This window comes from Panthera uncia, chromosome A2 (genome assembly GCF_023721935.1).
Source record: "Panthera uncia isolate 11264 chromosome A2, Puncia_PCG_1.0, whole genome shotgun sequence".
In the NCBI taxonomy this organism is placed as follows: Eukaryota; Metazoa; Chordata; class Mammalia; order Carnivora; family Felidae; genus Panthera; species Panthera uncia.
Genome location: NC_064816.1, coordinates 105,627,121 through 105,699,209, shown reverse-complemented (window position 1 = coordinate 105,699,209; position 72,089 = coordinate 105,627,121). Strand labels below are relative to the sequence as shown.

The following is a 72,089-nucleotide window of genomic DNA, read 5'->3' as shown; positions in this document are numbered from 1 at the left end:
GAATCCCACTGCTGTGTCTTTGAGTTTACTGATCGTTTCTTTCATTTGATTGAGTTTGTTATTGAATCCCTCTATTGAATTTTTCAGTTAATTTATTCTCCAATTCTATGGTTTCTGTTCGGTAGACTTTTTAAAAATGATTATTTATTTTTGAGAGAGCGCAAGGGGGAGGGGGGCAGAGAGAGAGGGACAGAGGATCAGAAACAGGTTCTCCATTGACAGGCTGACAGCAGTGAAACCGAGGTGGTGCTGCAAATCAGAAATCGCAAGATCATGACCTGAGCTGTCATACTTTCAACCAACTGTGTCACTCAGGTGCTTGCTGTTTGGTAATTTTTAATATTTTCTATTTTTTTGTTCTTGTTGAAATTCTTTGTTCATACTTTGCTCTCTGGATCTCGGTGAATATCTTCATGATTGTTATTTATCAAGTAGATTATGTACATCTTTTTCATTAAAAATCTATTTCTGGAAATTGATCTTGTTCTTTTGTTTGAAACATACTTTGGTTTCTTTATTTTGCTTGCCTTTTTGTTGGTTTCTGTGCATTAGATAAAACATCCACCTTCTAGGTCTTAACAGAGTGGCCTCAAGTAGGAGATAAACCTTATCTATCAGTTTGGCCTGGGCTCTCAGTTTTCTTTCAACCTTTGTGATTGTCCAAGCTGCCTTTTTGTTCTTAGTGAATCCCAGTAGTTGAAGGCATGCCGAGACCTATCATTGTCCAAAAGGAAAGGAGTGCCTTCAGTGCCAGATGTAGATTAAACGGAAGCTGGAAGCTCAGGCAGCAGCTGAAAATGTATGCAGTTAAGTCCCTTTCAGGGAAAAACAAGGAGATGGGTGTTCTGTCATTCTTTGTCTATCCTGGGCTCAGGTATATAGCCATAGGAAGGTGATCCTGACTGACTTCTATAGTCTTACTGGACTTGTAAGTGGAAGCCCCTTAGCTACTACAGTAGGCATACCAGGGATTCACCCTTTGAGCAGAAGCTGCAAAAGCTGGGGCATGGACATGTGTACATGCTCCTTCCAGGGAGATACTGGTGGCTTGGAGAAGACTACAAGCAGTCAGTGGGAGAGGTGTTGGTCAGTTTCCTTGGTTTTTAGGGATGAGTGCAGCCAGCCCCTATATGTGTGCTAAGTTAGAAGCCTGACTGAGGCAGCAGCTTTCAAAGTTTGCAGATGTACGCTTTCAGACAAAGACTAAATGACGGGCAATTTTGCCTGCTCTCTCTGCACTGAATCCTAGGGGCAGAGCCTTAACAGCAAGTGCTTCCACAATGTTAACAACTGCTCCTTTGTATGCTGTTGGTATGGACACAGTCTTTGTTAGCTTTATGTTTTGGGGGACTGTCCCTCAGTTGAAAGTCTTAAAAGTTAAGTACTAAATGTTAGGTCCAAACCCTGTGCTCCTCAGGGAGAAGCTGAGAGTTGGGAGTTCCCTCCCAAATGTGTGGTGTTGTGACAGGGGTAGGGTTTATGGCAAAGTGTACCTCGGCCTTTCGTGCCCATTTTGATGTTGGTATTTTCTCATTTGCCTGATGTGTAGGAGTTGTTCATTAGTTTCTAGATTTCGTTCATTGCTTTGTAACTATAGATTTGATGTGTGTGGGGGAGAAGGGGAATTTGGGAACCTCCTACATTTCCAGCTTGATTGAGCTCCTCATTCATAACTATCTTGATGGTTTGTGTCAAACTTTTAGGCACTTGTAGATTTTTAACTGAAGCAATTAAGGAAGATTAAAGAATTTGAATCTTCTAACGTGTACACTGGCACCATTATAAAACAAGGAAAACAATCATGTCATGAGCATCATTGACATTGTATTCCAAGTTAAGCGATGAATGTTAAATGATCTCACAGCATCAGTTATAGCCAATACCGCAGCGTGTAGTAATCACGGTTGGAACCAGAATTATTTTTCTTTCTTTTCTTTTTTTACATTCTTAAAAATTATTCCAAGAACTAAAAATGAATTTGGTTAGAATGAGAACACATAAAATAAAATAGGATAGCATGAAAAGAAAAATAAATGCAAAATAAAGCAGTAACAATATAAACTGGAGTAGGAGGTTAATGCAAGTTAGGGAGAGATAAAAATGTAACCCAAATGTGCAAGCTCTAAAGGCATAAATCATTGTTCTAGTTGTTCCCTGATTTGGTTTTAAGTTGCCTGGTGTTCAAAATAAAAAGAGAGTCAATTACAGTTTGATGAGGAGAAAACATGCTGTTTTCCTAGTTCTAACACTAAGAAAGCATATGGATCCTTTCTAAGGGACTTAAATACATCCCCCACTGTAAATGCCGTAATTTCTTAAAACTGCTTTTCCTAGTACCCCGCAATAAAAATTCAGATCAAAAACACCAAAACAAAACTCAATGAAACTCTCTGCGAGGATGGTGAAAATAACATGCCTAAACCACAAAGAGTTTTGTGATGGTTAATCTTGACTAAAAGAAAAATTTAGAGTATGTTTATATGTGATACAACTAAGAGACCATACAGTGAGTACTTTGGGTGTGAAAATAACATTAAACTCTTCCACATATTAAAAAGCTGGATAGGGGAATCTATGTGCTTAGGCAGAGAAATGGCAGATAAGTTTAATGTAAAAGGGCATACCATAGCTATTCTAATCTTACCTATAAAATAATAGGACTCTGAACCATAGGAACAATCCAAGAGAAGATCCTGGGATCTTTTACCATAGTTCAGAATTTTCTCAAAGTATTTTCTTTGGAATAACCAACATCATTGGATGAGCTCTGAAGATGGTTCCATCGTCAAGTAAGTTTGGAAAATATTAAACACCAGTTCCCTCTCTTGGATAATCATGATATGCAGTAACACATTAGAGACCTGTAATAAAGGATATTTGATTAACTTTTCTTTGCCTAAGTTTTCCCAAACTTATTTGATCATCAAATCCACATGTTGACATCTTGTGTGACTAATATTCTATAAAACCATGCATTTACAAACATTTTGTAGTTTCAGAAGACATTGACTTGATGTGCTGTTAAGATTAAAATAGCTTTAATAATGTCATTGTGAAGAAAGTTCTAACAAAGGAAACAATAGACATTAACTCAAAGCTCTTGCATACCACAGCCAGAATACAATTCTGGTCAATCTATTTCAAAAAAAGTGTGGCTTCCTCAAAATACCAAAAGGCTAGTGAAAAATTGTATATTGAACACTTGGAACATGGAAGAAAAACAGAAGTCAGAGTTCCTTTCTGTACTATTAAATCTGTTTGGTAAGATGACTTTTAAATGAATTTTTAAATGCTGTAGCTATGATTTCAAAGAAAGCATGGGAGTCTATTATCTAAGTGTTGTCATACTTCTGTTTTAAACAGATACTGATGTAAGTCTTGCAATGTCCATTTGTCAATTAAGAACTTTGATAAATACACAAATGTGAGTATAAATTTTACAAATGGACTTTGTGCAGAGAGGCACACGTTAATTTTCCAGGAAAGATTCAGTTCTGTCAAGAGCGAGGAGCCATCATGAACATCTTAGCTGATGAATGCTCAGTAGGAGATACTTAATTTTACATTTCACTTTAATAAAGGAGGGAAACTTTCTGAGTGATTGGTCAGTCAAATGGCCAAATCTTAAATTTGGTTTTATTTGCTAGACAAATGAGTATTTTAGGTAGAATAAGCATTAATTATCTCCCATTCTAGTCTCAATTTCCTCAACTATAGTGATAATAACTTTTCAATAGTAACTCCTCAATAGATTCCAAAGTAGTAATCCTGCCTTGCTATCTGAAAGTTAACCCAGTTGAGCACGTGACCTTCAAGAGAAATTGTAGCTGCTTGGTGCATGTAGTTAAATCAACGATTCAACTCTTGTACCCGATCAGAGACCACCTTGAAATATTTTTTTTTAAGTTAGAACTTGGAAAAAAAAATAATCAAAATTTGAACTTGGAAGACAGATGACTTGAGCAGAGTCTTTGATGCCACCTGTTAGTCGCTATGTGTGCTGAATAATCTTTTTTGATTGTTTTCAGTAAAAACTCCCCTTATACTAGAGTAGTCAAAATTAATTCTGAAAATGGATAGGAAATTGCTGTGCAAATAACACATTGAACAAATGTATGCTGTACTATCTTCAGAAAAAAGAAAAAAGCTTTTCTGATAGTTTTGGGTGGCTTCCTCTCTTTTGTATAAATTCTATTTCTTAAGCATATGCTTCTTGCCACTTATTCTTTTTTAATGATCTTTATTAGACATGAGTACATGATCACATCATGGTACCTACCAGTAAAAAAACAAAACCAAAAACTTTTCATACTCAAGCACTTTAAATGCATGGCTATAAAAGGATGTGCAAAATAGTTTTGTTAATTTTAAATGCAGAACAAACACTTAAAGATGCATATCTGACGCTACTTGTGTAATGTCTAACTTACTGAAATAAAGCAATTTTTCTTCTAGGAATTAAGCCAATTTTTTGGGTTATTTGGAAAGATCAGACACATTTATCAGGACCTTCTTCAGAAACACATGTGGGGCTGTAAGCAATGTATTTCCTGGCTTCTGACATGAGCTAAACATCTGGAAAAGCCAAAGCTGTAATGAAGCTGTGAGTTGGCTGTGTTCTTGCACATTTCTTTGCAATGCCAAAGCAAGGCTGGAGCCCATCAGGCACCACTATCATCCTCATAAAGTGGAGGTCCTTCTGCAGGCCCAGATGTGTCCAAGGGTGGAGAGGAAGGATGGGGAACACTGCCAGACCTTCCTGATCCTCCCTTGCAGAAAGGCCAAGAAGAGATATGGAGAACAGCTTGTCTATTCTTCTCTATATAGTATTATAATGGAAGAGTAAATATTTTCCTCATAATGGCTCCCCTGCCTTCTGAAAATTTATAACCATGGTGTTGGTTTTCTATTGATGCTGTAACAAATAACCACAAATTTTGTGGCTTCAAACAATACAAATGTATAATTTTGTAGTACTGCAGGTCAGAAATCCTAAAATCAAGGTGTTGGTAGAGCTGCCTTCAAGCACTAGGGAAGGCTTGGTTTCCTTGCCCTTTCCAGCTCCTGGAAGCTGCCCATATTCCTTGGCCTGTGGCCCTCCATCTTCAAGGCAAGCAGCAGAGTATCTTTAAATCTCTCTGTCTCTCTCTCTCTCATTGACCTACACTTCTGTCATCACATCTCTTTATCTGACCCTGACATTCCTGCCTTCCTCATAGGAACTTGGTATATACCAAGATAATCAAGGATAGCCTTCCTATCTCCATCTTAATAACATCTACAAAGTCTTTTGCTATCTAGTCTGGGGATTCAAATATGAACATCTTTGGCAGTTGGGGTGGGGGAGGCATTAGTCTGTCTACCACAATCATCTTGGTCATTTTGATTGCTTTTTTAGAATACTTTCATCATGTGTCAATTGGGACAATTATATTTACCTTATGGGATGTATCATGAGTCAACGAGATAATCTGGATTAAGCAATATGGCAAAGCCCTTGAATGATGGCCTTGGGAAAATTTACTCTTTGAAAGTATTGTTCATTCAGAAGTACAAAGCTTGGATTCTGTACCCACTACTGCCTCTGTGACCTGAACAGGCAGCTTTGCCTTTTGGCTCTGTTTCCTCATCTGTATGCATAAGTGGAGTTTTCAGATCAGGCTATGAGGATTGGTAGCCCTGACATAAGTTTCAATATAACCCCACCTACAAAAGAAAGGACTTACAACCTTCCCACAGTCCCACCCACTTATTTATAAGAGTATTGGGGCAATGTTTCTCTGGTGTCCACACATCAGTTCTCAAGTCATCGCACTGGGTGCCCTCTTGGTTCTCTGGTCCAGCCAAGAAAACTGAGAATCTATAAGACAGGAAACAGTACAATATGTTAGACAACTAGGATTGGGAATATGAGAGGGGCCAACAAACAAAAAATCTCATGGACATTGCAAATAATTTTACAAAAGCAGCATCAAAGAGAATGATAATGAAGACACTGCCATAGCCTCTGGAAAGGCAGACAGGATTAAAACCAGTATTCAGAGTCATCATCACATTATCTTAAGGCACTACTTCTGCACTGAGCCAGTCTATCTGCTGTAAATGCTTCTAAGTTTTATTGGCCAACATTTTATCTTACTCATCCCTCCATAGGAGAAAGGCCAAGTGGGTGACGGCCACTGTCCACATTCTTCAAATATGTGAAACAAATCCATCAGTGGTCCTGGGCACAAGGGATTTGATTTTTTCCCATTTTTTCCTTTGGTTGAAAGTGTAAGAGGCAGTGACATGGAAAACTGGGCTGGCTCTGCCAGCTCAGAGCATCTCAGAATAGTCCATTCTAAGGTCTAGATGGAAGACTGGGGAATAGAGCAGGTGATCCCTGTTTGACTTTTGGGCTAAGTTACCATTTGTAATGATGACAAATTTTCATATTTCTTCCTTATTTCTCAATAGCTTCAAAATTCAAACGGAAAAGAGAAGTGCTGTTTGTTTTTTGTTAAATGCTTTATGCTATCAACCAAAATCTATTTCTTCTTCTTCCATAGAAATATAATGTTAGCTGGGCCGATGGTTGCAACCAGGTGTGACCACGTGACTAACTTCGTGGGTACAGAATGTGGGCAGAAGTGTAGTATGTGTAATTTCTAACTTACTTTCTCAAAGATCCACGGTCTGGGAGAGTTCCTTCCTTTCCTTCCTCCTGGTTGGAAAAGACAGTGGCTAGAGCATATTGAGGATGGAAGGGTTGCCCGACCTGTCTGGGTGGCTTTGTGGAGTAAAGCCTATTTATAATAGACCAATGTCTATTTTTGACACGATGCACTTTTTGTCTCTTCATTATTACCAGATTGGCCTTTACCCCAACTAATACAGTTTACAAAAATTTTAAGAGCTAGTAATTTTAACATTTATTATCATGTGCTAGTGACTATGCTGAGCACTTTACATGTATTATCCTATTAGTTTTCCAGAAGATCCTATAAGGTAAACCTCATTATTTTATCTTCTTTTTTTTTTTAATGTTTTTCATTTATTTTTGAGAGAGAGAGCGAGTGAGTGAGCAAGCATGAGTGGGGGAGGGGCAGAGAGAGAGAGGTGGACAAAGAACCTGAAGCAGGCTCCAGGCTCTGAGCTGTCATCATAGAGCCCAACATGGGGCTCCAACTCACAAACTGACATCATGACCTGCACAGAAGTCTGAGGCTTAATCAAGACTGAGCCACCCAGGTGTCCCTATCTTCTTTCTACATAGAAGGGAACTAAAGGCACATAAAATTTAAATAAGATCCTCATATCACACGTCTAACAAGAGAGCAAAGCCAGAGTTCAAACATAATGTACCCTGGCATATTGCGTTGGGACAAGGACTTGGGGCAGAGTGTTAAAGTCACAGTTTCAGAACAATTTCCAAGGAGCTTTAGAATAATGTATTTTGAGGATAGAGAGTATTTCTGGTTTGTCATGTTATCTCTGTGGTCAAGAATGGGGAGCATGTCCAGCAAGGAAAGCGGTATGCTTGAAAGAGCAAGCAGAACAGTCATAAGTGATGGAGGCAATTTTCTGTGGGCTTTCTGCAAATTTTGCAGAAGGTACCGATTTCTTTTGTTCGGAAACAATCTTTTCAAGATGTTCGCGTAATGAACAGCCTCAGAACAGGTAGTGTCTCCTTTCACAGCAAAGGGTCAGGCATGCCTACCACCATTAAAAAAGATGAGCGTTCCCTCAGTTTAGGGTTCCTTTCTTTTAAGTGCATGTCAAGATGTTTGTCTTGCCTTGTGGGGAACCAACACAGATGCTAATCAGTTGATAGAATTAAGAGGAAGGGAAGTATCTTCAAAGGGAATAGAAATTAATACCCTAGAAAATAGATACCCACTTAGAATTTGTTAAATTCTAACTATGTTAACCTAATTCTAAAACACAGATTACAGTCTCTCTTCTAGGTCTTTATGCCAGAGTCCTCAAATTGGATGTCAATACCCTAAAATGTCAATAAATAGGTAGTTTAGAAAACATTTTAAAGATACAGCATCATGGAAAAATGGAGTTGAGAATAACTGTATAGATATTCTGCAAGCATTACAATATCCAGCATTATCTGAAACTATAATTCTGAATAAAAGAAAATAAGCAGTTTCATGTATCAAGGGTAAAAAAGGTATTTGAGTATTTTGATTTTCCTAAGTGGAGAATAATGTGATCTTCTTGTATTGGGGAAAATATACTGGACCAGAACTCAAGATACATGAGGTCAGTGTATCACCAACTAAAGAGACTTGTACAGGATAGTCTTTGTTTTCTTTTCAAACATAAAATGAGGGGACATGAAATAAATCATTCCAAAGATCATATCTAACACAGAAATTATGTAATCACAGATTGTCAGAAGTAGAAGGAAATTGAGTAGTGATGTGATATATATACACATCAGAATTTTGAATTTTCTCATAAATTGTAAATGATCATTTCTAAAGACAGATCATTATAGTTCATATCTGCCTAATTCATCTCCAAGTATCTTTTAATGATAGTCTTCTTTATATTAAGGTAAACTCTAATAGCTTGTAACTTTTATCATTGATCCTCAATTAACTTCTGTACCATAAACAAGAATGTTTTTTCCCCCGCGTTAGTATGTCAGTTATCTGAAGCAATCATGTCACAGACAATTCTTTTGTTTTCTAGTGTCTTAGTTCCTGATTCCTATTAATTCTTCTATGTATGAATTTGTATTCCCTCATGGTTCTCATTGGTTTTAAAATGTGAGTTGCTTCATGCAGGCTGTATACATCAGATACCACAGATATAATTTTGTCTATCCATCCTCCTGAAAAATTTCGTTGGAGCCTAGGGCCTAGGGCCTAGGGCCTTTCTAGGGCCTAGTTTCAGAAGCTGATCCTTAGGAGCTGTGGATCCTAAACTTGGACAGGATTGTCCAAGCTGGTGGTGGGATTGGAGGTGGGGAAGGAAGCCAAAACATGTTCTGCCTAGGGTGAAGTTTTAAAAATTTCAATTAAACAGCACAGGAAAGCAAACTAGACAGACATAAATTCTATCCAAGCAAGTGTTGATATCTTAAAGATCATATACTAGGAAAGCAGACAAGTTTACCTAATGAAGGTGATTTTGCTTCTCAGGTGGGAGTCAGAGGGTCCCCAGGACAGGGTAGCCTAGGGCGGGCCTCCACATTCTAATAATTAAATCATAAGAATGTGTTGTTTTCCACATTTTAATGTACATATGAATCGTCAGAAATGCTTGTTAAAAATAAGATTTTCGGGGCACTTGGGTGGCTCGGTTGAGCATCCGACTTCGGCTCAGGTCATGATCTCGTGGTTTGTGGGTTCGAGCCCTGGGTCAGGCTCTGTGCTGATGGCTCAGAGCCTGGAGCCTGCTTCGGATTCTGTGTCTCCTTCTCTCTCAGCCCCTCCCCAACTTGTGTTCTGTCTCTCTCTGTCTCTCAAAAATAAATAAATGTAAAAAAAAAAACAATTAAAAAAAACAAGATTCTCAAGATTTTTGAGCATGAGGTGTCTTCATAAATCTAACTTTTATAGCATTCTTCATATGATATGAATGCAAGATGGCCCATGAACACCCAGAAAAATACACTATTTCTGGTTTATTCATGGACCCCATGTCCTAAGGACCTGGACCGTTAGTGAGGGACTCCTTCCTGATAGGAGGGAGTAAAATAGAAACTATTCAACTGGGTTCTTGAATATCAATCTCAAACTACACCCTATTGCACTTGGTTGGCTAAATGTTCATGGAATGAATGATTTCCTACTCCCTCTCTCTAACCACTCCCAAATCCTTGCTTGTTGAAAACATGTCTTTAATTTTAAAACTTCTCTCAATCCCTATAATTGTTTGTCTCCTACACACTCCTTTGCCATCTTATGTAGAAGATTTTTGCCCCTTAGTTTGCCTTTTCCAAGGTGTGGGTCAGCACATCATTCTAGCTGAGTTCTAGCTGTGATTGTAATCTAAAGTTTGTAAGATCGTTGAAGTACAGAAGCAAAAGATGTCACTGTCCAGTGGAAGTGACTCCTATGGTAATGGAGAGGGAAGCACAGAGATGGAGGTGTGAACAAAAATGATGGGAGAATCACTAGATTTATGAGGGAGAATGGTTCATTCAGTTTTGTTCAAAGACCATTTAAGTTTCTTGTAGGATATTTAAAAACGGTACTAAATATTGTACAAAATAAACCATGGAAAGTCCAGGCCAGAAACTCAGAGGAGAGGTCTAGACCACACACAGAGTCATACATAAGTGATATAATTAGGTGAGATCATGAAGACAGAAACATACAGAGACAAGAGGAAAAGGGACAGACCAAACCTTATAAAAATGTCTATCTGTAGAGTTACAGAAGGTTGGACAGAGGGACAAAGAGTGATCCGAGATCAAGAAATTTGAGGACAATGATAGGGAAGCCAAGGAAAGAAAATATTAAGGAAGAAAAACTTTCCCCTTAATAGTACACTTGCACCCCATAAAATTGGAAATAGTGAAATTCAGAGTGTGAAGATTAAATAAGAGGTCAGTGATGAAGTAAAGCAAGCAAGTCATAGCCAGCTGCTCTATTCAGTAATGAAAACAAAACAGAAGAATGATATAGTTTGATTTCTTTTCCTTAGAAGGGAATGGACTATGCTTGTATGCTGAAGAAACCATTGCACTGAAGATGTGAGCAAGTGGAGTAAGGGAAATCTGAGAGGATGGTTGGCAGAAACGTAAAAGTCAAAGAGTAGAATACTGAAGTTGATGTCAGACTGTTTCCAGTCAAATTAGAATGTTATTGTAGCCAGAAATGAGGAGGCCACGGGGCCGGGGGGTAGATATTAGAAAGATGGGGTTAGATGAAGATATTAGATGGGTTCACTGAGACAGAAGTCTTACGTTTTCTATAAAAGAGGTACCGAGGTAGGCAGACAAAGGTTGGGTTTCTGGCTCTAAGTTCTGAGGAACCTTGGCTCATCATATTGTGGCTTCACCTTTCTAGTTTCTAGCTTCTGTTTTACAGGCTCCAGGGAACTTCTAGCTCTGTCTTCATCACGTGCACACGTGCTGGCTAGCAGAGGAAAGGGCAAACGCAAACTAGGTTCCGTGCCGCTGCATCATGTGTATTGAGGCATCCTTTCTGGAAGTTACCACACAGATTTTCCTTTCATATATTTGGCCAAAACTCACATTAGCTACACTTATCCATGAAGGAGGCTGGAAAATGTAGTCTTTTTCCCTCATTGTGACCAGAGGAAAGTCACAGTTCTCCTACAACGAAAGAAGGGAAGATGCTATTGCCAGTCGCTGCCACAGACACGGTAAACGTTTTTGGTGAGGCCATCAGTTCTGTCACTTTGTCTAGTTGACCAGGAAAAGAAGGTGTTTTGGCCCGGGCTATGGATGGGAGTGGCAGTTGCCAAGGAGGTGGTGAGCAATTTAAGTATACAAGCAAAAATACTGTTGAAATCCTGATATTGAGGTCCAGGCTGAGGGACTGAAAAAGAAGGGACTGCACGCTAGGAACTGGAGAGGACAATAAGGTGAAGAGCTAGTTGAACAAAGAAGATAGGATTGGGAAAGGAGAGAAAATAGTGTGATTAGAAAAGCAAATTTCAAGTTGGCAGAGTGAAGGCATTTACATGTGCTCCAAGTCTGAGCTGTGGCTGTACTCATCTGGAATGGAAAAGTAGATGATTAGAGTTGATGTGTAGGAATTACAGAAGGATCCTTGAGGATGATGATGTCAGGAGATAAAAGTGGAAAGGGACATTGACCTGGAGACTAAAAACCAAGATGTTCATCAAATCAACAGTGAACAGATTGAGAAGGATTAGTGTCCTGGAGTGACTGGGTGGCTCAGTTGGTTAAGCGTCTGACTTCAGCTCGAGTCATGATCTCGCAGTTGGTGGGTTCAAGCCTTGCATCGGGCTCTGTGCTGACAGTGTGGAGCCTGGAGCCTACTTCAGATTCTGTCTCCATCTCTGTCCCTCCCCTGCTCATGCTCTGTCTCTCTCTCTCTTTCTCTCTCAAATATAAAATAAAACAATGTAAAAAAAGGATTAGTGTCAGGCACAGATTTACCTCCAACTGAGAAGAGGTTGCATGGATATCACAGGGAAATAGTAAAAGCAGATAGTTATTGAGTAGTTGCTATGTGGCTATCATCAAACTGTTTATTTAATATGAAAATGATTTCTTTGTTAATGTCTATTTTTGAGACAGAGTGCGAGCGGAGTAGAGAGAGAGAGACGCAGAATCTGCAGCAGACTCTAGGCTCTGAGTTGTCAGCACAGAGCTGGACATGGGGCTCAAACTCATGAGCTGTGAGATCATGAGCTGTGACTGAGCCAAAGTCGGACGCTTAACCAACTGAGCCACCCAGGTCCCCTGGAAAATGATTTTTAAGTAAACTATTTTGGAAGAATTTTAGATTTAAATTAGAGATGCAAAAATAGAGCATTTTTTTTAATGTTTATTATTTTTGAGGGAGAGCAAGCAGGGGAGGGAAAGGGAGAGAGGGAAACACAGAATGGGAAGCAGACTATAGGCTCTGAGCTGTCAGCACAGAGCCTGAGGTGGGGCTCAAACTTACTGTGAGATCATGACCTGAGCTGAAGTTGGCTGCTTAACAGACTGAGCCACCCAAGCACCCCGAAAAAATAGAGCAAGTTTTCATCCCCTTCATTCAGGTTCCTCTAACACCACACAGTGTCTTTCATAGCCATGGGACATTGGTGAAACAAGGAAATAAATTAATGTCAAGCAAACTTTATTGGGATTTCTGTAACTGTTGCTGTTTTTTGTCGAATTGGACCCTTGTTTGCAGCTGTGTCCTTTTGCAATGGCAGGATGCAATCCAAGATGCCGTAATATATTTAGTGCCCATTTACCTCCTTAGTCTCCTTTGGTCTGTGACAGTGTCTTGGTCTGTTTTTCTTGACCTTGACATTTTACAGAATACTCAGGAATTTTGTGCATTGTTTCTCACTTCAGGTTTGTCTGATACTTTCACACAATTAGACTGGGATTCAGTAGAGCTGAAGTGTGCTTGTCAGAGCATCACTTAGGGAGAACACGCTGCCATGACTTACCCTTGGTGATGTCAACCCCAATCACTGGGTTAAAGCAGTGCTTGCCAGATTGCTACAGTGTAAAGTCATTATGGTTTTTGTTTTTTTTTTTTTTCCCTTTTCTGGACTCTGTTCTTGGGAAGCAAGTTACTAAGTTCGGCCCACATTCAAAAGGAAGGGGTACTAAGCTCCATCTATTGGGAGAATGTAGTATCTACAAACACTTAGGATTCTTCTGTAAAGAAAATTTACCCCTTCTTGCTCATTTATGTGTTTAATCATTTATATAGATCAGGATGGACTCAGAATATTTATTTTATTCTTTGGGTTTTAATCCAATGCTGTTGTTATGTTATTCAAATTGTTCCAGTTTTGGCCATTGGGAACTAAGTAGTTTATCATAAATCATTTATTGAATCCTCCAACAATCCAGTGAGGCAGGTATTATGGTTATCCTTATTTTGTAGAAACTATGACTCAGAGTAAGAGATCTTCCCAATGATTCATATCATATATGTACAAAGCCAGGAATCATACTCCAGAGTCTGTGTGCTAAGCTTTGCTATGCTCTCAGAGGGAGAAGATGTTCCACAATGTCAGTCAGTGATTAGCAGAGGTAAGATAAGAGAGAACAGGTTTTGCAGCAGTTCATCATAAAGGCAGGAGTTGCAGAATGGATGAGCTTCCAAAGGTACAGTATATAGAAAAAAAAAAAAAAGACAAAATGTCAGAACCAAGTCTGTTACCAGGTGGAAGAAGGGAGAGTAGCTAACACAGGAAAGACAAGGACTGATAGAAGGTTTCAGGACAATGGATGTCACGGAAGCTAAGGGAAGAAAAAAGTTCACCGATGGTACAAATGGTACAATTTGGCCTGCAGGGATAGAGAATTAGCCTCTGGTGGGAAGGAAGTTAAGTGAACGTCCATAAAGCATTTTAATAGAAAGATGAAAAATAAAACAAGATTTTGGGAGATAAAAAATTATTTTAGAGAAAGGAGGTAAAGAATTTAGTAAGAAAAGGATGCAGGGTCAAGTAAGTATTTTCCAGGCTGGAGGGAGAAGCAGCACAGAGAGAAGTTTATAGAACAAAGACTGGACAGGGGCAATGTAGACACTATGTGCACCAGACTTGGAAAGGCAGGGTATTCATCTGGAAGTTAGGGGAAGCTCTCCTCACATACTGTAGGTGAGCCTAAGAGATCAAGGGTAGTGGCACTGTTGAGGTCAAGGTACAGACACACTAAGGATGCGTTACAGGTTTCTGATGATTTCAATTGTATTAGTAACACTAGAAGCAAGGTCATCCGCGGACACTGGGAGGCAAACATGAGAGTAGTATCCAGTCCTGTGAGTAACTACCACCACTGGTATTTGACAGGCTCCGTGAAGGGGCACAACTGGAAGTCAGTCCTGCTGATCGAAGCCACTGGAGTGAAAGCAAAGACAATTATCATGATCTCGATTTTTTTACTTGATGTTTTCAGATCAAATGGTTAAAACTGAATATGGAACTCTTAGACAAAAGACACAGTATTTCTAAAATGTCAAAATTAAGTATGGTGTTGGTCACTTGCCATGCTTATATGTCGAGCGTTGAGAAGAAATATCTAATGATTGTAATGGCTAAACATAAGACTAATGTAAAAAAAGTTAATAGAATGAAAACTGTTGTTTTAGGATTTTTTTCTTCAAATAATTCTAATTGCAACATTCTTAGTGAATGTTTTCCTGAGTTTAATGCCAAAGGCGTAACGTATCATTTATATTTGTTAGAGGATAGGCTTAAGCAATAATTTTTCTAATCTGAGAACAAAATACAACATGAGTTGTTTTAAAAACTCATCAAATAGTATTAAAAGCGGAGTTTTAAAATTTAATCTGAGACACTAACACCACTACATCTGTAACACCAATACAAAGTTTAAAAGAGTACTCCATTTCAGAAGCATTTTAATCTGCGACGTTACTTGAAGAGCCTTTTTTATATCCATGTAAAGGTTAAAATATCCATGGGCAGAATTTCATAAATTATTGCTTCGTGTCTCCTTCAATATTATAGATTGCCTTTAATATCGTTAAAACACTGTACTAAACATGCTCTTTTCCTCTATATGAACCAGAAAGAATTTACATTAAAACATGTAATTTATACTTCATTTTATTACCATATATTATTGTATACAATTTTGTTTGATAAGGATATTATAAATCATATTTTGAACAAAATATGTATGACATAGGTATGCAGTAATATTTTGAAGAAAAAAGTCATGAAAACATCTACCAAAAATTTAGTAATACTGAAAAACACTAGTTGGTGCAGAGTAATGAATGAAAGCTTCCTCATACACTGGAACACAGGCAAATCTCCTGGTACCGGAAGAACAACTTGGTTTAGGAAAAATTCAAATTAGACATACCCACATACTCAGAAGTGCACATTATCTAAGAAATGAGTCCCTCATTAGACCAGCACACGGAGCATTCTCTGTTTGGCACTTAGCAATACAGACAAATGTGTATTTGGTTTAATGTGATTTTATTATTCTTAGATACATTTTATTTTATGTAGATAAAAATATACAATATTGCTTTAAAAGTTTTTAATTTTGTAAGTGTAGAACTGTCATCCTAGTCACACTTTAAAAAGCCTATTTTTCCACTAAATAATTCACCCAACGGCATGTGGAAGACACTAACAAAAATGGTTATTGTGAAGGCTTTTACTGAAAAGTTTAAATGTAAAAATGGAATATTAAGCCAGACCACTGGTCTAAACCTTTAGTGATACCTCATACTGGAAACAAATTATGAAATGTTTTAGACAAATTGGTTTTTTTCCTTAAATTGATTCTATGGATTCAAAGAATGAACTGAAAATTCATAGAACTGACATATTTTTTCTGAAGCCACTTTGATATACATTAATTTACTAAAAAAAAAATAAGTGAAAATAGTGCATTTTAATACTATACCTTGGTTTAAGATTCCATCATGTTTTTTATAGAATACATGAAAAATGTGCCTGCCCTTCAGATGTCACATTTAAATAAATGAGTCTTTTTTAAAAATTACCTGAGGACAGTAGAGTTAGCGGGGGGATCATTTGCCTTACCAGTAATAAAGGCCATTGTATCCTAGAAACAATGTACTGTTTGAAGTTAAGAGAATGGCATGGGTGTCTTAAGACCAAAGTAAAAGCAGTTGGATTCATTATTTGATATTTTGAAAAGACGCAAGACTATATGTAAGACTCAAATTACGTGCATATATAAGGTATAGACTATTTTCAAATGAAAGCTTGAAAATACTTTAAATATAATTTTGTTCATTATAAACTATATAAATGCACCAATCGTGTCACTCATAATACTTTGCATCAAACATTGCCACGTTCAAACTTCACGCTCCTCAAATATGAGAAAAAACAAATAGTTTCCACTGTACTAGTAAGTGAAAGTTATAAAGTCAACACATTCTACCTTAAAGTTCATTCTAGGTCTAAAGTAGTTTTTAAAGAATTCATACACAGTGAAATGGTGATTAAAGAGCTAGAAATAAAGCTACTTCCTCCTCGTTGCAAGTTGATAAACACGGTCCCATTCAAGCAGATCTTTGCACACCTGCAACACTGAACCACCATGGTGGAGATTTCAGTAAAGGTAAGTTGCAGTGTATCTCTTTCTCCCGAAAACACTGTTGACATTTTAGTGCTGCAGTCTTTATTTGATCAAAAAATAATTTGGAAAGACATTTTACTTTCAAAATTTTTCAACGTAAGGCACATAGCAACATTTAATACGTAGAAGCAACTAGGTAATAAATATTTTTTCTATCATAACTTGCCCTTTTCCTGAAGAAAGTGGGTGAGTAGTGCAGTTAAAACATGCCTGGACTAATACAAATGACTGAATTTAAGAAATACAAATAATATTTGTGTGCAGAAAGTTATTAAAAAGTTTACTTTCTATCAAATATACATCCTACAGTGTTATAAAAAATTGTGAGGCACTTACACAACAAAGGAGGAAAGCACTGAGATTATCTTTTTATAAAAGCACCAAACCACTTATTTTAACATCTGAGATAAAAGAAGATAAAAGGAAATAGTTTGTTATTTGGTGTACTAATAAGAATAGATAAGTTGAAAACTCAAAAGTATTCCATTTCTTTCTGACAGAAATTTTTTATTTAAAAGTGTCATAAAGTTCCCCTGAATGAATTTTGTATATTCTCTACTACTCAGACTATAAAGTGAAATAAAGATAGCATCTCCCTCTCTCTGGCAGTACACTTTCTTTTTTAATGACTATAGTATATGTAGTTTTGGTAATTTTTTTTAACTCTTAAAAACATTAAAATTTGGTTTGGAATAATAGTGCGAACAACATACATCAATGCCTCCATGTAAAGTTGCTGATGTCCAACACTGATAGTTCTATTATTCTGTAATCTTCTTTAATCCATGGTGAAAAATGGGCTTGGCATTACAGGAATCCACTGGATGTCAAATCGGGGAAAGGTCTGGCTTCTGACATGTGATGAAGGGGCTGAAGGTGTGTGGGAGTCTGAGTGCTATTTATATTATTTAATTCAGCTGGATAGGTTTCATTTAAAACTCCTCCATTCTGAAACTGCAAACAAAAATAGCAATGCAACTTATTAGATTTTTCAAGTATCTTAACCCACTAAATGATATATTAAAAAGTATTTTTAAAATCTTTGTCTTGCATGTTAAACTTCAGATTCTTTACATCATTCAATGAAGACCAACACAGCAAATATTATGTATTAGCTGCATTTATAACAATTTGGTTTCTCCATTAGATGGTACAGATGTGTGATACATGGGTCTCAGCTCAGAAGTGGTATTAGGAGAGTATTTGATTAACAAATTGCCTTTGGTCTGGATAGGAAATGATGGATCAGAGAGTACCAGTTATGAATCACAGTTAGATATATCCGTCATACATAGGTTGGCTTTGACCAGATTTCATCTCAGGCAAGTTCTGGGTACCAAAGTCTTGACTGCATTCAAAATGACTAGACTGGACTGCAGACGTAGAACTTTTCTATAAGAGGTCATTTCTGATAGAAGCATCTTAATATTCCTAAAATATTACAGCATGGGTATGATTTCCTAAACCATTTTTATTTGTTACAGGCTTTTAGTAAGTGCTATTAAAAAGTATCCTAATTATAGATTTTTATCAAATAAAATGCTTGCTCTTGTCTTCTTATAATGCAAATAGTCTAATGAGTCTACAATTGCTACTAAAAAAAAAAAAAAACAAAAAAAACCAGATACATAGTCTGTACGCTTTTATAGATTATAGGGCCTTTGTATTGGATATAGTTAGTGAAAGTTATGGAAATTTTCATATAGATCAAAATCATACCCTTAATTCCTTGAAACACAGATTTAAAAGATCCTCTAAAACACACATTAAATATATAGTGAAAGTCATATAATCCAGGTCTTCAGTGAATGGCAGCTGTGGAGACTTCAAATGGAAGTTATTATGCAGAGAATGGTAGCCTTTAAGTTACTCTTACCAGTCATTAACACAATGCAAGTCAGCAATTGTCTTGAAGTATGTTATCAAAAACAATGCTATGCAATAAAATAATACTGTGAGCCACGTAGGCAATTTTTAAAAGTAACTCCCTGGGGAAATACATAGGTCTACAGACTTGCTATTAACTCACTGTTCATAAAGAAGTAACACAAAGTGGCAGGGAGGGGAGAAAAACAAAAAACTTGAAAGAACCTGGTAATGAAATTTTAGGTTATGTAAATTATTAAGTTGTCAACAACTTACTCAAGTTACCTATCCATGGTACTTCATAGCAATGTTGTGAGAGTGTACTGAATAATTCTGATATAATTGAAGATGTCAGAAATGAGGATAAGAAAAACTTTCATTACCATTTTCTATCAAAAAACTCATATACAAGCCAAATGTAAGACAATTACAAATGTTAACTTGAATCTTTGTTGCTAATCTATAATACACAGAAAACAGAAACCACTGAACTTAGTTTAAATCAAGATTTTCTTCAAAAGCCTACTTAATTATACTATAAAATGAACTCAATATTTTCTAACAGAAAAGCATGAATGAAAAAATGATGTATTCCCCAGTGGCCACAGAGAGCAGCTACCATTACTGTTTAAATTATATATATATATATATATACACACACACACATATATATACACACACACACATATATATGTTTAAATGTAAAAAATATATATACATAATCTAAAATATATATACACACACACACACACACATATATATATATATATATATATATATATATATATATATATTTAGATTTAAAGTGTGCTTGCTGCTAGAAGTATTCTGATGACATAGTTTAAAGATATAGGGGCTCCTGGCTGGCTCAGTTGGTAGAGCATGTGAGTTTTGATCTCAGGGTTGTGAGTTCAAGCCCCTTAAAAAATAAGTACAAATTTTGGGGGGTCCTGGGTGGCTCAGCCTGTTAAGTGTCCAACTCTAGATTTCGGCTCAGGTCAGGATCTCACAATTCATGAGTACAAGCCCCGCCATGGGGTTCTGTGCTGACAGTGCAGAGCCTGCTTGGGATTCTCTCTCTCTCCCTCTGCTTCCCCTGCTCGATCTTTCTCTCTCTCAAATAAACAAACAAAACTTCTAGACAAGTAGAAAATTTAGCACAGTACCCAGCTTGACCACATGAGAGAAAGCCAGTAAGTTACACTTTTTTACAAGATGCTAGAAAAAAACATTCCATCTTGAAGGATAAAATGAGGATTGGGCAGATAACATGGAGGGATTACCATAGAACAGTGAGGAGCCTCAGACTGAATTCAGGGATCACCAAGGACAAAGGTGTCTGAAAAAAGCACAACTGTATTGACTTTAACCTGATTTTAACACATACAAAAAAGATTGAGCTTTAAGAAATTACTTTTAAAAATGCAAATATATATTTGAAGTCTGATATTTAAAAAAAAAGTTTTTTTTTTTTTATGTTTATTTACTTTTGAGAGAGAGAGACAGAGAGTGAGTGGGGGATGGAGACACAGAATTGGAAGTAGGCTCCAGGCTCTGAGTGGTCAACAACAGAGCCCAAAGTGGGGCTGGAACTCACAAACCACGAGATCAAGACCAAAGTTGGACGCTTAACCAACTGAGACACCCAGGCGCCTCTGAACTCTGAATTTTTAAAGGGTCCTGTAATTATTAAGAACAGAGATAAACCAAAGGATCTATTCTAAACAATATATGACATACTCATGTTGCTGTAGCCCTTGATTTTTTTCTCCTTGGCTGTTCAGTTAAAAAAGATCTATTAGTATTAGTAACACACTACTACTGGAAAAGTACTGGCTTATTAAAAAATAGTCAAATAAAAAATTTACAATTGAGGTCTATAAATGTAAGAAGAATCACTAAAAAGGTTTACTCAGCCTGAGAAAACCCTTACCTTGTTTAAAAATGCCTGTGGGTCCGGCATTGTTGGATTGTACTGCATCTGGGCCTCGTGGCCGTGAGGAGGTTCCGGCTGGCACTGGTACATGGACACAGCCCCGGCATAACACGTCTGAGGAGTTACTATGGGCGGCTCTGGAGTAAGTCCGTGTGTTTGGTTCTCAGGAGCTTGTAAACACGTGAAAAAATCTTCTAAATTAGAAGTAGTAGGGTACGGGGATGGTTCGAAGTTCCCTAAGGGAAAGTCTAACTGTGGCCCCTGGGAATGTTGTGGCAGCACAGACTGATCACAGGGGATAAAGTTGTGTGTATAAGGCATAGCATCCGTCTCAGATTTGTAGGGACACTCTTGACTGGTCCCAGGTAAGTCTGAAAGGACATTATACTGCTGTAGCTCTTGCTGCGGACAACCAAAAGGCACAGACTGGTTAGCGCTCCAATTGGCAAACATGCCATTAACTTGCATATGCTGCATTTTCTGACACAGTTGTTGCTGCTGCTCCGATGCTACGAGGTTTTGCTGGTGCTGCAGCCGCAGCTGCTGCTGCTGCTGCTGCTGCTGTTCTAGCTGCAGGTGCTCCTGTACCATACAACTTGAGTTCACAGCCACGGCCTGTTGCTGCTGGTAACCGGGACACTGGAAGGCAGGCTTGCTTAAAGAATCTTGGACATAGGTCAGGATTTCATCTGTGAGGTCAATATCTCTGAAGTCATCCTCACCAGAAAAGTCAGTTCTGAAAAATTCCTCATTCTGTTGCATGTCTTTGATATCTTCAAAATCAATGCCTAGGTGTTTCATAATGCTGTACAAGTCACTATTTCTGTTGTCTGCAAAGGGCCCTGATTGACCTCCAGAGATTGCTGAGTTCATATCCTGAGACTGACCTATTTGCTCATGTTTCAGGATACTGTTATTTCCCACTGGTGCCATACTGTCTTGCCAATTACTGCATTCATTCATAGGTTCGTTAAAAAGATTTCTTTCAAAAGCTGTGTTACTGGAAGCAGGATAGAGATAAATAGACTCATCTTGTTGCATCATGGCACCCAGGAGGGAATTGGGATTGAAAGATTCCTTATTTAGAGTTGATGTGGTAGCAGACTCTCTTCCACAAGCAGTAGTTTTAGTCCTCACTGGTAAGGGATCCATCATGGGAGGAAAAGGGTTATTTACCTGGTATAACACAGCTTCTCCAGAAGTAAACATAAAAGGCAACTTCATAGTTCGTTTTCGTAAATGCTCTGTTCCTTCTTCATCTCTAAAATTGGGTATGAGAAAAAAAAAAGTTATTTCAAACACTTAGAAAAATGTAATAGAAAAACAATATAAAAGCAAAATACATTGTAATTGAGTTTGATCTGGAACATGAACTTTACTTTGACATAAATGTTCCAGATAACAAGTGTTAGAAAACTTGTTAGAAAAATTTAAGTGATTTAGAATTTATCCCAGAATTTAGTCATTATATCCATTCTCAGTTTCCACCCCTGAAATCCTCCTGAAAAAAATAAGTTCAAAGTGGAATAAAGATCCAAGTATAAAAACAAACTATAACACTTAGGAATTAACCATCCCAGCCAAGGCAACCCCTGTGCAGAGCAACTAGGGACTCCTTGCCCTCTACAGCACTAGTCATTCAGCCAAATGTGCCAGAGACATGCAACCTACATAGGAGATCTTCCTACACAAGTCTGCTCCTTCAAGATTGGGACTACCTGTTAAACCTAATGAGAAAGTCAAAATGAGAAAATAGGATAACACTTCGAACAAAAGAGTAAGACAAAACTTGAGAAAAACTAAACAAAATGGAGATAAACAATCTACCTGATAAAGAGTTCAAAGAAATGCTCACTGAACTTGGGAGAAGAGTAGACAAACTCAGTGACTGCTTCAGCCAAGAGACATAAAATATAAAAAAAAAAATCAGAGTTTAATACAATAACTAAAATGAAAAATACAGAAGGAATCAACAACAGGTCAGACGATGCAGAAGAATGGATCAGTGATCTGGAGCACAGGTAATGGAAAGTAGGCAAGGAGAACAGCAAAAAGAAAAAGGATAAGTTAAGGGGTCTCTGAGACAACATCAAACACACAAACATTCACATTATAGGGCTCCTAGAAGAAGAAGACAGAAGGAAAGGGACTGAAAAATTCCCTAAACTGGGGAAGGAAACAGGTTTTCTGGTCCAGGAAGCAGCCAAACTCTGCAGGCCAGAAGGGGCTGTCATGAGATATTCCAAGTACTGAAAGGAAACAAACCTACAGCAAGGCTATCACTCAGAATTGAAGAAGAGATGAAAACTTTCCCACACAAAAGTTAAAGGGAATTCATCACCACTAAACCACTTAAAAGAAATGTAAAGGGACTTCTTTCAGGAAAAAATAGGTCACAACAAGAAGTGAGAAAATTAAGAAAGGAAAATTGTCACTGGCAAACCTAGAGTACAGGCAGGAGATCAATCATTTATAAATGCATGATTTAACCTTATGATGATGAAAAGACAAAAGTAGTAAAAATGAATTAGATCTAAATATTAGTTTAGGTAATCAAAGATAAAACATACCATCAAATATATAAAAAATGGAGAGGGCAGCAAAAACATAGTACTTTTAGAAATGTGTTCAAACTTAAGCAACCATCAACCATCAACTTAATATAAACTGCTATATACTTGGGATGTTATATATGAACCTTAAGGTTACTGCAGACCAAAAATATGTAAAAGATTTAAAAAATATCAAATAAAGAGAAAGAAATCCAAGTATGACACTGAAGAAAGATACCCATCAGAAGGGAAGCAAGAAAATAAGAAGGGAAAAGAGAAGAACTACAAAAAAAAATCAGAACAGTGAACACAATGGCAATTAATGTATTAATTAAATATAAATGGTCTAAATGCTTCAATCAAAAGATACAAGGTGACTGGAAAAAAAACAAGACCCATCTATATGCTACCTATAAGAGACTAACTTCAGACTAAAGACAAATTCAGACTAAAAGTGAAGGGATATGAAAATATTTTCCATGCAAATGAAAGCAAAATAAAATAAGCTGGGGTAACAATACTTAAAAGACAAAATACATTTTAAAACAAAGACTATAACAAGAGACAAGGAAGGCATTGCATAATGATAAAGGGATCAATCCAACAAAAGGATATAACAAAAGCAAATATCTATGCACCTAGTAGAGGATCAGTAAATATATGAAGCCTAAATGAAAGACATAAAGGGACACAAAATGACAGTAATACAACAGTAGTAGGGGACTTGAGCACCCCACTTACATCAGTGGATAGATCATCTGGGCAAAACATTAATGAGGAAACAGTGGCTTTGAATGATACATTAGACCAGATGGAGTTAATCTATAACAGGGAATTCCATCTAAAAGAAGTAGAATGCACATTCAAATGCACACAGAACATTCTCTAAGACGATCATGTTAAGTCACAAAACTAGCGTCAGTAAATTTGAGACTGAAATCCAAACAAGGATTTTTTCTGACCACAGATAAATGAAACTAGAAATCAACTGTAAGGAAAAAAAAAAAAAAAAAACCTAGAAAACACACAAATACATGGAGGCTGAACAACAGGGTATTAAAAAACCAAAGGAATGACAAAGAAATGAAAAAGGAAATCAGAAAATACACAAATGAAAATGGAAATACAGTGGTCCAAATCTTTGGGACACAGCCAAAGTAGTTCTAAGTAGTTGAAACCAATACAGGCCTATCTCAAGAAACCAGGAAAATCTGAAACAAATCTAACCCTTCACCCAAAGCAACTAGAAAAAGAATAAACACAAAGTTAGAAGGAAGGAAATACTAAAGATCAGAGCAGAAATACATGAAATAGAGACTACAAAGAAATGATTAATGAAACCAACAGCCTTTGTAAAGATAATCAATAAAACTTTAGCGAGGATCAAGAAAAAAAAGAGAGAAAATGCAAATAAATAAAATCAGAAATAAAAGAAGTAACAACCAACCCTACAGAAATATGAGAGACTATATGAAAAATTGTATGCCGACAAATTGGAAAACAAAAACAAAACCAAATGATTAGGACTGCACCAAAATAAAAAGCTTCTGCAAAGTGAAAAAAACAATCAACAAAATGAAAAGACAACCTACTGAATAGAAGATATTTGCAAATGATGTATCTAATAAGGGGTTAATATCCAAAATATATAAATAATTCATACAACTTACCAAAAAGAATCTGATTAAAAAGAGAACCTGATAGACATTTTTCCAGGGAAGATAACAGACGACTAACAGACAGATGAAAAGATGTTCAACATCACTAATTATCAGGGAAATGCACATCAAAACTACAATGAGATACCACCTCACACCAGTCTGAATGGCTACCATCAAAAACAAGAAATAACAAGTGGTAGTGAGAGTGTGGAGGAAAGGGAGCCCTCATGCACTGTTGGTGGGAATGTAAACTGGCACAGCCACTGTGGAAAACAGTATAGAAGCTCCTCAAAAAATTAAAAAAATAACCACCACGCAATTCAGTAATTTCACTGCTGGGTGTTTACCCAAAGAAAATGAAAACACTAACTCAAAAGGAGAGAGACACCCTTATGTTTATTACAACACTGCTTACGATAGCCAAAATATGGAAGCAACCTATTGAACAGAAGAGAGGATAAAGAAGATATGGTATATTGCTCAGCCATAAAAAAGAATGAAATCCTGCTATCTATAAAAACCTGGACGGACCTACAAGGTGTTACACTAAGTGAAAGTTAGAGAAAGATGAATAGCATATGATTTCACTTACATGGAATCTAGAAAACTAACAAAACACACACACACAAAAACAGATACAGTTTCATAAATAGAGAACAAATTGGTGGTTGCCAGACTGAAGGTGCTGGGAGGATGGGTTAAATAGACGAATGGGATTAAGAGGTATAAACTCCCAGTTATAATCAATTATGGGGATGAAAAGTACGACACAGGAAATACGGTCAATAATACTGTAATAACTTTATATGCTGACAGATGGCAGCTACACTTACGGTAAGCACTACATAATGTGTATCATTGTTGAATCACTATGTTGTACATTCGAAACTAATAAAATATTGTATGTTAATTATACTTAAAAAATCTTAGAAATCTGAGTGGGAAGAGTCATGTGTAAATAAAATGTAGAATCTCTATAGGAAAATACTAGCATAATTGACATAAAAATTAAAAATCTTACATGGCACAAGCATTCATAAATCAAGTTTATACATGGATAAAACGTGTCATGTTTGTAATTTCACATGTATACTACATATAGTATGTGTGTGTATAAATATATCCAACTTAACACCCATAGGAAGTAAAGAGCTCCAATGAGGACCCAGAGAGAAGCAAACAACATAGGAGAAAATAGACAAACAATATGAACGGACAATTCATAGAAGGAAAATGCCCTAGAAAGATACAAAAGATGTCCTGCCTCATTGGTAATGAGAAAATGCAACCAATAACCTTTGAATAACTAACAAGCAAACTCAAATAGTAAAAATATGAACAGCCCAAATGAAACCACTGATAAATGAAGAGCACTATACCTGCAATAGAACATAGATTCTTTACCAGAGCACATGGGATATGTTACTAACACTGACTATATATTTGACCATAAAACATTTGATCATAAATGACACAAAAAATACAAATTTCAAAACACTGACATCACACACAGAATGTTTTCTAACTTCAGTGGAATTGATGTAAAATTCAATAACAAAAACACCAGGGGCACCTGGGTGGCTCAGTCGGTTGAGTGTCCAACTTCGGCTCAGATCACAATCTCAAGGTTCATGGGTTCAAGCCCCACATTGGGCTCTGTGCTGACAGCACAGAGCCTGGAGCCTGCTTTGGATTCTGTGTCTCCCTATCTCTTTGCCCCTCCCCCACTCACGTGCACTTGCTCTAGAAGACATTAAGAAAATTTTTTTTAAAACAAAAAACCCAGAAAATCCCCAATGTAAAAAGTACATACTACTATATTTAAAAATCATGAATAGAAAAAACAAGACACATCAAAACACGAGGACTGTAGTTAAAGTTGTGCTTAAGGGGGAATTGATAAAGGCTGGAAAAATAGCAAATATACCCAAAGAGGGTAGAAGGAAAGAAGTAATAAGCAGATATAAATGCAGCAGAAAACAAGCAAACAATAGGAAAAATCAACAAACCAAAAGTTGGATCCTTGAGAGGATTAGAAACTAATGGCTTTGTAGCAATATTATTTGAGAAGGCACAGTTTGCTAATAACAATGTTTCTTTAAAAGTCAGTACAGATACTACAAAATGAAAATGAAATACAGCATAAAAGAGAAAAATCATCATGTTAATGAATCCAGAAATATTTTTTTTTAATTTTTTTTTCTTTTTTCTTTTTTTTTCAACGTTTTTTTTTTTTATTTATTTTTGGGACAGAGAGAGACAGAGCATGAACGGGGGAGGGGCAGAGAGAGAGGGAGACACAGAATCGGAAACAGGCTCCAGGCTCCGAGCCATCAGCCCAGAGCCTGACGCGGGGCTCGAACTCATGGACCGCGAGATCGTGACCTGGCTGAAGCCGGACGCTCAACCGACTGCGCCACCCAGGCGCCCCGAATCCAGAAATATTTAACAAAATTCAGCACCCATCATAACATTTAGTAAACTAAAGAGAAGGGAAGCTCTTAAATTAAAAACATATATATATATACACACACACACATATACACACACACGAATATATATATTATACGTATATATACATGTGTACATATACTTAAACAAAAATATATATTTAGTAGCAAAATGTATATAATCTATATGGATATATGAATATAATGTATATAAATACAGAATATATGTATATATGTATGCATGTAGTATCTAGATATTGTATATGTGTGTATACATACACGTGTGTGTGTGTGTGTGTGTGTGTATGTATATATAATTTAATAGCAAAAGCACTACCACAACATCATACTTGATGGTAAAATATTAAAAGATTCCCCCTGAGACTGGTAATAAGACAAAAACAAAACCTGATATCATTATTTCTTTCACATTTTACTGAGGGCCTAACCAGTGCAATAAAGGAATTTTAAAAAATAATAAATGTCTAAAGATTAAAAAAATTATTGCAAATGTTATGTAGTAAATTGTGAAGGATCCAGACACTTATGAGAATAAGTGGATTTCAATAAGTTCACTGAATACAAGCCAGCATTAAAAAATTCAACGATTAGAAACTGGTGTACACATGCATACTATTCTTTTTAATGTTTTATTTATTTATTTTTTTGACCAAAAGAGTGGAAGGGGGAGAACAGACAGAGAATCTCAAGCAGGCTCCATGATGTCAGTACAAGAGCCTGACTTGGGGCTCGATCTCACGAACCATGAGATCATGACCTGAGCTGAAATCAAGAGCTGGATACTTAACTGACTGAGCCACCTAGGCACCACACCATGCACACCATTTAAAAACAGCATCACAAAACATCAAACAACTAGAAATAAAATTAAGAAAAAGATACGTAAGAGTCAGGTAAGAAAAATACAACCCATTATTAAGATAAAGACTTAGGTACAGACTCATGTACCCATATGCACATACATATATTAACCATGTTCAAGGGTTGGAAGAGTCAGTATTGTAAAGACGCTGATTATCCCAAAATAAGCTCTAGTTTCAATGCTATTCCGTTCAAAATCACAACAGATACTCCGGTGAAATCTGACAACTTATTTCTAAAATATAAAGGATAAAGAAGAGAGGAGACAATGCTAGAGGAGAACAAAAATTCCTCAACTAATATGGAAAGCTGACACACAAATATCAAGATTTATTATAAAGATGTAGTAATAAAGATAATGTGCTATTGAGGTGAAAACAGACAAGTAGACTAATGGAATCCAAAAACAGAACCACATACACAATCCCCTGATCAAAATGCAGTGGAGCAGGGAAAAAAAGCAGCCTTGTCAAGAAGTGATTCTGATCAACTGGATATACATATAAAGGAAAATATTAATATTGATCTTACCTCAAGTCACATACAAACAAAACATCAGCTCTCTAGAGCGTAGAAAACATTTCTAATACAAATATCTGACAAAATGCTTATTTACAGAATCTATATGAAACACAAAAACCTCTGCTTGTTTAGAAAACATGTACTAAACACAGGACTGTTATGCATTTATTTTATTTTATATATGGCACTAGCTTTTCATCTTTCCTTCATACATCAGAAAAAAACCTGGAGTTTTCTTTGGTTATTCTCTTTCTGTAATTCCACCTATTTAGTTGTTCAATAAAGTTTGTCAATTCTGTCTTCTCAATGTCCTTCATTTATGCCTTGTTTCTTTACATATTTTCAGTTTTTACTTCCAGAGAAAATTCTCATAGAATTTATTTTGAGGTTTTCATGTAAGAGGATTTAAAAACCAAAGTGTTATTAAAAAAAAAAAAAAAAAAAAAAAAGAAATGAAGACATGAAACATTTTGTCTTTGTACTTACGTCAGTGGTCTCTGAGTTGCAATGATATAATCTGGTCTTCCATTTTTATACACTAAGCGTGCATTAGACTGAACCCAGGTCCATCGATTGTCTTTGGTGAGAAGCCTGAATACTATCATGCCACTTTCTCCAGTCTTAATCACTAAAACAAAATCCAAAAATTATCAAACCTGAAAACAACATTTTAATTCTTTTTAATGTTTGTTTATTTCTGAGAGACAGAGACAGAGACACAGCATGAGTGAGGAAAGGGCTGAGAGACAGGAAGACACAGAATCTGAAGCAAGCTCCAGGCTCTGAGCTGTCAGCACAGAGCCCCACATGGGGATCGAACTCAAGAACCATAAGATCATGATTTGACACGAAGTCAGTCGCTTAACTGACTGAGCCACCCAAGTGCCCCTGAAATCAACATTTTAAAGAAAACCTCTGAAACAAAGCCCTTATGACATATTTTTTGGACATATTTCTTTTATCACCAAAGATGATATATGTCTTGATAACTTTAAACACAATATATTAAAATGTATGGAAACAGTTCTTCAGAGTTGTTTATTTTCTACTACAGACTAAACATTATTTTTAAAAAAATTTTTCTTAATGTTTATTTTTCAGAGAGAGAGACAGAGCACGAGGTAGGAAGAGGCAGAGAGACAGTGGGGACACAGAATCCAAAGGAGGCTCCAAGCTCTGAGCTGTCAGCAAAGAGCCCGACATGGGGCTCGAACTCCCAAACCATGAGATCATGACTTGAGCCGAAGTCAGTCGCTTAACCGACTGAGCCACCCAGGCGCCCCAAGACTAAATTTATTATTTAGTAGATTAAAGGGAAGATTAAATCAGAAAATTCTGGTAATACATCTAACTACAGAGAGGGTACACAATTTGGGGAAAACAAAACTATTAAAATTAATTTCATTTTAAAAAGGGAATGTTTCTACCACTTAGGATTTTATTTAACCATTTTAAAGCATAATCTATATTAGCATAGATTTATAAATTAATGATACCATTTAAAATGCCGTTAAAAATTGAGCAAAACATTGGGCAAAATGTTCATTTTCATAGTAATTAAAGTACTAGACTCTTGCATGGTAAGTGTAAGGCAGTTAATAAATTGAGTGTAATTCAGGTTAATCATAATGGTTTGACATCAACTGTAAGTTTATCCAGTTGCTTTAAACTCATTACCTTTTGTAAAATTGGAAACATGTACTAGAATATATGCAGTTTTTTGGGACACATTCATAACAAAATACAACTTACTCCGGATATGGTACTCTGCACAATAAAGCATATCAGCAGCATGAATAAATTGATATCCTGATCCTCTCATGCACAACTCTGCTTCAGTGTAGCCTAAAACAAGTTTTCCTCTGTTTAAAAAAAAAAAAAAGGTAAATAAGAAATTAAAATTTAACATAAATGAAATAAACAACCTAATTGATCAGCTATATGCTATTTTCTGCACTGTTTTCCTTGATTCAGAATTTCATATGAGCAGTAGAAAAAACCATATTCATGCAAGTGCTCTCTTTTGTTTATGACTGTTAATACCAGTTTTATTTTCTTCTTCTGGAAAAAAAAAAAACTGTTGAAAATTAGCATGGCTAAAGATGAATCTAACAGAGTAGATTATGTAGGTAAAACAGAATCTTTAATAAAAACCTAGAAAGCATATACTCCATTTCAAGGGGCAAAGCTTTTCACATCTGTCTGCATTCCTGTATTAGGGGAAAACCAATTATAGGTTTTGACACAGTATGAATGCTAATATCACAGTCTACCTCATAATTTTCTGGAAGTTACTCAACTTCTAGGGCTAAAAATCAAATAGAGTCTGTGCATTAAAAAATGTAAAACAAACCAACCAATGTAATCAGGATAGTGAATCTTACTAATACAAGCAAATCATCTTTATGACACAGAAACTGTGACAAGTATCGTAAAAAAAATTACAAGAGGATTTGTGAGCCTGATGAAATTATTTTAAAAGGCTACACTGAAAGAGTATGAAATAACAGCTAATTTAATAATAAACATTATAATTTACACTACATGTTTTACATACTAAGAGAGATTTGCTACAACAAAATATACGTTTAATGAAAGAAAACTGAACAAGTTTTACTTACTTGGCATCACAACCAGTAGGTGTAAAGTCCAATTTGTGTTTGGTTCTAAAGATGAAGTTTTTGGTTCGAATTTCAAGTATGGAGGGTGGCTGCAGTGGAGTAGCTATTGCAAACAAAGCCAACTGAGGTGGAAGGATTGACCCATCTTTGCCTTTCTTGTTCTGTCCGTGAAGATACTTTAACCTCCCCTGGAAATTCATTGCCTTTAAAAAACCAAAACCGGCTTATTAAAATTAACCCTTTAAAACTGTTAATTTCCAAAGGCTCAATCATGGCCATTTCCAGTGTTGTTGATAATTCCATAAAAGTTCCTGAGGCTGACTGATGTTACTTCCATTCTTTTCTCCACAAGAAGCCCATTATAATTATCCCAAAAGGCAATACGAATTAGATGCTAAAGGGGCAGCCCAATAAGGTACTCCTTTTTAACTGTCACAACAAAAATACCCGTATCATCTTCTGAGCTCACAAATGCCCTGTCATTCACACCTAGAGGACGTAGCTCCTTCCCCCCGTGGCATTCAATACATGTTTCCTGAATGAACGAATAATGCTAAAGTCATCAAGTACACATTAATTTTCAAATAGAGATGAGCTATATTCCACAGCTCATGCTCTATTTCATAACTCATGGCAATCTTTCATATACAGATAAAATGCAATTTCATTAAAGTGCTTAAGTTAATCATAAAATCACATAAAGAATGCAGAACTCAAAGTAACAATAAAGGGTACTTTTAGAAGATAGAGGAAACAAAGATGATTTAAACGTGAACATGATCAACTTAGTTGCTTAAAACAGTATTAATCAGGCTGAGGGATGATTCTGACCTCAGTATGATATGGTAGCAGCACAAGGAACCAAAGACCCAATTACGCAAATTCCACCTGAGAAATACATATTAGCTGATCATCAGTACTAGGAAAGCTATCTCAAAGCACAATTCTAACTCTGGGTCAGCAAAATTATCTTCAGAAATAAACACATTAACAAAAATCACTGTTTGCTAATAATGTTTAAGATCTGGTTACTTCAAATTCCTGCTAATTCACAAGAGTAATATGCACTATGCTTTGTACTGTCTTCTGTGCCTAGTGGAGTGCACTTCCTTAAGGACAAACACAGTATGAATCTGAGCATCCTGCGAAAGCTGCTCCCTGATTATCCTGTTCAGGTGTTCAGAACAACAGCATCTCATACCAGATGACTACTTTGCAATCATGAATATACAACCATTTTTCTTTCTTTTTAAATGTTTTTATTTATTTTTTTAGAGAGAGACTGCAAGCAGGGGAGGGGCAGAGAGAGAGTAAGACACAATCTGGAGCAGGCTCCAGGCTCCAAGCTGTCAGCACAGAGCCCAACACGAGGTTCAAACCCACAAACCATGAGATCATAACCTGAGCCTAAGCCGGACGCTTAACTGACTGATTTACCCAGGTGGCCCTACAACCATTTTTCTATATGGCAGTTACTGTAGCTGTGTAGCAAAGGACATGATAATTTTCTGTTCAGCAGGAATTAAATGCAAAGAGGGTTTAAAGCAACAGTCTGCTGCTAAACGGCTACTAAGTTCTCTTTTACATAAAAAAGTCCCAGAAATATTTTGCCAAGATACAAAGTCCATGTTATTTTACTCAGCCTTTGTTACTATATCCTAAAAGATCGAGATTTGGAGTTATGGAAAATACTAGAAATCTGAAAAAAAAAAAGTTACTTTCCTTCATGCAATTATTTTATAAAGGAGGTTTTTAAAATCAAACTCAAATCTAACCGAAGAAAATGGTTTCGACATTTATTTCTTACTTTCTGAACTGCAATTGCCAGTATCATAAGATTTTGCACCTTACCAGGAAACCGGATGAATTATCCAGGAGACACCTTAGTCGGCACACGAAGCTCCTCTCCATAAAGGAAGAGTTTTCTGGAGGAAGCTGGTCTGGGTTATAACAGACTGCTGGCTGCGGGAGGCCATTAGCTTCTAGAGAAATAATAGCAACACAAATTTACATCCCATTTTGCTGTACAATCAGGTGTTTTGGGATAGATAAAATTTGTGTTAATTTCTTAACCGGATTCTATTCTGAATACAAAAATGAAGAATCATTTTCAGAAGAGGAGCTAATGAAAAGAAATACACGTACAGAATATCACTTTGACTACACAGAACTTCACCTACTCAGTTTTGTTTTTATTTCTATTGTCAATAATCTTCATATTCTCTAACACTTTTTATCTTCTTAACACCTTCACACATTTCTAAAAGCATTGATTGAGAAAAGATTTTACCCTTGGATTTTTATTTGGTGCATTTTACAGACAGAACAACTTCTACACACTCCAGGATCAACCTTATACATTCCTTCCAATCTTTCAAAAGTTATTTGTATAAAATATATTACCAAGTATGGTAACACTTCTTCGCTTGAAATTCATCAATGGGGGTCATTTGTCAAAATATTCCTTAGGTCTTCAGTCTGTGACTTGACTGTGACATACAACTGCAGACTCCTGTCTTTCCACTTCTTCCCAACCTTAACCAAGGAGTTATATGCCTCCAAAGGTTCTCTGCCTCCTTTCACAGACTTACATTAAAAACTCCCCAACACTATCTTTCGGTAAACATTCTTACCATCAATTCTTTGTCCAGAGTCTGTACACTGCGTAGGGTTTAATGTCCAGTGCAGCTGACGCTGAAATTCAGGCCGATCTTCAGTGTGAATAAGTTCATACACACTCTGGTGTATGACATCAGACTAAAGAAAAAACAGGGAAATTTTTTTAAAGCTGTGATTAAAAAAATGTGTCTTACTAAGTTAATTTCAAAATGTAGCTACATTACGGGGTGGTCGTTAATGGTGATGAATGCACATAAATCAGAAAGATGATCACAGAGCTGTCCAGTCATCCAAGATAGGAAAAGCTAGAGAGAGGGGAGCACTGTCACTGGTGAGCAAGAGTTCCTTGCCATCACTTCCCTAGCTGAATGCTCTTCAATTATAGAAGTCAACTCTTCACTCCTTCATGGCAACACATTAAGTTCTGTGTCTTTTTAGCCACTTCTTGATCTTTTAAATCCTATTTCTTTCACAAACGGTTGTCTGAAAATCCAGTTGTCTTAGACTTCTCTAAGCTTAAGAGTATTGAATTATTTCTTTCACTGTCCTCTAATGACTTTCTTTAACGTTAAATTTTTATTTCCGGTCCACTCTGGAAGAATAAGGGATTATACCTTTACCAGGTCAGAATCCTTCTTCTACCACTTGACTCTCCACAAGATAGGCTTTGTCTCAGAGCCGGGTTCCGCTGGTTTAGCTATCTAGACTTAAACCTCCTTGTGAACGTAACTAGCATTAAACCATCTCTATGCAGTCCATTACCCGATTACCAGAGTTCTTCTCTGAAACACAGACTGTAGCACAGGTTCCCTTAACAAAAAAAGCTTAGAGGCTTCCACTGTGTACTTAACAGAGTTTAAACTTCAGTCGGTTTAACAGTGTAGACACTGTTACTCAAGCCAGCAGTCTCAGCATCACCTGTGAGATTGTTTGACATACGAATTCATAGGCCCCACTCTGACGTACTAAATCAGAGTATGTCGGAGTGGGGACCAAAGATTTTAGTTTTGCATCAAGTTCTTCCAGTGAGTCTTAACACATTAAAATTTAAGAACTAGTGATACATAAGAATAGCTAGCAGTCAAGTGTACTTACAAACTGTTCTCACATCATATCAGATGCTCTTGTCCCTCAAATACGACAAACACCACTCCATTTATGCACCATTTATTCAAGAGCATTAAACAAACCAAATACATTCATCTCTTTAAGCACTTCCAGTCTACTGCTTATAGTAGTGCTCCTATCTCTTCTTTCCTGTGCTCCTCCTACACTAAAGTCCACCCTCTGAATCTTATGCTTAAATACCATTTGCATCAGGAAAGCTTCCATTATCAGCATTAAGTCAGAATTAAAGATATAAACCATGGTATTTTGCCTGTACCTTTACATATCACCTCATTCATTTCAGAGCTGCCGCATGCCCTCCATAGTATCCATAACTAATTTGATGGCAAATAATCTCCTGTCTGCCCCCCATCCAATGTTTCTATATATAAGAGATTCCTTAATAAGTGAAAGATGAAACACAATATCCATGAATCTCATATAACATTTAAGAAAATTATAATGCAGTAAATTATTAACAGTATAGAAACTATTAGCTGCAAAAAGATGATTTTTATTTTATAAGCATATTTTAATTGACATTTTCTATATATAAGTCAACTCTTCACTCCTTCATGGCAACACATTAAGTTCTGTGCCTTTTTAGCCACTTGTTGATCTTTTAAATCCTATTTCTTTCACAAACGCTTGTCTGAAAATCGAGTTGTGGAATATATATATATATATATATATATATATATATACATACACATATACATATACATATAATATATATTACATATATAACATATATATGTAATATATATTATATATATATATAGAAAATGACATTTTCTATATATAAAGTATCAATTACATCCCTAAAATGTATGATACATAATTTCTAAAAAGATTTTAAATGACCCAAGAAAAATATATTTACCTGCTGGAACCCTAAGTAATCTTGTATAGTAGAAGAAGCATAAAAGACCAAAGCATCTGTAGTGACAACCAGCACAAAGCCATTCAGAGCCTACAAAGAAAAAGATTAGTAATTAGAAAAAGATTCTAAAATTAGTAATGTGACTAAATAACAATATGGTCACTCATAAATAATGAGGTTGCTTAAGGCTGTTACTTTATTGCTGAAAATTTTTCTCTTTAAAATGGCTAAAATCACACCTCATAAACACAGATACACTGTATACTGTGGGATGAGTGGAATCTATTCATACCTTTTGATTTAGGTAAGGAAAAGCTTACAGCTAAATTTAATGCTCAGTCACAGTAACTTCAGTAAAATCGGTTTCGTCTTCCTCGTGCTTCAGATACTGCTTTAAATATACTGTATATTTTTACTGTACATGTTTTTTAAATTGTATAAACATGTATTATAATCTATCACATTGCTTTTTAGAGAAAGATAGTCTGTAAAGATGCTTATTATTTTCTGAAGAGAAATTTGATAGAACATCTTTGCACAGACCATTCACACATTGAAGCAATTTGAAATCTGAATACTCCCAAAGCATTAAAACAATTTAAAAGCTTTTATTGGCAACATAATCACATATATGGACTGCACATAAAATACACATACATGTAATACAAAATATACACTTTAATTACTAATATATTCAAGTTTAAAGCTGTCATTTTATATAAGACAAATGTCCATCTAATTACTAATATAGTCAAGTTTAAAGCTATCATTTTATATGTGCTATTTCTATTATTTCCATCTATATTATACTTCTTTTTCTTTCAATTTTACCTGCTTTTGGCCAATTTTTATTTTTATTATTCCCTTTGCTCCCCTACTTTCAGCTTGGAAATTTATATTCTTTTCTGTTCTTTCAATCATTACTCAAGTCCACTGTTAATATTTCTATACTCTTGGATAAAAGAAAGAGTATTTATTTGGATCACTTTAAACATTTATGGTTATCACATATTTTATCTCTATGAGCCTTCACTGTTTCCTGCTTCAGTTCAGCTCAGCAGAGTTCAATGTGTTCTTTGCTGTTATCATGCTAAACCCTTCTGAGACTCTCCTCTTCTTCATGTAAAAGGAGACATGGTGTGGGTTAGTGAGAACCATACAGTTTGGAGTCAGATTTGAACTGGATTGCTTTCCCAGTCTCTTATTATCTCTGTGGCTTTGGTTATTTATGCCTTCAAATTTTAGTGTCATCATTTGAAAAACAGGCAATTTGGTTAAGAGCCTATTTCATCTTAGCGCCTGGCACAGAGTCGGCACTCAATTAACATAAGGCACGATTATATAAGGTTGTGGAAATGAGCAAATATTTACATGACCATGCTTTGTGAACTGTTGAGGTATATAATGACAACAATTAGCTAATTCAACACTTAATCAATGATGACAAACTGAAGAGGATATCTATCAAGTACTGGAACTAGAGAATTACCAAGACATTGCCACTGTGCTTAGAATGCTAGCAAAGTCAGGTAGGTATCTACCTTAGTTATTAGATACAGTAGATGAACAGCAACTGTCTTCCTTTTCACTCTAATTCTTTTCATCTTCAAGATTCTTGGTCTCTAATATACGCCTGCAAAACTGACTGCAAAGACAGTAAACAGCATCTACTATTTAACAGCCACTTTTCTAAACGTTTTTGTTTATTCGTCAACATTCCATTGAGGTAGGTGCCATATTCCAGTATTGCAATCAGGTAAACGAGGTGAACTGCAAAACAACTTGCCGAAGGTCACAGAGCGAAGCTGAGCCAGGAAACAACTAGCCTTGCTCAATGAAGCCTGTCCACGTACCTATCACGGTCTGCCTCCTCTAGGAGTATTGCTCGCCAGCTGTGGCAGGACTGTTACACTTTTAATCCCAACTGGGCTCTAAAGTTCTTGATTTCAGAGATTATGGCTACAATGCCTGGTGATTTCCCCAGAAGGAATGGGGCTGGCACCCACCAGGAACTTAAATATTTACTCATTAACACCCTACAAATTATTCTTAAATTTCAGTTGGCAGTAATAATAGATACACCGTTTTTGTATTTTTTCCTTCCAAAAATATCTTCTTTTTAGATAGGAGTATGCATTTTATTTTGTAGAGTGTCCTGCTTTCTCAAACAGTGAAATGAATTTAGTACTTTCCAATGAGCTCATTATACCAGAAGACACAAAGATAATTTAAGTTATAATGTCACACTCTCTTAGACGGCGAATTGTCAGAAATAAAAAGCCTTTAAAAAGAATATATGCATCCTGATTTTATGTATATCTCAAATGATCTTAAATACTATATGGAAGAGAGTTATTATACTGAAAGAGTCAATAACAATATGGTAATTACATATTAATGAAAGAAATTATCATTCTTTAGACTTACAAAAATTTGCCCTACCTATCTGAAAGTCATGTTGAGGTTCACTTACTATTTAACGTAAGACAAATAAACTGCAATCAGTAGTGTTACTTATTGTTTCAATGGCTGTTAACTCAACAACAAAGCTGTTGATTATAATCAGCACCACAGTAAATAGCACCAGACAGAACGTGATGAAATAAATGAAAATAAATGTCTGAAATAAATAATGGCTAATGAGAAGATACAAAAAGTCATTTTTTTTTCATTTTTATTCCTGGTAAAACAGTAATAAATTTAAGCTAAGTTTAAAAGTAATTATTTAAAATTTTTGCTAATAAACTATTATGTAACATTTTCTTTATGTATCTCCTTAGTTAAAACCAAAGGAAAAGATTTCTCATTAAAAAGTTTCATGCCAGAGGGTATACTCTACCTCTGGAAACATTCTCTATGTCTGAGGGATAATTGGTTGATAATCACATGTTGAAAGTATAAAGTTAGATGCCATTATGGCAACTGTATATAATGAAGTATGCCATTTTCACGTGTCTACAAGGTTTTTGGTCAGCTATTTCAGAAGAGATAACAGCCAAGCATGATACTAGCAAATCAGATAACGTGTGATGCTTCCATTCCAAATGGAAAATCTACTACTGATATGCAATATAATTCATAACAGATGCATTTATTTTAAAGACCTAAATGTTTTCAATTTTCAGATAATTAAAAAAAATGAGACTAGATTTTCATTAGTATTATTTTTATTCTTTGTCGTTGACATAGAATATGTTTACAATTTGCCTAAATATTCTATGAGGGAAAAAAAAAATCATTGGCCCATAATTTAAACAGTTTTACTAAATGTTAAGCATTCCATATGTGATTATTTTCATTTGAAATAAAGGACTTCCTTATTACTTTACTACATAACCCATGGTGTGTGTTTAATCACATGAAGCAACAATTACTAGAATGTTTTCCTATAACCTGAAGAAGGAGTCTTCACGTTTCAAGCTATTATATACATAAACATCCTCAGCCAGGGACAGGTTGAGTACTCATGCTTGAATATATTTAATTTGCTTAACCTAATGGGTGCAAAACTTAATTTTCGTAATTACAAAATTATAATAAAAAATGTTATAAATTGTTGGGTTACACATAAGCATTTTCAGAAAGAATTAATGGAGCTACCAAAGTTGCGGCTACTTTCTGTTACAATGGCAAACGAAGTTCTTCACTAGGTTCACCGGGTAGAATTGAAGATGATCACTTAATAGTAATAACATATCAAAGCACACATCCTCATTCTATCTTTTTTTAACAAAACAAATACCTGAGAATTTTAGCTGACAATCAAGCATCCTATCAATTCCAAGAAATAAGAGTAAAAAAAAAGAAAATTAAAATGTTTTCACAGACAAATCTAGAAACTAGGTTCTAAAACAAAAATTAGGACTTACAGCTGTTAAGAAAATCTGTAGCGTGTTGATAAGACATACCCCATAGCTAAGAGTTAAGAGCATAGTGAAAAATAAAATTCAGGTAAGAACATTTTTGAACTGTTAAGTAAATACAATTAACTGCTTTAATGAAGCTATAGTCCTGAAAAGGTACATATAAATTCGGTGTTTTAAATGAGAACATTTAAAATAATGTAGGAGTTTTGCTATTTAAAGAAATACAATAGGGAAACTGATAGGTAGACTTCTAATCTACTCGATACCATTACACTTTTTCATATAGTAGCATTATACCACTGTTGCAGTCCCAGTAAATGTGGCATGAAGCACCCTGGGTGAGTTCTAAGTAAACGGGAGTAACTGAAAGACTGATCAATTAGTCTTCCATTCACAATGTTTTTTATTAGGAGAAGCTATATTTACTAAAATTCACCTGTAACAAGAATTCTCCTTCTTGCAGACTCAGGCCTTCTCTGAATTTTGTTCTACAGTTTTCCTGAACTCCATTTCTGTCAGCTGGGGAGGCCTGTAATGCAACTGTGGAGAAAAGGAAAAAGCAACGATAGAGTGAGCGATTTCAAAGGGCTATAATGGAAAAATCTCTATATACCTAACAAAGACACAATTTGAAATACTGGTATCTACTGCTACTATAACGACTAAGCAAATATTCCTTTGTCAATGAGCGGTTTCCGAGTCAATGGACAGATTGCTAAAAATTATTAATTACAAATAAATAATTTATTTAAATTAATAAAAACAACTTCTGATGAGCTCATTATGATTTCTGGCACATAACTTAAGAGTTTTAAAGACCTGCATGGTACCTCTATAACTACGCCTCCCATTTCTCTTTACTCATGAAAATAAATGATTTTCATACTAATATACACTTATCTAAACAGTGAACTAGTAGTGGTGAGGAGAAAGAATCAACCATATGCTTTATTAAGAAATATATTTCCATCAAGTTTAGAATCTTCTTGTCTAACTTTTGGGTAAAAAAGGGATTAGTATTGTTAGCAGAGTCTTGCTAAATTTATAAATCAACTCATGGAGAATTAACATCGTTGTGATTTTGAATCATTCTATCCAATAACATGCATTTTCTTCCTTTTGTTCATATCTGTATTTTTTTGTCTCACTAGAATATTTTAAAGTTTCCACAAAAAAAGATTTGTACATTTTTATGTTTATTCCTATGTATTCCATCCTGTAAAGTGCCTTCCCCTTCCTAACTGCTTGTGGATTATGGATTGAAGGGGAAGTCTGTTGCCATGGTGGGATGCTTGCTTACTTCTGGAGGTAGCATGTTATAATGCTCTCTCTCTTCCCCTCCCATCTCTCTTCTTCATAGTGTGTGTGTGTGTGTAGCTTGGGAGGCACCACAGCTGAGGGTACTAATAATTGCTGCTATGTTCTTAGAATTTTTCCAAGCACTCTCAAATATTATCTCATTTAATAGTAGTATCTGGCAGAATTAAGTTCAAATCTTAGCTTTGCCATTTATTAAAATGTGTAGGGTCTTTGAGCCTCCATCCTAATATGTGAACTGGTAATCAAAAACTAATAAACAAAAAAACAATTTTGCAGGGTTATTGTTAAGAATAATGAGAATATATGTGAAGTTCCTGGCATTCAGCAGCTCAATAGTAGTTCAATAAATGGTAAATTATTAGCAGTGTTTCCCAGATCCTATAGATTATCTTGTTATAATACGCAACCTTTTAGATACAATTACAATACAGTATTTCCATTTTTCTGATCTATTTTTAACCTTCAATATCAAATAAGAGAAATCATTAAGTGAAACTGACTTTGACATTCCTTTTAAGACTCATTTCATTAGATTTTTATTGCACCAAAGATAATCTGGCTTGGCAAAAAACAAGATTTACTAATAACCAGATTTTCTCTCCAGTTGAGCAAAGCCTCACATATAAAACATTTTCACGCTGAAGTATATTTTCTGGTAAGTCAGTGCATGTGTCACACTGGAATCTTATGCCAAGTTCTTGCTTTTGCAGAACTTGAAACATACCACTTTGAAAGAAGAGGCCAAAAGTTTGGCCTCTGAATGTAACAATTTCAAGAGGCCAAAGAACATATTTCCTTGGGCCAAAAAAATAGTTTGAGGTACATAAATTGATCTAACAGTTAATCAAGACCAAAGGAAATGGTTAATCTTTCTCAATGTAAGTAGAAGAGAAAAAGGCTTTTTCTCCTTTCCTGTTCTGTTGCTGCTTGCTTTCTAATGGTCAAATTTGACTGAGTGCATTAAAACCTCACAATGTCAGGGTTAACTATACTCTCACTTTTCCAAAAGCTCCAGTGCAAGGCACCATTTAAGAGTTACACCAGGGGTGCCTGGGTGGCTCAGTGGGTTGAGCGTCTGACTTCGGCTCAGGTCATGATCTCACCATTTGTGAGTTCAAGCCCCACATCAGGCTCTGTGCTGACAGCTTGGAGCCTGGAGCTTGCTTCGGATTCTGTGTCTCCCTCTCTCTCTGCCCCTCCCCCACTTGTGCTCTGTCTCTCTCTCTCTCAAAGGTAAATAAACATTAAAAAAAAACAAAAAAGAGTTAACACCAAATATCAGTAAGATTTACTGTTAACTTCCAAGCAGTGCTAGTGCTGGGTCATAGGGTAGATCTATTATTAATTTTTTGAGGAACCTCCACACTGTTTTCCAGAGTGGCTCCACCAGTTTGCATTCTCACCAACAGCGCAAGAGGGTTCCCAGCAATAACACTGCTAGGAATTTACCCAAGAGATACAGGAGTGCTGATGCATAGGGGCACTTGTACCCCAATGTTTATAGCAGCACTTTCAACAATAGCCAAATGATGGAAAGAGCCTGAATGTCCATCAACTGATTAATGGATAAAGAAATTGTGGGTTATATACACAATGGAATACTACATGGCAATGAAAAAGAATGAAATATGGCCTTTTGTAGCAACGTAGATTGAACTGGAGAGTGTTATGCTAAGTGAAATAAGTCATACAAAGAAAGACACATACCATATGTTTTCACTCGTATGTGGATCCTGAGAAACTTAACAGAAGACCAGGGGGAGGGGAAGGGAAAAAAAAAAGTTAGAGAGGGAGGGAGCCAAACTATAAGAGACCGTTAAAAACTGAGAATAAACTGAGGGTTGATGGGGGGTGGGGGAGAGGGGAAAATGGGTGATGGGCATTGAGGAAGGCACCTGTTGGGATGAGCAATGGGTGTTGTATGGAAAGCAATTTGACACATTTCATATTAAAGAAAAAAAGGTTTACTGTTAAAAAGAAAACAACAAAACCAAAACCTACACATTGCAAAAAGCAAAGTATGTAATTATAAAAATGGATAGATATTACTAGTATCCAATTTTAAAATGTCTAAATTATCAGGAATCTCTTAAAATTAATTTTCAATTAAAACAACTGGTGTCAGTTCCAACCAGACCTACTGGACCACTGACACTATTCAACTCAGAACAAGTTACAATTTGTTTCTGGCTTTGTATTAGGGATATTAGCCGATGTAATTAGAAATCAGACTCTGCCCTTAGCTGGGAATATAAGTTATAGAAATAAAGAACCAAGAATGTCAGAAATGATTAAGTAGCAAAATGGGATGTAATTAAAGTTTTACAGGATCTTGGAAGAAAAAAGAAAACAAACCCTTTTTAAACAACAGGGCTTACAATTCTAAATGTTGGAAGGTTTATGTTTAATATGTGTAACTGCTTAAGTAGGAAAAGTGACAACTACATTTTAGGGAAGGATCACTGGAGAGTTCTTCCAAAGATATTTCTGTTGCTCTTAGGTTTAAGATTAATAACTAGTTAATAACTAGTTAATAAGGTTAATAAGGATTTAAATAAATACTGTGCAAAGATGAGTCCAGGAATGATGCATTCCCTTCGCATTCTCGTTTTACAAATATACTAATGTGACTTTTTAGAGATCTTACTTTACGTCTGGGCCTCCAGTCCCAAACTATGCCCCTCCATGAAGTTTGTCCTCTGTTTCCTGACCTCATACCTACCACCTCTCCCTTCTTAAAACTGCTTGAGCTACTTTAATACTAGTCATTTTCATGTATGCATTTCTCCCCTTGATTAGAAAGCCACAGAAGAGTGAGATGACTTGGGGTACTGGCACCAGTGTACTTCCTACCATTGAAGTGGCCTAAAATAATTTCCTTAGTAATAAGATGTGATACGTAACTGAGCACACACTGTATGCCAAGCAGTTTCCATACACTAGATCTTATCAGTCTTCCAAACAGTATCCTGGGAGATTGGTATTATTTTGTCCTTTCAATGAAACTGAGACTTAGAGAGGTTAGGAAACCGTCTCCAGGTCAGAGGGCTTAAAGCAGTGAAGTCTAGATCAAACCCAGGTAGCCTACTCGTGCAAGCTATTATTAACCACATGCTGGACTCCTCACCTACGGCAACCACCTCTGACCTTTAGTGTCTTCATCTTTAAGTGAGGACAAGGATACTTCTGGAGACAAATTCTTGTTAGGGCTAAAGTAAGATGTGGAGTACCTAAGTAATACCTAGAATCACAATTTACAGCCCAGGATTGAGATAATTGAGATAATGGGCTATATGTTGAGTTGATATACCCTCAAATCATTATGAAAATCAACACTGAAAATGCACATCAGGGGGGCACCTAGATGGTTCAGTCGGTTAAGCATCTGACTCTTGGTTTCAGCTCAGGTCATAATCTCGAGATTTCATGAGTTCAAGCCCCACGTCAGGCTCTGCACTGGCAGTATGGAATCTGCTTGGGATTCTCTCTCTCCTTCTTTCTGCCCCTCCACCACTCATACTGTCTGTCTCTCAAAATAAATAAACTTAAAAAAATTTTTTTTAATGCACACCAGAGATAAGTGAGCGTATTTTCATTTCTAAACAGGGAGTATTAATGAATATCATCTATTAGGACTGCTATGATGCCTATACATTACAGATTTGAAAGCACTTCACAATGATGAATTGTTATAAAACTTATATGAATAATCAGATGCATAGGACACTTACACATTACATCACTGGAAAGAAATATACAATATTTCACAGAAACAAAACGTAGCATCTGAAAGTAAGTCACAGCCAATTCTGTTACATGAGAAGCATTTGCTATAATAAATAGACACTTGTTAAAATCCTCCCCATCTGCAAGAATACACTTTCTAAAATATAAAGATGTGACTTTGAACAGTCTGAGGAATATTAAGATTTTATAGCATCAAAATATTTCACCTAATTCATTGAGAAGTCATTGAAGCCATTATACAAGAATTTAATCTAATGGATGAATGAATCTAGAGGGTAAATATCATCGGAGCATTATCAAATGGTCATTTAAACAAGTGATTCAAGTCTTAACTCCCACATGTATTTAACCATATCCATTTCCTATATGACACCTTCCTTCCTTATACATCTAAACTAGGATTTCCATTTCTCCTATAAACTAAAAATCTCCTCTTTGAAAGCATGCTCTGAAGTGTTCAACAGAGAAATTCATGAGGAAGAAATATTGCATATGGTAAATTATATTTTGTAGGCTACTGTATTTGTAATTAAACAGAAAGATGACATGGTAAGTATCTTGCCAGGAAAAAGCATAAGATTTTTAAATCTCTACTTATTGATTTAAATTCAATTTATTTTATAATAATTATTATCCCCTTTATTACTTCTGGCAGAAAAAGTTAAATTCCATTTGCACACTGATATAAGCATAAGAGAGAGCAAAGCTATCACTATAAAATTCAACCACATAAACTTCTATAAATTAGGAAGAGTTAAGTAATGCAGTAATTCTTTCCAACGTTTTTTTATTTTTTTTATTTTTTTTTATTTTTTTTTATTTTTGGGACAGAGAGAGACAGAGCATGAACTGGGGAGGGGCAGAGAGAGAGGGAGACACAGAATCGGAAACAGGCTCCAGGCTCCGAACCATCAGCCCAGAGCCTGATGCGGGGCTCGAACTCACGGACCGCGAGATCGTGACCTGGCTGAAGTCGGACGCTTAACCGACTGCGCCACCCAGGCGCCCCAGTAATGCAGTAATTCTTAAATATAAACAAAACATTCCTAGTTTAGTCCAATATGGATCAGTATTTGTAAATAATTTCCAAATAATGTATTAACTGTACCTAAGGAGAGCTTCTTCTACATACTTTGGGGTAAAAGAAATATTTCAACTCTAAGTTTTTGTTTGTAAATGAAGTGTTCTTCTTTCGAGGAAAAGAAGGAAGAAAAAGAAGGAAGAAACTGAAATTCAAGAAAACTATGCTACATGCTGAGTTCCTAGGACACAAAGACTAGGTCTATATAGTTTACACAATACTTTCCCCTATGATATTGACAGATTTTTTTTTTCTACCTAGAAATTTCTAATCACCAAAGGCAGAAATAAAGTAAATTCAGTTTTTGAAAATGCAAATGCATGCTTCTATCTTTAAGAATGAATGTAGGTTGCATGACTGGTAGTCTATCTTTTTAGCCAATCTAAAACACATTATTTTAAAGCCGAGTAAGTCCTTAAAAGTTAGACCTATTCCTGCTCTCAATTAAGTGGAAATTGACTAGATGTTATTTAACATTTCCCCAGTTTTCCATTTAGCGATCATCAATTCTACTGTAACTGTGTTAGGGCCCTGAGGTAATGGAACCAACAAGAGCAGTTAGTTTACCTTTGTAGTGGGGAACGAGTTGCACTGAGCTTTCTACATATTCAAGACTGGAATTCAAACTGCATTCTAAGTAGCAGAATTTAACCAATTAAAGCAGTGATTCTCAAACATTCATAGACAGTACAATTACCTAGAAGGCTACCGCTATTAAAAGACACTGCGGGACCTCACCCTCTAAAATTTCTGATTTAGGAGATCTAGGATGGGGCCTTATAGTTTGCGTCGCTAACAAGTTCCCAAGTGATGCTGGGACCAGGTGCCACATTTTGAGAACCAGTGACTCTAGAAATTCACAAACTTTTAAATGTTCTGAATCTCATTCTCTTATTATTTTTTTTTAAATTATTATTCCTCTGCTTAAAGAGTGCTTTCATTAATATGAATGTCTTCAGTAAATGACTCAATGCCACTTTTATAAAGATCAAAACAGAAGCACATAATTTAAGACTAAAATATAAAGCAAAAAATTCTGTATATATATAAAAATGTAACAAATATAAACATATGTATAAATATAAATGTACAAATGTATAAATATATGTACAAATATAAATAAATGTAACAAAAAATTCTGTATATATATAAATACAGCAAGTAGCACATAGCCCACAGTGTATTCCTCACCAAAGCAAGCCATGTCACTTTTCCCTGAACAAAGTGTCTAGATTTCAGTGTGTGCCACTTCTGAAGAGGAAACAATATGGGGAAATAAATAATTACATATTATGCTTAAACGCTAAAAAGTTTACTAGCAAATTTCTATCTCTAAATCAAAATATAAAATTAACTCAAGAGATTGTCAGAGAATATTAACGCCAGGTCTGAAAGGCCTCTATGCATATCCAACAATGACAACAAAATTGCCCATTAAAAGAAGTAAAATATCAGTGTTCCGTAATTAATAATTATAATTTATAATTTTAGTTGTAAAATTTACTTCATACAGCTCATACTTTTAGGATAAATCCACCATAAACTTAGCACATGAGGGAGGCAAACATTCTTATTGTCCATGCTGAGACGATGAAGGCTCTGGGCAACAGTGAGGTTAAAGGTCTTATCTAAGGCCAAAGGCTTAGCCTCTATGTCTCCTGCCTGCCAGTGCTTTTGTTCCGTGACAATCCGCCTCTGCCATCCTAAGATAAAGAGACAGGAGGCTGACTCCATAACAGAGAGACCAGACGTAATGACACTAGACACTATTAACACTCCAGTTGACAACAATATCTGTAAAAGTGACCATAAGAGGCACGCCACATCATATGAGAAAATTTAAGGCTAGAAGAAAGCAGAATAATTCAATACAATTTTAGGTTAGATTGATTCGAAGTGACTGCTTGTTTCCCTTCCCAACCTCTACGGCAAGCACCTGAATGGCTTTCTGGCTTCTATGGACAGTCAGGGACCAGAAATGATCTCCTGCAGGAATATAATTTTTCTCTCTGGACTGTGATGTCATTTTAGTTTACACTTTCATGTGCAATTTTCTTTTGAGCCTCTAAGAACTTGAAATAGCAAAAGAAGGTATCTTTTTTTTTTTCATGGATATACATCTTCAAATTTACATCCAAGTTAGTTAGTATATAATGCTGTAATGATTTCAGGAGTAGAATCCGGGGATTCGTCCCCTACATATAACATCCAGTATCCTCCTTAATGCTGCTCCCATTTAGCCCATCCCACCACCCACAACCTCTCCACCAACCCTCAGTATGTTCTCTATATTTAAGTTTCTTATGTTTTGTCCCCCTCTGTTTTTATATTAGTTTTGCTTCCCTTCCCTTATGTTCATCTGTTTTATATCTTAAATTCTGCATATGAGTGAAGTCATATGATATTTGTCTTTCTCTGACACTTCTCTAATCTCGCTTAGCATAATACACTGTAGTTCCATCCACCTTGTTGCAAAAGGCAAGATTTCATTCTTTTTGACTGCCAAGTAAGACATCCAAATGAAGGCATCTTTAAGCAAAGTCTCACCTCAGCACAGTTTCATACTCCATGTACACACAGATTTGCTCTCCTTCACTGCTCCTTAAAAGATCTCATCTCTGGTATTTTTCGTCTTATTCTATATGCTCTCCTCTGGAATATTTTATTCACTTTCATGGTTTAAAATATTATTTCAACTGTATTATAATGATTCCAAAATCTAAATCTCCAGCTATTGAACAAACAAGAATTTGAGCTATGGGGTGCCTGGGTGGCTCAGTCAGTTAAGTGTCTGACTTTGGCTCAGGTCATAACTTCACGGTTTGTGGGTTCGAGCCCTGCATCAGGCTCTGTGCTGACAGCTGGGAGCAGGGAGCCTGGAGCCTGCTTCGGATTCTGTGTCTCCCTCTCTCTCTCTGCCCCTCCTCCACTCATGTTCTGTGTTTGTCTCTCAAAAATGAATAAACGTTAAAAAAATTTTTTTAAAATGGTTGATCAAAAAGTAGAAAAGCTGTAAAAGCATGATTTCAAAATACGACATAAATATGATTACTAACTAAAAATGATTAATGGTAATGTAACTATATTTCAGGCCTTAAAGCGATTAATTAATGTAACTATATCAGGCCTTAAAGCAATTAATTTTCTACTATACGTAAATACAATTTCTAAAACACTACAACAAGATGATGCTGTAGATTTGCATTAACCAGATCACACACACACACACAAATCAAATTAACACACACACACAAAATATCAAGTTAACTACAGACATTTAAAATCTTTATTTGGGGGAAAAAAGGAAAAATTTCAAGTTGGAGGGCTTTAATATTACCCCAATGGGTGTGCCCGGGTGCCTCAGTAGGTTATGCGTCTGACTTCAGCTCAGGTCATGATCTCATGATTCGTGGGTTTGAGCCCCACATCCGGCTCTGTGCTGGCAGCTCGGAGCCTGGAGCCTGCTTCAGATTCTGTGTCTCTCTCTCTCTCTGCCCTTCCCTTGCTCATGTTCTGTCTCTCTCTCTCTCAAAAATAAAATAAACATTAAAAAAATTGTTTTTAATATTACCCCAATGGTAATCTTCCTAAAAAAAAAAAAAAAAAAAAAAAAAGCTAAATGTATCAATTTATGACCACCTGGACCTGCTCATGGCCAAGCAATTAAGGATCCTACAGACATATAACGCTAAGTATGATCAAAGAGAAAACCCATTTAAAAAGCAGTAAATTTACAAGAGGAAAAAAAGCAAAACATAATAAAAGATATAGCAAGTTCAGGTTCAGTCTGAATCTTTAATATGCACTTGTTGTCTTTTTTGAAAATACCTATCAAAGCAAATGAATACTCAGTGATGAAAGTATCCTATATAAAATATCATAAAATGTTAAATTTATTCACAGAATCTAATGAATCTTGTAAGTTACAATATCTGAAGAAAAGAGAAAGTATATTCCTTATCCAAAGAGATCATATTATTAAATGTAAGAGCCAGGATTTAATACAACTTCAACCGGGCTCAATAAAAATATTCTACTATTCCTTTTATTTGTCCCTGTTTCAGTTTACATCGATTATAGAAAGTCCATACATTAAAATTTAAAAGAACCTTTACATTTTTAAATCTTTACATTTTATAGCTTTAATTATGTAGCTATCATGAATGTTATAATTAGTTTCATGTTTAGAATATGAATTCTGGAAAATAATATATAATTCAATTATAGTAAGGTAGATAACACCACACATAAGTGAGACTGAATCCTATATGATGATTTCAAACATGCTCATCATTTACACAAACAAACCTACCATAGAACTTTCTGGAATTAAGAAATCACATTTGCTGTGGTACCACATTGCTGAAACTTTTGCAAACTACTTGCTATACAGTAACTTCAAAATTATACAATGTAGATGAATATAGCATACAAATCCCATGAATGAAAAGCACACATATAATAAAACCCTTAAACTTTATAAAATTTCAACCCCTGTAAGGGCTTTTTATTTCATTCATTTCTCTGCCTGTTCAAGCTCATTCTCTGCACATGTTTCTCAAGACAGTGTTCTGGGTTACTCAGACACCAAAACAGGATTGAAATCCAGAGAAACACACAAGCTCAAGATGAATAAACACAATAGCTCTCTTTTGAAAACCTAATGAACTGGAAATGAACTGTTAACTAAAGACAAAAGGAAGACCAAGAAAAGAGCACGGGCAATTTTTTAATTTAAAATAAAGTCAACAAAGATCCATATTCGACAATGAGGTTGACTAAATGTTAGATCACCACATCATGTAAGTTAACTATTGTTATCCTCCCCTCTTAGAGCATTTTTTAGACTTCATGAATTTAGAACATTCCACTATGTAAATAATACTACACTTTATAAAATGGTGATTATTTTAAGTTCATGTAATGGTTCAGAATGATTTTCCCCTATGTTACTTAGTTTTTAAAATAACCAGAAACTACTCCCTATAACAGCTGCCTATGCAGGAGTTGGGAATTAGATCTCAGGTCCTCAAACTTGCCAGGCTTACTGAAACCTAGACAAAATCATCTCTTTCTTGTGTTTAAGTTTTCCTTTCCACAGGTTAAATTTATGTATCTCAATTATAAAGATGTCACAAAATATAACCCATGACATATATAATGGAGTATGTAAAAGACTTCACAGTTAATAATTATATTTTAATGGTGTAATATATACTATGAATATTTTATTGACATAATACTACATGCCACTGATCCGTACTACTGCCTCTCTGAAAGAAAACTTTTCTGCCTTTTCTACCTCATTAGATACTTGTGCCTCAGCAGACATATGAATTGTAATTTTGGGAATGCTGTCCAAAAGTAAAGTAATTTAAATGCAACACTGACATAATAATGAATATTTTAAAAAGAGACAATGAAATCTAACTCAAATTTTTTAGATGCTACAATTACTCTTACCAAGAATATGACATTACCATACTGATTCCAATCAGTCAACAAACCCAATGTCCACTGTTTGACTTGGAACTAATAGACACAATACAAGAAGAAACAAGCCTTTCCCTTAATACCACCCAATTTTAAAGGCTGGGTTATAACCACCCAAATCCTAGTCTCCCTGAATAAACTATTACTGGTCATAGTCAGTAAATTATTTAAACTTCTTAGATATTTTCCCTCTCAGAGGTAACATGATATTTGAGTTTAATACTCATTTTGTAACTCGGGTCTTCCTTTTATGCTCCTCTTTTCTTTTTAATTAAAAAAGTATGTTTTAATCTTAACATTCTAGAATTTGGTGAAAAAGTTTAAATATAATGTTAAAGACTTTAGTCTTCCATTCTGTATTTCCAGGACCTAAGTCCACACTGACTTGTCAGGTGACAGCTCTATGTGATCCTATAACTGTCCTCAGGCTCCCCTCTGGTCTGATTTAATTTGCCTTGACAGGCAAAAATGGCACTTTACTGTGTTTAATCACCAACATCAGAAAACATCAATTTTGGATTGTGGGTATTTTTTTCTTTTTTTCAATATTTGTTTATGTTTATTTATTTGAGAGAGAGTGTATGTGCACAGTTAGTGGGGAGGAGGAGAGAGAGAGGGAGAGAGAGAATCTGCTGTTAGCAGATGCCCAATGCAGGTTTCGATCCCAGGAACTACAAGATCATGACTTGAGCCAAAATCAAAAGTCAGACACTTAACCAACTGAGCCACCCAGGTGCCCCTGGGTATTAATTTTCTAAAGACAGAAGACACTACAAAGAAACTTCAAAGATACATAATTTAGAGGAGTCTTTATAAAAAGAAATAGGCACGGAAAAATAAAAGAGAACCCAGAAGAGCAATGTTACTGAGGAAATTGAATAGAACTTCAACAGCTTTTACTATTTTAATCTATCATTATTAATATATTGTTATTAATCCTTAAAATATGTCTACGTGTGTCCATTGTGCATAAATTAAAAATAAAGTATCACTTTATTCTTATCAAATTTACAAAAGAGAGTGATTTTTTTTAAAATACATAGCTCTATTTGAACATTCCGTCTACACTAATAAAAATTTTTTTAAGTCCCAAGACTGCCAGACTGCTGGCAGGTACAAAAGGAGCATCCAACAAAGAAGCAAAGAACCAGCGAATCAGGAACAATACTCATAAAGAGAAGGCAAAGGAACAGAGAGACAGGCAAGGAATGCAAAGGGAAGTACTGATTGGAGAAGGATACAGTTGATACTAGTTCATCCTAAAAAGATGTATGTAGCTTTCACATTTGCATCTTTAAATTCTTGTACACACTTCACTGTATGACCCAGCCAATCAGAGACCATGTAAAAAAATTTACTGCTACAATTCCATAAAATATTTCTCATATTTGCATATTTATAGATAGAAAATAAAATAACCGATAGAACCAAAAACTGTAATTGGCGACTAGCAGAGAGAGTATCTGGCAAAAGCAAAATATTAACATCTGAAACTAAGTCCCACAACTGTACATTTAAATCCATAATCTAAAATTTCAACATGAATTTTACATTGTTTTTCAGATATAAGTTAGTGAAACTGAGTTAATAAATATTTACTGAATGCCTACTATGGGACGAACCTTGTTCTAAGTATGTTAAGGTACAATAGTACACATAATACCCTCAAGGAGTTTCCATTCTAGTTAGTGAAACAGGCGATATATAGGAATTTTAAGTGCACCAGAAAAACCAAAGCACTATAACATAGAAATGAAAATGTTTGTAATGATTACTTCATTTGTGGCATAAACAGAATACAAACTGAAAAATAATTGTCTGAGCTTTATTTTCTAGAATATAGTTTACAAGTTTTCAAGGACTCAGTATTCAAAGATTCCCTCAATTATTTCTTCAGTTCAAACCAAAATAACTAACAGAACTTCTAATCTTCTTACTTCCTTTGAAATATTCCCTAAGTAGTGCATTATAAATACTGGATAGGTACATTTTTAAAGGATTTCACATACTATATTTATCACAGTTGCTGAAACACTAGACCTTGAGCTATTAGAGAGCGGAAATCTTTTTCTACCTCTTTTTCTTTTTTGTGAATTCTGCACCTGCACAGGGTTTAGAATAAAGTGCAATCCTGAATTACAAATTTATTATATAATAATTTTAATCTAATAGTGTCAAACAAAGTGCTAACTTTATCATACCTGAAAAATAAATATTTTGTTCAAAGTTGTATTTCAGAATGTTTTGATCAATTAGAAATGGATAAATAGTAGAGTACTTAAATCCTAAGTGCTGCTTTTCAGACAGTCAGAGCAGTATTAGAGTCATGGCTCAAAAGTTTAAGAAGATCCACCCAAGCTGGATTATTTAAACTTGCAATAAATAGATGTATTTTCTTGGAAAAATATCTATTGTTACTGTAAAACTTGAGTTTCCTTTTTAACAAGATTGTATGATTACTCGTTTATATTGTTCTTTCCGCAGGAATCACACACCCCCTGTTTGCATCCTGTTATTCACTTAGAGCTTCCCTTCACTTCGCTATACTGTTTTCCCTAGTAGGAGAGTGGTTTTACTGCACATTAGAATCCTAAACTGTCCGCATGCTCCAAGTCTCCTGGTTTGTAGCATTTAGCATCTGTTCAGATCTTAAACATTACCTCGAAAAATGAATTGTCTGCGTCCTTTCAAAATATTGAATTGCCATCCTACATCACTGGAGGCCTGGAAAAGACTGGAATCTTTTCTACTGATTGTATCTCTCAGTTTCCATCTAATTCTGTGAACAACTTAAGAAACTACTTAGGGTATACATTCCACTAAAACCTAAGCAAACACATTTATATTCTTCTTAAAATTTTGTACATTTGGATTTGTTTTTCTGAAGGCAAAGAGACAATTTTTTAAGTAATTCAGGCGTAATCAAAACCAAGTTAAACCAATGCCTCAGACTCATCTAGGATCTGTAATAAAAATACAGACTCCTTGGTTCTACACTGAAGCCACTCAGAATCAGCAATAAGAGGGGCATGCCCTAGAATGTGCCTTTTAATAACCTTTCCAGGTTATTCTGATACACACTGAAGTTTAAAAACTGTAATGCAAATGACCTAAAATTAAAGGTAATGTAACTGATGAAGGAATGATGAAGGATAATAAGATCCTATTGTTAAATACATTGAACCAGAATGAAAAATTAACTCATTAATGAAGAGCTAAGAAAATAACTGTTAATACGTAAGACCTCCAAAAGGAGCCCAGCTATGCTATAATAACATTCTTTGTAAGTAGGTTTGAAATCTACCTTACTTGGGGTATTCAACAGGACACATGTGTCTCATGAAAAAAATCTATCTATCTATATAAACTTATACATTAAACATACATATATTACTTTAATTAGCATATGTGTGTGTGCATAGATATAAACACACACACTGCCTAGAAAATGGTAATTATGTTAGCGCTTAAATGGTACCTGGCTACTTGCTAAGTAGCTTCAGTGCTAACCCACTATTTCTTTTCTTTTAATTTTTTTTTTTTTGAGAGAGAAAGGGAGAATCAGTGTGTTGAAGGGGCAGAGAAAGGGAGAGAGGGAGAGAGAGGGAGAGAGAGAGAAAGAGAGAGAATCCCAAACAGGCTCTGCACCTTCAGTGCAGACCCCGATTCAGAGCTCAAACTGACGAACCGTGAGATCATGACCTGAGCTGAGATTGGTCCAATGCTTAACTGACTGAGCCACCCAAGAGCCTCTTACCCACTACTTCTAAACAGGGCACAATCTATACATTTTTTTTTAAAGTGTATTTATTTATTTTGAGAGAGAGAGAGAGAGAGAGAGAGAGAGAGGGGCACTTGTGCTCACACATGCACAAATGAGTGGGGGAGAGGGAGAAAGGGAGAGAGAGAGACACACAGAGAGAGAGAGAGAGAGAGACAGAGAGACAGAGAGACAGAGAGACACAGAGAGAGAGAAAGAGAGACAGAGACAGAGAGAAAGAGAGAGAGACAGAGACAGAGAGAGAGAGAGAATCCCAAGCAGGCTCTATGCTTAAAGGGCAGAGTCCTACATGGGGCTTAATCCCAGGAACGGTGAGATCATAACCTTAGCCGTAATCTAGAGGCAGATGCTTAACTGAGTCACCCAGGTGCCCCTTTTCTCTTTTTAACATTTATAGTTTGATTTCCTATCGTATAGGAGCAAGAAACGAAAAGGCAAAAATGACTAACATCAATGCATCTTTACCAAAGTCAAGGAATAACATCTCTCTGGCTTCTAGTCAGTCAACTTTCTAAGGGCAGAAACCAGATCCTGTTTGTCATAGAACCCCTTGCCACAAGGTCAAGCAGTAAGCACTGCATGTGAACTAATGCCGAGGATTAGGACAGCATTCCACAAAGCTGGGAGTGGTTACAGTCTATGATAGGGGCTCCCAAACTTCCACATACATCCAGCCCCACCACTCTACCAGTTTTATTCTGCAGGTCTAGGGTGGGCCCAAGATCTGGCATTTGTAACAAGTTCCCAGGTGACACTACTGCTGCTTATCTGGGGACTACACTTTGAGAACCACAGATCAGGGGAAAGTCCTCAGGACTGTGCTATATAAATGGTTCCCAGAAAAGAGAAGTAATTGGAAGATGGTTAGGAAAAACAACACAGGGCATCCAGAAACCAGGGTTCTAGTTCCAACTCTATCAAAGAATTACCGTTTAGTTGATAAACACACACTCACACTCTCTCACTCTCTCTCACACACACACACACACACACACACACCACTGAATCCCACATAACCCATCCTAGAGATGAAGAATCTGGTGTAAAGGAAAATTCAAAGACTTTATAGATAAGAAACAATTTTAAGTGTCTACTATGAACCTTTAAACATATAATCTGACCTGAAATGATTATCCTCATAATCAGTGTGTATTGCCCAAATCACAACTGTTAAACTACCTAGTTTTTATCCAAAATAAAGATCATACACAGCAAGCAAATAAAAAAATGCCCAGCCTAAACACAGCAAACCATTTAAATATAAACCTGCAGGGAAATAGCTGTTTTCCAATATTCTAAACACATATTATAAATTCAAGTATCTGTAGATGGGTCTAGGGCAGCAGCAGCAGCAGCATCTGAGACCCTGTTAGAAATGCAAAATGCTGGCCCACTTGGGTGGCTCAGTCGGTTAAGGGTCTGACTTCAGCTCAGGTCATGATCTCACAGCTTATGAGTTCGAGCCCCACATCGGGCTCTATGCTCACAGCTCAGAGCCTGGAGCCTGCTTCAGATGCTGTGTCCCTTATCTCTCTCTGCCCTCCCCCACTCGTGTTCTGTCTCACTTCTGTCTCTCAAAATGAAATAACTGTTAAAAAAAATGCAAAATTTCTGACTACCACCTAAACCTAGTAAATAAGAACTCCCATCTTAGTAAGATCCCTATGTGATTTGTAGATACTCAAAGTTTGAGAAGCACTGACTAGGGCACTCAGATTTTATCACTAATTCTTTACTCTATTTGTAAAATTGCATGATATATTTAAAAGAATCAACATTTCCCAAAAAAAAAAAAATCTATTTCTGACATATAAACAGATAAAAAGAGAAACTGAGGAATTATTTTACATAAGAATATGCAATGAAACTTTATTTTCCAACAAAAATTTCCAATAAAATACTTAATTGCTATGAAATCATATATGATTAGAAAGTAACTTCATGGCTGAGTAAACTGAGGTACAGGGATGCTAAATGGTTTGGTTAAAATCAAATAGTTTATCATGGCACAATGAGATTGAAATCCAATTCTGACTCCTGTAATATAATACTCCTTCTGGTGGAAAAAAATTATTTACATTTTCCTGGAGTAAACACACGGTTAATATATAGTAGTAGAAGTGTACATAATTTTTTTAAAGAATAAATATCTACCCAAACATATTGAAGGAAATGAGCAAAAATATGTCATAGTACATGTGTTTTATTCCCTTCATCGAGAGATTGAGAGAGAGAGAGAGAGAGAGAGACAGAGACTTTAAAAAACTGCATTGGAAGGAGTAGTGGAACTGGAAACTATATGGACATAACTTTCAAACCTATGATTTTCACAGAATGACACTACAAATCAGGCAAGTGGAAGCATCTTTCTGATGAATGAACCTGGAACACGTATTTTTAGAAATACTACAAGTTTGGCTCTGCTACTTAAATTTTAATATATAGCAATAAACAAAACTTCTTACCATCAAAGAAGCTCTTGGCTCTTAGGTAACTGACACTGAGCCTGAGAACTGAAAGTTTGTCCAGCTTATTAATAACATCTTGTGGAAAAGGCAGCAGGCTAGCCAAACGGTCCAACTCTGTATTAAGTCGGTCTCTATGTCGCTTGGAAGGATTTGACTTGATTCCTTCAGGTGGGATTGGCTTGACACTGAAAAACAAACAAAATACCACGAAATAAGATAGATGAAGTAAAAATTTCTATTGCATTATAGCTCTTCAGGTATTTCTCTAATGAAACAAACACCAAAAAGTCTACTCAAGTTTACGTAAATCCCTTCAAAAGGCTCCTTTGTATCGTAATTAAGAAAAACAAACAAAAAAAATTGGTAAAATTCCTCATAATGTTTTATTAAAAGCTTATGAACTCATCTTAAGAAAATGCTGAGTGCATCTTATATACTTCATACTTCCTTCACTTCATACATTTGTGGTACAGTGATTCCCAGTAACAAATCCAGTAGGATTATTTTTTCAAACCCAGACACTGTTCCAGAAAGAAATGAAAAAGGAATCTGCAATTAATTATGTGAAGATTACGCTTCCTTTGCTATCTTCCTCAAGAAGCATCTTGGCATCATTTATGATGTAGATAAATAGGAGCTACCCTAATCACCCCAGCTTCCTATATTTAACGCTTTCATCCTGTCAGTGACAACTATTCAAAGTCCTTCTGGCACCTCTATATGGTCATCTAGGCATTTAATGGGGTCCTCCAATATTTAAAAAAAAAAAATTGGCTTCGGTTATTTATATTTGTTGAGTGACAGATATTAGAGGTTAACTGTGATTCCTTGCAAATTTTGCTTTTAGGGCTGGTCAATAATTCTACTTAATTATTAGCTTTCATAGCTTATGTCTTAGAAAATTCAATGAATCCCCAACATGTAGCATGATTTTCATCTGAGAGAAAAGATATTTATAGTTAGGAGTAGAACCTGAGTTCAGATATGAGAAACTGCATAACTTCACAGAAAGGTCTTAGCCAGGATTTCACAGCAGAAATTCATTATTTAAAATGAACTGACAGATCATCACACACACAATGAGATATAGACAAGATATTAAAAAAAAAACAAAAACAAAAACAAAAAAAAAACAAACAAAAAAAACCAAAGATCATGCCTCTTCACCTTTCCATTTACCAGAAAAATAAAATCTTATGCAGGGCATTCTTACAACAAAGACATTTCCCTCCAGTTTTATTGAGAAGACAAAAGCAATTCAAATGATGGAATCTTCAAAAGTAGAAATTGGCCTGAATATAGTGCTGATTTAATCAAAATATTTCTAGATACTTTATGTTTTCAATGTTGTATGTGGAGAAGTAATACTTTATTTAAAAATTAATAAAAAGTCAATAAAGGGGCACCTGGGTGGCTCAGTCAGTTAAGCATCTGACTTCGGCTCAGGTCACAATCTCACGGTTCACGTGTTCAAGCCCCGTGTTGGGCTCTGTGCTGACAGCTGGGAGCCTGGAGCCTGCTTCGGATTCTGTGTCTCCCTCTCCCTCTGCCCCTCCCCACCCCTCTTTCTCTTTCTCTTTCTCTCTCTCTCTCTCTCTCTCTCTCTCTCTCAGAAATTAATAAATATTAAAAAAAAATCTTTTTTAAAGTCAATAAAAATTTTAATGTTTGTTATATATTGTCCCCAACAAGTAATTTCTTCAGAACTTATCTATTTCTGTTTTTATTACAGTTCATGTTATTTCTTTCTTTCTTTTTTTTTTTTTTTTAATGTTTTACTTTTTAAGACAGAGAGAGACAGAGCATAAGTGGGGATACGGTAGAGACAGAGGGAGACACAGAATCCGAAGCAGGCTCCAGGTTCTGAGCTGTTAGCACAGAGCCTGACGCGGGGCTTGAACTCACGAACTGAGATCATGACCTGAGCCGAAGTCGGACGCTTAACCAACTGAGCCACCCAGGCACCCCCAGTTCATGTTATTTCTACAAAAGTAAGAATTAATAAATTGATAAAGTATATGGCATACATACAAAATAAATCAGGTACTTTCTCCAGACTGTGTAATTGCATACTTAGCAGAAACAGATGATTCTTTCTCTATTTTTCCTTAATCATACTGCATTTGTAATCAAATTCAAGTCATCTCTAAATTTCTTCAATTAATCAAATGATTTTCAAAAGTTACCTATAATGCATGTCTACCTCCCTGAATAATTCTCTGATTAATCTCTTGTTGACACAAATATTTACTTGCAGTTATCATGTCCTGGGTAATCTAGGAAAACATTCCTCTCCTACATATTCAAAAAGTGTTATGGGAGCAAAGTATGTGAGCAACTAACTACTTGAATTAAGATCTTTATAGACAAGATAGTATCTGAGATAGACCTTTAAAGATGAACGGGATTTCAGGAGGAGGCAGGGCTGAGAAATGGTGGCCTGTGAAAAGTCCCCTGTCCGTAGTGTGAAGCATAGAGTACAAGAGAGAGGAGAAAGGGGAAAGTGGTTGTGGCCACATTCATGCAACAAATAGTAACCACCTACCATGGGCAAGGCACAGAAGACTCAGCAGTGAACTATACTACATGTACTAATGTTCCTGTTCTCATGAAGCTTACATTCCAGTGGCAGGAAACATAAATAACTAGTTGAGTGAATAAATAAACATATAACTTTCAGAGCTGCTAAGTGTTAAAAAGAAAAATAAAGCAAGATAAGGAACTAAAGAGTGACAAGCATGCTGGTTTTGATAGCCAGGAAGGGTCTCTGATGTTACATTTCAGCACAGACATAAATACAACGAAGGAGTGAGCTATGTGGGTATCTGATGAAAAAAAAATGTTCAAGATAGAGCAAACAGACAATTTCCTCACAGAAATGGTGTAAAATTAGACTCTGGTATCTGGGAGTCATCTTAAGCTCTGAGCTGGGATTTACATGACCAGTCTTGTGTTTTACTAAGCTGACTCTGGCGATGACGAGCATGAAATGTAGGGCAACTCTCAGTGAAGCTAGCACTTGTTTCTAAAATACAAATCTACAACACTCCTCGGATTTAAAAATTTCAGTCGCTCTGGACAGTCCATGTTCCTTAGCCTAGAAGCAAAACACCTCTTGATCTTTTATAGCCCCCTAACTATTCCTCTGGCCTCATTTCCTGCAGCCAAAGCCTTTCTTGTCCATTATACTCCAGACAGAAGAAAGTACTTAGTTATCAATATATACTTTGGTGCTTTCATACATGTTACTCTCCGGAATCCTCTTGTTCTGTCTCATCCGCTACAAAGCCGTGCTCAATTAGATGACTTCTGTAAAGTCCTCCCTGACCTACTCACAATGGATCCCTCTTGTACTACTTCTGTACCTTATGCATCTTAAGCAAATGTCTTATACAACGATTCCATTAAGGAATACCCTGTGCAGATAGTATTTCCAATAAACTGAAAACGCATTTCGTCTCGCACTCTTGGTAGCTTTCCAGTAATGATTATAAAACATCGGGGACAAGACAGTAACACAATGAACCAAGACAAACTAAGAGGACACAGAGAAATAACAATCACGATACAAAAAAAGAAAAAAAAATCATTCAAGATATTGCTCCATGAAGTCCTGCTGTCCATCTTGTGCTGTCTCTCTGCAGTGCTCAACCATGAGCTAGATGAACCTACTTCTTTGCACAACATAAAACTTTCCACAGCTCTAATGTGTTATCTATCATACACATTATGGAATATTTAGCATGAGATCAAATTTCTTAAGTGTTATGTAACTGGTAATACTTAGACTTGTTTATTGCTCTTATGCCTGTAAACTTGATCGTTTTTGTATCCCCAGTGCTCAACATAGTACTATCCACAGAGTGGACCTTCAGTTAATGTTTGCTGATCAAAAGTATCTGGAAAAAGAGTTATCAGGACCTGACCAAAGGCAGTGATAGGAAAGAAAGTAAGGCCTGGTATGAGATACTTCAACACAGCACTTTATGCCCATCATAAAGCTTGCTATATAGCAAGACTCCAATGTTTGCTGATGGGGCACAGGAAGTACGGAAGAGGAAAACATGGAGTGAGGAAGAAGCAGGTTGGGGTAAGGACTATACTTCCTAATGGAAGGTACACCAAACAAAGAGAACGAGATGAGAGGACAGAGCTTGATGATACAGACATTTAGGCATAACATTGGGGAAGAGGCACAGGCAAAGACAACAGAGGAGGAATTACAAGAAGACAGGAAAAGAACCAGGTTGGAATATTCTGGATATTACAAAACAAAATCAAATACACAGAAAAATTAAATGAGAAGTACCCACCGGATGTGGCATTTCAAATGCACTACTGCTAAAAGTAAAGCAACCAACGTGGCATACTCTGTCACTGATTTTGTGAGAAATGTTTACAACTATTTTGTGAAAGTATTTCATTCTTATCTACACATCTTAAAGATGCGCATAATAATTCGATAGAAAAAGTAAACTTACATCGGTTACACCTGACTTGGGTTATGCTAGTACTTTTACTTTCATATCGCCTTTAAATCTATGCCAAAATATATACTGCCAACTACCTATTTAAATGAGAGGCTATATTTGAAATATAAACAAACATCCCTGTAACCTTAGACTTGGGAGATCTGAAGTTAAGATATCTCTTGACATAGAGAGACCACTGATGTTGATAAAGAGAAGAAGCAATTTATTATTTTCTTAAAGCCTTACCTCAAAACCTTGTCCCAACCTGCAAATCAAAACTGTTGTGAAATCAAGACTCTAGCTGACTGTGTGCCATGCTTCTGTTTTCAAAGCCCTGCATGCTGTAAGTACTGCTATTGAGAAGCCCAACGCCACATCCAATGCTAATATGAGTGCCATCTTTAAAGCCTTTTCAATATCCCAGTGTTGAGTGTCTATTAGACCCCTCACTTGCGCCCAGTGTTGAAAACAAGTTAAATGTCTAACCCAGTTTAATCTGGGTTACTATAAGTTACCACAACTGTAAATGTTTATGTTTTCATATGACATTTATCATAAAACCTCAAATCTCACGCAAAAATAGTTTCAGTAATCCTATGAGATTAAAGCAACGTTTTCTAACAGATTACCTATCGCAGTACTGAGTCTGCTCTATCAGCTTTTTCCTCTCAGTGACTTAATCTATTCCCACTGCTTCTGTCAATTTACCAATAAATTGCTAATCTTTATATCCAGCTCCTGTACCTGGGTGTCTTCTCATTTACATTTTCCAGAATTTAGGCACCCCCTTCTTAGCATGTGATACGGTACTACTCTTCACTTTAGCCAATGGCTATGAAACTGAAATAATCCTCAATAAATCTCTGCCCCATACTGACTTTACTCAAGCCATTCATTCACCATTTCCACCTCAATGGCTTCAGTGTGTACTTATTTATCTCTGAAAGTAAATGTTAAATGTTTCAAGTCATAAATTATATGATTAATGTAACATTGGACAGGTGATCTGTGACACAAATAAAGTCATATTTCATTGGCAGGGTGAATACAGCTGGATATTTTACTTTCCCAGATGAAGGGGGAAAAAATCTACAGAAACTTCTGAGAATTCTAGCTGAAAGTCACTTTTAATGAGCCAGAATTCTTCAATCACCTGCTGCTGCCACTGTATAGTTGTGATGAGTCCTTCCCTTTCCCCCTTTTTGCTATACCTAAGGATAGGCAATAAGGTTCAAACAGCACATAATCTCTAGCACAAGACTTTAACAGTGAAAACCTGGAACATGAAAGATGCCCTAGAAATCACGGTTACTTCCAAAATCCTGAAAAAAGTCATTGAAAGTGTTTCCTTTTTCCTTTCTTATATGAATGCATATATTTTTTTCAGTATGTCCTTTGGAACCCATATAAAAAGTATCTACTATACTAAAATCACTAAAGCATGACAATTTTAAGTGGTGGTCAATTGTTTAGTAAATAATTGTAAATACTGACCGTGTGCATGGTATTAAGAAGCTCTGGTGGCTACAAACGCAAATAAAAGCCTGAGCTAACCTTGAAGAACTTATCTTTCTTACTAGGAGGAGATGCATTATAAGAAGGCAATATCAAACAAATGTGTCATACAGTTGCCACAAAAGTGATGCTCAGGAGTTCAGGAAAGTAAGAGCAGGTAGAGCAATAGGGGAAGGTTCATGAAGATCTGGCATCTAAACCAGGTCTAAAAAGACAGGTAAGTCACTTCTGGTTTTGTGACAGCCAAGTACATAGCTCTCTAAAAAGATCCTTCTCTTCAGATAATTCATGCTAGAAAGGAAAACAAGAGACAGAAACAATCTGTATCCAATAAACCTAAAAGATAGCTAAACCCAGATATAAATAATACGGAGATGAAAAATGGGTACAAACAAAATCAATGATAACAAAGAACAGGAAGGAAAATGTACTCACAGTATATTACTTAGCTCAGCAGTAAACAATATTTACAGTTAAAAAATACGGAAACACCCAAAGTTAATTTAATCCGTAACAGTGAAAAAGTTATATTGGGAGAGTGAAGAAGGTGAGGGGGGGAGGAGATATGAAGTAACAATCACTTTAACTATGACAATAAAACATCAACAGAAAATACCTAATATGCTCAAAAGACAGCATGATACACATACCCTTGACTTATTTAACCATGCATGTGTTATTTAATAGGAATACTGTCCCAAAAAAGTATTTCAATCAAAGGGAAAAGAGCAAAATGAAAAATATAAGACAAAGCAAACAATACACTTCAAGTAGAAAAATCTGCAAATAAACTATTACTACTAGTATTACAACTTCATACACGCATGCGCGCGCGCGCACACACACACACACACACACACACACACGCTCACAAACCCAACATTTAAGTTGAATTACCTACCCCTCCTCTCTTTTTTGCCTATGAAATTGACAATTCCCATTTTAAAGCAAAAATGCAAGGACACAGGCACTCTCCCATACTATGCACAGGAATAATTTTTTTTTGTAGAGTAATTTGATACTATTTCAAAGGATATTTGGCTCAACCTTGAAAGTATGCATACACACCTTTGTACCTCCAAATTCCATGTAAAGGAATTTTTCCTAAGGAAACAACTAAGAATCTGCATAGAAACTCATGTATCTCAAGGATATTCTCTGAAATACCAGATAAAATATTAAGAAGTTGGAAGTAACAGAATTTCCCCCCAAAACAAAAATAGTTAAATAAATCATGGAACATTTATAGAATGGAGTACTATGCAGCCACTGAAAACCATATAGGAATTATAAAGAAAGGGAGGCAGGTAGTAAATCCTAAGAAAGACCAAGAGGAAAGACCATGAATGCAAGTACGGAGGTAAGCACAAGTCTGGCAAACAGTAAATCATTTATTTCATATAACACTAATTAATGTTATTATTGCAAATAACACTAATTATTTAAGGAGAAACAGGGGGCATTAAGGAAATCCCTAGTATATGGGTGTGCCATAAAAATCACTAAACTTACTTACCTGAGCACTATTGTGAAGTTGGTAATAACATAAGCTTTGTAGCCATAAGACCTGAAATCCGATATTCAAACTCAGCTTTCTCATTTGCTACCTAACAATTCTGAATCTGAATCCCAGATCCCTATCTATAAAATAAATAGTAATACCTTTTCACACTACCATCATAAAAATAAAATAAAATGTAAAACACTGTGCACATATATATCACAATAAGTACTAATGAACAGTAGCTTTTTGATAAACTTTTGGGCAAAAAAAAATCCATTTAAAAAAAAAACTGCGGAAGTAGAAAGGTACTGTTGTTAGAGATTTGCATGGTATTTATTTCTAAGTAACTGTCCTAATTATATACAATGCTAAGCACGCACTATATAAGTTTAGATGTCAGTGAAGTACCACATTTCAGCCATAATCATAATTGAGAACATAATCATATACTGCCTCTTACAGGAGAACTGATTGTTCTGTGATAATGTAAGCTACAATTATTTATAGAATAGAATTTTCCATTTCATTTATATCATTAAACAATGATTTACAGTCTTTACAGTTTATAAAAGTTTTGTTCTTCTCATTTTAGTTGTGAGACTGACTGTGTAGGTATTGACTGTGCTCCTTTGCTGGTCAATCACTTGCTTGGATCTACAAGAGCAAGGAAACTAGACTTCATCCTTTAGTTTAGACCTAATGCTCTTTCCATTTATTTCTCATTTTTCCCTCTTTTTGCCAGTTATTTTTCATAAATGCTGATAACTAAACACTTTCACTTATTCATTTCATAGTTCCAATATGTAAGGATCTTTGTCGTCATGATGCATAAACTAAGGAAAGCTATCTGAAAAATATGATAAAACGATAATTATGGAAGTGAAAAGACCTATCCCTTTATTTTAAAAGCTATTTGGGAAATGATACCATAGTATATTTATATGAAATACTTTCAGTAAAACAATATATAATTTTATTCCACTACTATATATAAATGAGGCTTATGAAGCTTAAATAAACAGTAACTTAGCAAATATAGCAACAAAGACCATGCTTTTATATTATATAACTAGTATATTAAGGTAACCAGGATCATCTAATACTGAGAAGTTATTACCCATACAGGCATTTCATGATGGCTGTCTTGATCACCACTGCTGTGACTATCATTTTTAAGTGTAGATGTCATTTACTCAACACCTATTATTTACCAACAATCAGTAATAACTTTGTAGAAAAACAGTAAATTAAGGTACTGCTCGACTTTTCCAGTAGTAACAAAACTTTAAAAAATGTAAAAATATATACAAAGTTATTATCAACAGGAAAAAAAGATTCTATTTAATTCAGTGGTATCCTTTTCACCTACCTTCATGAGACAAAGTAACTAAACAAATGAACAATACTTTCATCTCCAAAGAAAACAAAACAGGAACATAATTTAAATTAAAAAGAAGAATTTCATTTGTTTGTGTTCTAAGCAGAGTGATTACATATAGAGCAACACCTTAAGGAAAGCAACGGTAGAATCCATTCCTAAGGGTATCTTTGGAAATTTCCTTTAGGAACATGGGTCTGGTGCAAGGTTGGTTAGGATCCTTTAATTTCCTAACTTAATTATTGCAAAAAGAAGGGAAACATTTACTGAGCATCTACTATGTACAAGATACTTTAGTGGGATTAAATTTAACACATTTAAGTTGTATTTGGTGCCAATTAGATAATTTTCAATGTTAGACTTGCCACTAGGGGGAGATTATCTTGTTTAATACAGTCAATTGAAGAGGGACTGGAAGAGCTTCAGATTAAAGTTGTCACATACTTGATTATAAAATTTTATGAAACTGGATATTAAATTGACTGTATTGTTAACAGTCCTATAATTATGATACAACATATCTTTTTTCTCTTTAAGTAAAATAAAATGACTCTCACTTAAGGGATCAAAGTTAAATACCATTTTCAGCTCAGACTAGTCGTGTTTTTCTGATAATGCTGGCATATTTTAGACCTCATTAGCTAAAAACTAGTAATTTAAATGCATGTTAAACGTAGCATTAGGTTTAATGGCCACATTCCTAAAATAAACCTTGACTAACTGCATTATAAAGTAATCCGTTTTTCATTCAGGTAAAAACAACTTATAATCAATTTCACGTGATTCTGCAAATGCCAGCACTAGGCTTTCCTTAAGGGAGCAACATGGTGACATGTTAAGGCATTTATATGACTACAAGCAACACAAAGTACTCAATAAAGATCAGATAAAATCTATACTAAAATAAAATGAACGTGAACGTGGATAATGCTTTAGTTATACTGTATTACAAGAGATTGTTAAATACAAATGTATTTACAAGTTTTCTGAAGTATATTAAAACGCTAAAATAAAACAACGAAAGATAGATCTTACATAAATAAAATGCTAACTAAAAGCCAAAGATGTTAAACTTTATAATGAATACAACATTAAGGCTTTTGATTAAAAAAAAAAAAAAAAAGTCATCTAGATGCTTTGTTACGACAATGATTAAAACCTAAAAATTCATCACAGAGATCTTCAAGTTTTCTGACCATACACAGAAAACCCATGATACTGCCTTTATATTAGGCTAAGTATACTACTGTATTAACAAATACATAGAAGAGGCATTTGGGATGCCTCTGGTTATTTTAAATAACCACCAAACACAAGGCCAAGTTAGACAAATACATTTTTATATAAGGAACTCCTTTATAAAATATAAGTATTTTAAGCCAATGCCACAGAAAATTGCTGACTAGGCAGTATTCCTAATGCCAGCCACACTGCAGGATAAGACTTCCAAATTTTAATCAGTCTACTTATAGGTTAGTATCTCCTCTTAAGGCCAAGTCTAGACCTGAAGAACTATAATTGAAATTCTAAAAGGAAATTAAAACTTCAGAATAATGAAACTTTTAAACCTGTTACTGGTTCCAAACACATATTCTGAATTGTGATTTTTCTGATCTGGATTAGTGATCTAAACTGAGTTTTAAGCAAAGTGTACACTTCTGACTTGTTCTGAGTAAACGTTTCTGTTCTTAAAATGGTTTATGAAGATTTGAAAAAAATGTTAAGTAGCTCAAAGATCAAATTAGTAATAAACACGTGAATATAACGATCTCAGCAATCTGTGTCAAGCATTAATTTTTTTTCCTGAACATTATTTTAATGTATTTACCATCTCACACAAATATATATCACCAAAACAAATATCTAAGTTTCTAATTAATCTATTAGAATCGATAAAACTTTGAAGGAAGGGAAAAAGAGAAAAATGCTAAGAATGCAAACGTGTTTCAGTAATTCCAGCTTTAAATCTTTCACTTTACAGACCCTAAAATCACTTCAAAAGTGGTAAGAAAAGTCCCCAAAAGGGTGGCTGAAAATACAAATCCCCCGCTGTATCCTGTCCACTACACTCAATTCATCCCTGCTCCCCTGTATCTACATTTTACCGATATGATCACGTTGAGCGCTATAAAATTACTGCCAAATAAGTAAATAAGAGCCGGTTGCAGAGACCAAAAAATACCTTCAGAGGAACTCAGACCCTTTTTTGCAGACGGCACGTGTTTAGCTCTTTAAAACATCTGGCCCTACCAGGATGAAAATAATAACCGTCCTCTAACCCAACCAATGAAAATATTAAAAATCGAAGAGGATTTCAAGGCGGTTTTGTGTTAATTAATCCACCAGTCCCACTGGGCAGGCTAGACCAGTCAACAAATTAAGACCACAGAAAAGAGAGGTGCAGATGGGTGGGGGTGCGGGAGGGTGCGTGTGCACCGCGAAGTGGGAGGGGGTGCATTTTTTTTAAATGCGATCATTAAAAACTAAAAACCCAAGGCCTGGGTCTGTCGACCGGCCTCTAAATCTCGATTTCACGGACTGTATCGCGAATGAACCTAATCTCTGCACGGCGGGGATTTGGAGGCGGGGTGGGGCCGCCTCCCGCACCGGGGTGCAGTGGCGCACACTCCGCGCGGAAGACTAGCTCTGCACACTCACGTTTTCTGCACCGGCTTCCGCCGCTTGCGACTGGCGTAGGTGATGTGAGAGCTGCTGCTGTTCATGGTGCCCAGCCGGCGGCGGCTCCTCCCCAGGAGCGGGCGCAGACGGCCAGGTTCCCGGGACCCGGAGAGACCCGGACGACTGCAGCGGCCGGCGCCGGATTCCACGAAGTCGCGCCCGCTCCACCTGCGTCCTCGCGAGGACGCCGCGCGCCCCGAACCCTGGCTCCCGCAGCCCCGCGCGTCCAGGTGCGCCGCCCGGGCCTGGCGCTGAGGGGCGAGGGGCGGAGACCGGAGAGCAAGGCGGCGCAGGTGCCTTCAACACCGGCAGAGGCGGCGTAGCGCTGTCCGCAGGTAGGCGGCCCGGGTGGAGGAGGAGCCTGGGCAGCCTGTTTGCAATACCGGCCTGGGTCGCGCGCTGTGGCGCCTCGCCCCGTGACCGTCGCCGCGGCCCCTCGGGTAAGGGAGGCGCAGCTCCGCTGCTCCTGGGGCTTCCCCTATCCCGGGTGCTTCCCGCCTGCAGAGCTCAGACTTCGGCCGCACTCCCCTACCACCAGCTTCCGCTAGACTACGCAGCTGCCTCTGCTTTGAGCCGGTGGTCCTGATCACGTTTTCGGGACCGAGCGTCGAGGGGACTCTCCTCGTTGCCTCTGGACTCAGTGCACAGCGGCTGAAGAGCAGAAGCGCCCCGACTCCACTGCAGCCCCGCCCAGCTCGTTGTAGCCCCGCCCTATGCCACTTGGCCACGCCCCTCATTACATTCCCTTGAGGGCCCCACCCTCCCTGCGCGTGATGACGTAAAACGTAACGACGCCCTCCCCCCTCCGCGTAGCCGTCTTCTTTAGGTCAAGGGGAGGATTCTGTGAAAACATTTCCACACCTCTAGAAGGGAGGTGTGACAACAGATTACGTAGAGCCAAACTCTGTAGCTAGACTAGCGCAAGGAGACATGCCAAATAGTGAGCTTAACTTCACCTATGTGAGAGACAGTGACTCAGCTAACTTTTGGCTAAGAGTTACAGTGAGCTGGCAGATAACCAATGGGACTCTAAATATTTTCCTAGAGGGGAAAGCTTCATTCAGGAGGCCACATCTGAGTTGAACTAGAAGGCTAAGAGTTTCCTTGGTCTTTTGTTGTTGTTGTTTCCTTACCAGTCAGAATAACTTTGTTACTCTCCAGCCAGATTTCGATAGGACGGAAAGGAAACAACGAAGAAGGAAAGGAGGCACTTAGAGATAAGAAGTGGTCTGGTATGATTGGAGAGAGGCACTGGAAGAGAACTTCAGGACTTCTAGGATCAAATCAGAAAGCCTTGATGAAGAGTGTAGATTTTATTTTGTAGTCAGTGGAAACCTTTTAAAGATACGCAGCATGAAAGTGACATTGTGGTGTCCTAGAAAAGTCACTCTGGGAGGAAAGTGCAAACTGTATTACAGGAGAGCAAGGCTGGATGCAAGGGGAGTAGTAAGAGAGTTGTTGAAATAGTTCAGGTGAAAGTCCAAGGAAGTAGCAGTGGGACAGAAAAGAACAAATAGATGATGATAAAAAAGGATAAGAAAATAGAAGAGAGCGCACTCAAATGGCCCATGATTTCTTACCCTGTGCTGGTAACCAAGATAGTGAACACAGAGAAGTTTATTTGCTTGTCAGCAACAAAGTGCATCTAGACCAGGATGCCTAGATGACATCTCACACCATATTCTATCCTACATTTTAACATGTCTTCAAGCCCTTTCCAAACTGGTAAGTTTCTTACCTCAAGTGCCATTGATGGATAAATTGAGCTTATCATTTTATTTAGCTGAAACTGCTTTATCATTGGCTTTACCATTCTCTAGATCAACCTATGAAATATCTTCAACTCCTCTTCGACTTCCTTCCTAATTATTAAAGAAAGTGCTATTACATTTTGTTCTTTGCAATGTCCCTATTCATCTCCCTCTACCTTATTCTTCAATAATTACAGAGAGTGCCCAGCTCAAATCCCATACCATTTGGTATTCTTCAACTGATATTATCCTCTCCATACATTAATTCATCAAGAGATATTTTGAGAGTAACACCTATGTGTCAGAAATTGTTCTAGTACTGGGAAGATAATGGTGAACAAAACCAGAAATATAACAGCCTGTCAAGGAATATGGGAATATGGTGATCTAGTAAATGAATTTGACCAAGTCATGCAGGCAAAGATAGGCTTTCCAAAAAAATAAAAAATAAAAAAATAAAAACAAAAACAAAAAAAAAATGGTAATTGAGTTGAGGTCTGAAGGATAAGCAGGGTTACCTAGGAGAAAGGAGGGAAGAACATTCCAAGCCATTGAAACAGTACAAGCAACATCGCTTTAGTGGGAAAAAGCTTGACTGATACAAGGGATCAAAACAAGTTCAGGGCATAAATGGTGAAATTTGTGTTTCAAAAATAATACCGTATCTGCAGGGTGTAGAATAGATTAAAGAAGGAGGAGCAGAGTAGAATGGATGGAAGTAATACTCCTTAGGAAATCATTTGTAGTAGCCCAGCCCAGAGATGACAATCATTGATACTAGGATGGAGATGATGATGGAGATGAAGTAAGTAGACTACATTCTATAGACATTTGGGAGGCCTCAGAAGATAGAGTGGATATATGACAGAGAAGAGGATGTATCAAAAACTTAATAATTTTCTGGACTATGTACCTGGCTGTGTGATACTGGCATGTACTTTTGGGAAATCACTAATATAGCTCGGATCTCTTATGTTTGAAGTGCCTTTGATACATCTAAGAGAAGATGTCAAGTAGGTGATAAGACATACAAGTTTGTAATTCAAAGAAGATGTGTAAGCTGGAGACATAAATTTAGAAGTCATTTGCATTTAAGGGCACCTAGGTGGCTCATTTAGTTGAGTGTCTGACTCTTGATTTTAGCTCAGATCATGATGCCAGGGTCCT

The 72,089-nt window shown here is 36.3% G+C and overlaps 1 protein-coding gene across 1 annotated transcript; it reads right to left on the bottom strand.

Moving 5' to 3' along the window:
- Nucleotides 1-13,181: 13,181 nt before the first annotated feature.
- AHR (aryl hydrocarbon receptor) lies at nt 13,182-69,845 on the bottom strand. The gene is made up of 11 exons (XM_049641592.1): nt 69,151-69,845; nt 57,621-57,808; nt 40,170-40,273; nt 35,868-35,957; nt 33,892-34,015; nt 33,110-33,240; nt 31,259-31,461; nt 30,390-30,499; nt 29,124-29,265; nt 20,568-21,831; nt 13,182-17,722 (listed from the first exon to the last, which is right to left on the bottom strand). Exons 1-11 carry the CDS (start codon nt 69,213-69,215, stop codon nt 17,576-17,578), a joined length of 2,568 nt encoding a protein of 855 aa, XP_049497549.1. The 5' UTR covers nt 69,216-69,845; the 3' UTR covers nt 13,182-17,575.
- Between the last annotated feature and the right edge of the window lie 2,244 nt (nt 69,846-72,089).

Bases quoted from the DNA above. Each gene is read 5' to 3' on its own strand.
- AHR (XM_049641592.1), bottom strand. From the start codon at position 69,215: ATGAACAGCAGCAGCTCTCACATCACCTACGCCAGTCGCAAGCGGCGG. The intron at 40,274-57,620 runs GTAAGAAGTTTT...TTTTCTCCACAG, and splicing joins AGCCAAGAGCTTCTTTGATG to TTGCATTACAGGCCTCCCCA. The intron at 17,723-20,567 runs GTAAGGGTTTTC...TTTTGTTTGCAG, and splicing joins CACAGGCATTTTTAAACAAG to TTTCAGAATGGAGGAGTTTT.